This window comes from Homo sapiens, chromosome 13 (assembly GCF_000001405.40).
Source record: "Homo sapiens chromosome 13, GRCh38.p14 Primary Assembly".
In the NCBI taxonomy this organism is placed as follows: Eukaryota; Metazoa; Chordata; class Mammalia; order Primates; family Hominidae; genus Homo; species Homo sapiens.
In genome coordinates, this window is record NC_000013.11 from 71,343,175 (window position 1) to 71,415,263 (window position 72,089).

Genomic DNA, 72,089 nt, shown 5'->3' on the forward strand with positions numbered 1-72,089 from the left:
ATATATATATATAGTTACATAACTATACATATAGTTATATAGTAATACATCTAGTTATATAGTTATATATAGTTATATATAGTTACATAGTTATATAGCTATTAGCAAAGACTACAAAATATATAAAATATAATATATTGTTATATAACTATATATATATTCTATTAGTTCTGTCCCTCTAGAGTTATATATATATATATATATATATATATATATATATATAAACTCCCATATATATATACGAGTTTATTAAGTATTAACTCACATGATCACAAAATCCCACAATAGGCCATCTGCAAGCTGAAGAGAAAAGTGAGCCAGTCCAAGTGTCAAAGCTGAAGAACTTGGAGTTCAATGTTCTAGAGCAGGAAGCATCCAGCATGGGAGAAAGATATAGGCTGGGAGACTAGGCCAATCTAGTCTTTTCACATTTTTTTTTTTTTGACTGCTTTATATTCTAGCTGCTCTGGCAGCTGATTAGATGGTGCCCACCCAGATTAAGAGTGGGTCTGCCTTTCCCAGCCCACTGACTCATATGTTAATCTCCTTTGGCAACACTCTCACAGACACACCCAGGAACAACACTTTTCATCCTTCAACCCAATCAAGTTGACACTCAGTATTAACCATCACAAGGATCATGCAAGTACATGAGTATTTGGAAATCTTTTATAATTTGTGCATTTTATAAAAATTATACTAGATATAAAAATGTTTGCCGTCATAGTTCTTTAGTTCTACCTAGAATATATTCACTTTACCCTTAATTGGGTTGTTAAATTGAGCACAATTTATTGTCCACAGAAAGTGCTAAAATTTCTTCAGTTCATGACATTTATGTGTAAACTCTAATCCCTCTAAAAATGTGTTAAACTTAACCCAAAGTGTATTGCCAAATACAAAATTTATGTTTTTCTATAGCTTTCTTGGGAGTAATGATATTTTCATTTCACTGACTCCTGTTGTGAAAAACAAGAATTGACATTGTGGTTATGTCTGAATGAAAAGTTCGATTATTGTAGTCCATTTTATTAAGTTGAAAAAAAATTGTTTCATTAGTTTAGGTTTTGCCCATTTTTACTAAGAACACATTAACTTTAGGAAAAATAATATGCAAATTTAAGATATTCAAATATCAGATCAGAGAACAAAAGATAAAAAGGCCAATATTCTTCTTCTTCTCTTTTTTTTTTTTCCTGTGAAAAGTGGTCTCACATCATTGCCTACACTGGAGTGCAGTGGTGTGAACCTGGATCACTGCAGCCTCTACCTCCCTGGACTCAGGTGATCCTCCTACCTCAATCTCCTGAGTAGCTGGGACTACAGGCACATGGCACCGTGCCTGGCTAATTTCTGTGTATTTTTAATAGAGACAGGGTTTGCCATGTTGCCCAGGCTGGTCTTGAACTTCTGGACTCAAGCAATCCACCCATCTCAGCATCCCAAAGTGTTGGGATTATAGGTGTGAGCCACCATGCCCAGCCAAAAGGATAATATTCTGTGCCATGTCTGTTTTCACACTGCTGATAAAGACATACGCGAGACTGGGAAGAAAAAGAGCTTTAATTGGACTTACAGTTCCACATGGCTGGGGAGGCCTCAGAATCATGGAGGAAGGTGAAAGGCGCTTCTTACATGGCACTGGCAAGAGAAAATGAGCAAGATGCAAGAGCAGAAACCCCTGATAAAACCATCAGATTTCATGAGACTTATTTACTAACATTAGAACAGCATGGGGGAAACTGCCTCATGATTCAAATAATCTCCCACCAGGTCCCTCCCACAACATGTGGGAATTATGGGAGTACAATTCAAGATGAGATTTGGATGGGGACACAGAGCCAAACCATATCATTTTGCCCATGGCCCCTCCAAATCTTGTGTCCTCACATTTCAAAACCAGTCAAAACCATGAGTCAAATCTCATGTCCACTCAAATCTCATGTCCACTCAAATCTCATTTTCAAACCTTCCCAACAGTCTCCCAAAGTCTTAACTCATTTCAGAATTAACTCAAAAGTCCACAGTCCAAAGTCTTATCTGAGACAAAGCAAGTCCCTTCCACCTATGAGCCTGTAAAATCAAAAGCAAGTTAATTACTTCCTAGATATAATGGGGGTACAGGCATTGGGTAAATACAGCCATTCCAAATGGGGAAAATTAGCCAAAACAAAGTGTCTACTGGCCCCATGCAAGTCAGAAATCCAGCAGGGCAGCCAAATCTTAAAGGTCCAAAATGATCATCTTTGATGCCATGTCTCACATCTGGGTCATGCTGATGCAAGAGGTGGGTTCCCATGGTCTTGGGAAGCTCTGCCCCTGTGGCTTTGCAGGATACGGATCCTCTCCTGGCTGCTTTCACTGGCTGGCGTTGTCTGTGACTTTTCCAGGTGCATGGTGCAAGCTGTTGGTGGATCTATCATTCTGGGATCTGGAGGACGGTGACCCTCTTCTCACAGCTCCAGTAGATGGTGCCCCAGTAAGGACTCTGGGTCGGGGATCCAAATCCACATTTCTCTTGTTCCCTGCCCTAACAGAGGTTCTCCATGAGTGCCCCACCCCTGCAGCAAACTTCTGCCTGGGCATACAGACATTTCCATATATCTTCTGAAATCTAGGCAGAGGTTCCCAAATCTCAATTCTTGATTTCTGTGCACTTGCCAGCTCAACACCACATGGAAGCTGCCAAGGCTTGGGGCTTGCACCCTCTGAAGCCACGGTCCAAGCTCTACATTAGCCCCTTTCAGCCATGGCTGGAGTGGCTGGGATGCAGGGTACCAAGTCCCTAGGCTGCATATAGCACAGGGACCCTGAGCCCGGCCCACAAAATCATTTTCTCCTAGGCCTTCGGGCCTGTGATGGGAGGAGCTGCCGTGAAGGCCTCTGACATGCCCTGGAGACATGTTCCTCATTGTCTTGGGGATTAACATTCAGCTCCTTGTTACTTATGCAAATTTCTGCAGCTGGCTGGAATTTCTCCTCAGAAAATGGGTTTTTCTTTTCTATCACATTGTCAGGTTGCAAATTTTCTAAACTTTTATTCTCTGTTTCCCTTTTAAAACTGAATGCTTTTAACAGCACCCAAGTCACCTCTTGAATGCTTTGCTGCTTAGAAATTTTCTCCTCCAGATACCCTAAACCATCAAAGTTCCACAAGTTCAAAGTTCCACAAATCTCTAGGGCAGAAGCAAAATGCTGCCAGTCTTTTTGCTGAAACATAACGAGAGTCACCTTTGCTCCAGTTCCCAACAAGTTCTTCATCTCCATTTGAGACCACCTCAGCCTGGACCTTATTGTTCATATCGCTATCAGCATTTTTGTCAAAGCCATTCAACAAGTCTCTAGGAAGTTCCAAATTTTCCCACTTTTTCCTGTCTTCTTCTGAGCCCTCCAATCGGTTCCAGCCTCTGCCTGTTACCCAGTTCCAAAGTTGCCTCCACAGTTTTAGGTATCTTTTCAACAACACCCCACTCTACTGTTACCGATTTACTGTATTAGTCCGTTTTCATGCTGCTGATAAAGACGTACCTGAGACTGGGAAGAAAAAGAGATTTAATGGGACTTACAGTTTCACATGGCTGGGGAGGCCTCAGGATCATGGTGGATGATGAAAGGCACTTCTTACATGGTGGCAGCAAGAGAAAATGAGGAAGATGCAAAAGCAGAAACCCCTGATAAAACTATCAGATTTCTTGAGACTTATTCACTACCATGAGAACAATATGGGGCAAATTGCCCCCATGATTCAAATAATCTCCCACTGAATCCCTCCCACAACACGTGGGAATTATGGGAGTACAATTCAATATGAGATTTGGGTGGAGACACAGAGCCAAACCATATCAAGGAGTTCTGTATACCCTAGACAAGGATAGAACTTGTGAAAAAAATAAAAATAAAAACCTAAACAAAAATAGAAACACCTGACAAATAAATTACTGATTCATTGGTTTGGTTTAATTTTCCTCTCAGGTTTAAAAATAAAATACAGTGTTATTTTAAAAGTTTAAGATGCACAGGTTAGCAGATAGAATACAATGTTGCCTTTTTATAACAAAATTACTTAGATGTTAATGTAGTTAAAATACACAAAATATCCTATGATTTCCAGGAAAAGAGAAGTCACTATAGAATTTAAGAGTTTATTTTCTTAAACATTCTAGTGCCTTAGTCTGTGTTTATACATTTGGAATAGTTTTAAGTCAAAAAATTAGGCCCAGTCATAAAGTGCAATGTGTGATTGTTAATCTATTGTATACCCATAAATGTAAGAACTATTTGCTAACTGGTTTTGTTTTTCTTGAATTATATCTATTATAGAAATGTGTTAGTTCATTTAGGCCACCCAAGTACTGTTAAAAAAAAATAAAAATAAAAAACTGCTGGTTCATTGCTGGGGGACTTTGAACACTTTCCCTAAAAGATATAGTAAACATTTTTACTTGCTTAATTCAGATCCATTCTTATATATAGTGAAATCAATATCTTTATACTTCTGTACTACCTAAGATTCTCTAGTTCTTTCTAGCCTGTAATATCCTACATGTCCAAATCCCTTAATCACAACCAACTTCTTCACAGCTATTTTGGTCACTTCCCTCCATCAACATTTTCTACCAGACACACTGAAATTGTTATTCTCTGGGTGCATGTTGACTTTCACACTGTCCTTGACATAATCCATGCTGTTTTTTTTGTCCAGGATGCCTTCCCCTGACTCCTATTCCATCTTTGTCAAACAACCATTTGAGTTTCAAGAACTAGCTTATGTAATTCTCCTTAAATATCTCAAGTAGAGTTAGTTGCCCTCTTCTGAATATGTCTACAACTTTTCTAAATGGCTGCAGGCACAGCAGTCAGAAAGAAAAGTCCAAAATTTTAGGTAACTTTAGAGCACTAAGGTGGAGGGCAGGAGACAAGGGCTGAGACCTAACAGCCCCTGTGTCATCATAGGTCCATACCTAACAGCATGTTTTCAGGGTGATAATTGTCTTCAGCAGCCCCTGATTCTTTCACTCTCATTCCATCATGGATAAGAGTCTTCATGCTGTCTCTTGGATATTTTGCATCTTCCACCACCAAGCTCTAACCCAAACCTCTCTCGCCTTTCGTGCATCTGACTTATGACTCTTCTGACATTAACACTTACTTAAAGTCCTAAGTTTCTCAGAGTCTTGCTTTGTGCTAGGTGATTGTCAGCTAGCTCATTTAAAACACTCCCTGCTAGTATGTTAATGATATTAAATTAGAAATTAGATCTTCGGTCTTTTGCACTTTCGCTTGATTTTTTTAAACGGCTAAAAATGTAATGAGTTTTGTTTTATAAAGAAAATTAAAATGTCATGGACACCATAATGTCCATGTGAAATTACCATATGCAAAGGAAAATAGAAGTTATCTATCCATTACCTATTTGACAAAACATGCATTTTACAGATTCTCCACCCTCAAAAAGATGGAGCATAACTTCCCACTCCTTAATTGTGGGTTTTACAAAATGACTTTCTGCCAAAGAGGACACTATCAAAGGAGAGAGAAGGGAAAGTAACGTTGCAGTGGAGAAACCTTACAAATACTGCTTCAATCAGGTGATCTGGGGCCAACCTCAACAGGGATACATCCTGTTAATAGCATGAACCCAGACAGGATGTGAAAAAAATGGAAAATTACTTCTTGTAATCTTCCCCTCAACAGCAAATAATCAGAGCCTAATCAGAAAAACATCAGAAAAATCCCAACTGAAGGACATTCCACAAAATACCTGATCAGTAATCCTCTAAGACTGTCAAGATTATAAAAACAGGAGTCTAAGAAACTGTCATAACCAGGAGGAGCCTAAGGAGACAAGAGGATGAAATTTACTATGGCCTTCTGGATGAGATCCTGGAACAGGAATAAGAAATTAGGTAAAAAACTAAGGAAATCTGAATAAAGTATGGACTTGTGCTGACAACAGTGTGTCAATATTCACTATTTGTAACAAATTTAGTATACTAACAGATGTTAATGATAGATAAAATAGTGTAAGATCTGTACAAAATCTCTTTTATTATCTTTGCAATTTTTCTGTAAAGGGTCTAAAACTGAGAATTGTGTATTTGACAAAACCAAACATACAAACAAAAACCAACAAGTTAAAAAAAAACACTCCAATCATGATTCACAGATCTTCAATAAACTATTAATGTAACATCAAATTTATTTGTGCAACTGAATTCTTTAGAATAATTGTGAAGTTATATAACAAATGATATCAATAGTTCATACAAATTATGTCTACAAATGAAAGTTAAACTCTATCTACAATGTTTACTATTAGAGACATTGGATCTGAAAATTATATGCACTAATACCAAGCAATTACAGATGAATTAATAGATAGATAAATGGACAGTTGACAGAAGGAAGGAAGGAAAGGAAGAGAATATAATGAGGTTAAAAATCATCATAAAAACATGATTCCATTTGTTTAAAATAGTAATTTTTACAAAAATATCAGATGTTGTTTAAGAAAGAAACTTTGATATATGTTCAATTGTAAGTGATGCATTTAGGGAAAAATCCAGAAGAGAAACAACCAACCTACCGAATGAGCAATCACATAGAAACTTCCACTAAAAAGAAAAAGAATAGAATTTTAATACATTTTTAGCTTATCTTAGTAGCTTCCAAGGTTTTATTATTTTAGCATCTTATTTTTGTTACAGTATTCTGCCCAAATTTTTAAAATAAACCCTCACTAATCTTACAAAAATAATCTCCTGAATACACAGGTCAAAGAATAAAAGTCTACAATTTACTGGACATCCAAATTATACCTCAAATAAAGACTTTGTAATTTTCTTACAGAGAAAGAATAATAAAAGATCTTTCTTTGGATTGATAATAAATTAGGTTAATTAAAACTGTACTTAAAGTTATAGCTATAATATAATGACACCGGTCATATAATAAAATAACAAAATTTTATATCTAAAGTATTATTGTTTCTTTTTAATATATTGAAGCTTTGGCCTTAATCCAAACACTCCTCTTTGCTAAAAACAATTTCAACACTCCTCTTTGAGAATGATCTTCAGACCTTTTTTCTAACTGATTTGGGTATTTTTTAGGCTCACAGAATTTTCTCCTTGAGAAGTTGGACTTAATTTTAGAACTGCCAAAATATTCTTTAAAGTTTTGTGGCAAATTTGAAAATTTAAATAAATAATTTTTTGAAAAATATTGAGACTGGTACGTATGTTTGCACATGTGTATGTGCTTCACTCATTAATTTCAAAAACTTGACATTTTTATCTAGTGATATCATAAATGAAGAAAGGGAATTTCTTCCCAAGATTACACCTTTAAAATCTGTCATGGTTGTTATTTATATTATCAACCACTTTAATATGTTCTTTACATAGATATAGTATTGTTGAAATACTCAGCCAAGTTGATATATTATGTTCAGAACCCCTGTAAAAGTTTCACATTCTGATTATTTCTAGATTTCTGGTCATTTGTATATTTGTTGTGGTCTATTAAACTGACCACAGTTTTGAACATATTCTACTTGACTGCATTTGTATTGAACTAAAGAAGAAAATATTGATGAACCTTTAGAAAGTCATGAAAACATAAAAATGACAAACAGTATAGTGAGAGATTTATAGGCAGAATCTATTTAATAAATGAAATACAAGGAAGATAGATGCTTAACAATGAATTATTGTAATTTAAGGAATGCATCAAGTAGAATAAAGAGGATCATCTCAAAAATAAAATGCTAAGGAACAATAACAGCATTGTAGTTATCCTACATCCATTAAAATTCTGATTAAATGGACTTAACAGGAAATGACATAATTTTACAGTTGTACATTATCTCTCACGTACAGACTTTATTTATTCCAAGCAGCAGGGACATGCCTGATGAAGTAAGGAGCCATCATTAGTGAGGACTGGTCACTGCTGTTCCAGAACCCTCTTAGCATTATCTGAGCCTTTTGATTAATGTATTCTTGAAATGTTTAGTAACATTCAATACTGAATATGATCTCTGATTTGTGTAAATCGGATTTGCCAATGCAATTTAGTATATTTTTTTCAAGTTGAAAAAGAAACAAGCAAACAAAAAAAAATGAAAAAAGTGAGTGAAAAGGAGAAGTAAAAATATTTTTAAAATACAGAAAAAATTGTGTAAAAAACATCTGGCACATGGCGAAATGGCCTAATACAAAGATGCAAAATTGAGCGGGGATAGATAAAATGCATCAATTCAATATTTGGAGAGATAACGAATAATAACTTTTCAAAATTGACAAAAGACATCAAGCCACAGATACCAAAAACAATATGAACACCAATCTCTATAAAACAAAGAATGTCTGAAAAACACAAAAAAAGAAAATATCTCCAAAATAGAGAAAACAGAAACATTGCCTTCAAAGTAGCAATAGTAACACCAACAGCTAAAATATCCACAAAAACAAAGACACTAAAATGACACTGTTAATTGTGAAAACAAAATAACTGTCTTAGAAATTTATATATTCAATAAAAAAAATCCTTCCAAAAATGAAAGCCAGATTCATCCTTAGACAAAGAACTGAAAAAGCTGGTCACCATAGACTACACTATGTTATACTAATGAGGTACTTTAAGCAAAAGAAATAAGTTCCCAGATTAAATAAACACAGAAAGAAACAAATAATAAATTAATGGATATATATAAAAATATTCAATATACAAAACAATAATGATGTCTTTCTTATCTAAAATATGTGTATACTGAAAATACATGGCAATAATATAATTTGTGGAAGGGAATATAGGCATTTAACTGTTCTAAGGTCCTTGAATTACCCATAGAGTTAGGAAAATTCTAAGAATTTTAATTTTAATTAGTCAATATTGATATAATGTATAAATAAAATAGTATAATGTAAAGTAATTTTTAAAATTTTATAGCAACAAAAAGAAGATAAGATGAATGATATATTTAAACTCAAATGTGTTAGAAATAATACAGCATTTAAATGTCCCACATACTGCAATTAACAGATAAAAGTTGTTATATGAATTTTATAAATGAAATTGTTTTGTCTAAAAGTGTATACCTTAAATTTAAGGACACAGAAATGTTGAAATAAAAATATCTTAAGAAAAACAAAACAAATAACAGGCTGTTAATAACTAAAACAACACAAAAAAATTGTTTAAAATTTTTCCAATATCAGACAAAGCTTTAAAGAGCAAACTTTTAGATATAATAGGATAAAATCAAAGCACTAAGAAGATAAAACAGCTGTAAATTTTTATACATTTATGAATCACAAAATATAAAAATACGCACACACAGTGTGTAAATTAAGCAGGCTTTAAGATTTATATAGAAATGCAAATGATCTATGCTATCCAATACAGTGTTAGAACAAATTTTTATTATTAAACTGAAGAATTGATACAGTGTGGTTTTGTCTCAAATATACAGACAAATCAGTCAAAAAACAGCCACATGTATATTCACTTGCTTAAGAAAAGGATGACACTACTAAACAAAGAAGAAAGGCTTGTCTTTTTTTGTAATTAGAGTACATTAAAATTAAGAACTCTGTCTATTAAAGAAACATTAGGCCAGGTGCAGTGGCTCATGCCTATAATCCCAGCACTTTGGGAGTCCCAGGCGAGTGGATTATCTGAGGTCAGGAGTTTGAGACCAGCCTCACCAACATGGAGAAGTCCCACCTCTACTAAAAATACGAAATTAGCCAGGTGTGATGGCTCATGCCTGTAATCCCAGCTAGTCAGGAGGCGGAGGCAGGAGAATCACTTGAATCTGGGAGGTGGAGGTTGTGGTGAGCTGAGATCGTGTCATTGCCCTCTAGCCTGGGCAACAAGAGTGAAACTCTGTCTTAAAAAAAATAAAATTAAATTAAAAAAAAAAAGCATTAAGTGACTCAAAAAAGACAAGATCAAATCAAAGAAGATATTTGTGATCATTATATTTTATAAAGGACTCATGTTAAGAATATAAAAAGAAGTCCTCAATTTAAGAAACAAAAGACAGGTAACCCAAATAAGAGAGAAAAAAGAGACATGAATGTGCCATTCACAAAAAAAGGATAACTGAAGATTTGCTCCACCTCATTATTCATTTTTAAAAAGTTAATACCGCAATGACAAAAATCACAAATTCACCAGAAGGATAAAATAAAAGATTCCGAAAATACTAAGGGCTATCAAATATGTGAAGCCACTATACTATTCATCCACCACTGATGGGAAGTGTACATTGGTATATGCACTGTAGGACACTTTGGCAGTGTCTCATAAGGCTGCAAATACATATACCCTTCCTAATGGACTGTTTGTGCTCCTCCCTAGAAATTCATGTTAAAATCCTACCACCCAGTGGGATGGTAAAAGGAGCTGGGGCCTCTGGGAGTTAATTATGATTAGAGAAAGTCATGAGGGTGGAGCTCTCATGAATGGCATGGAAATAGAGCCCTTACTAGAGTCCTGAGAGATTTGTTTCCTCTCTCTGCTGTCAGCAAAGTGAAGATACAAGAAGTCATCATCCTGCAACCGGAAGAGGGCCTCTTCGAAAACCTGATCGTGTGAGCACCCTGATCTTGGACTTTTAGCCTCCAGAACTGTGAGAAATGAATTTCTGTTCTTTATAAGCCATCCTGTCTGTGGTATTTTTGTTATAGCATTTTTGTTATGCCAGACAGACTAAGGCATCCTTTTAATTTCACCAATGGTATACATGCAAAAGAAATGTGCACAAACATGTGCCCAAAGACATGTGCTAAATCATTCATGGAAACATTATTTAAATAGGCCAAAGTTAGAAACAATCCATATGTTCTCAAATGTAGGAGGAATAAACAAATTTTGGAATATTCACACGATGAAACATAAACATCAATGGAAATAAACAGCAACACAAACAACATAAAACAATATGGATAAATCATATTGAGTGAAAGACACCAGAACAAGGGAATATATTATATGTATATTTACATGGAAACAAAGACTAATCTAATGTGCTAGAATTCAAGAAAATTTTTACTTTTGGAGAGGAAAGGGTTATGATTATAGAGATGGAGCACAAGGTGGTGTGGAAAATTGATTGTAATAAAATGGCCCCAAATTTCATTTTAATAAAAAAAAGAATGTCTAAATTGGTGTATATTGCTATGTGGAATACAATATATCTTTAAAGTACATGAAGGAGAACTAAGATGCATTTAAAAAATAAAGCATACTACTAAGAAAAAGAGACATTGTAGAATGAAACAGAATTTGCCATTATATAGTTTTAAAGCATGCAAGACAATGCTGTACCTTATTTGCTATGTATAGAAAATATACAAACATGCATGGTGATATGGTCTGGGTCTGTGTGCCCACTCAAATCTCACATCTATTTGCAATCATCAATGTTGGAGATGGGGCCTGGAGGGAGGTGATTAAATCGTGGGGGCTGATTTTCCCTCTGGGGCTGTTCTCATGACATTGACTGAGTTATCATGAGATCTGGTAGTTGAAAAGTGTGTCACACCTTCCCCTCTCTCTTTTCCTCCTGCTCCAGCCATGTAAGCTAAGCCTGATTTTCCTTTGCTTTCTACCATGATTGAAAGTTTCCTGAGGCCTCCCCAGAAGCCGTCATGCTTCCTGTAACGCCTGCAGAACCATGAGCCAATTAAGCCTCTTTTCTTTATAAATTACTCAGTCTCAGGTATTTCTATATAGTAATGCAATAATAGACTAATAGACATGGGGATAACAATTAAGAATAGTATGGAAGAAGGAGAAATGAAATATGAAAAGGTAAAGAGGATGCCAGAGAGTTCAAATTCATTTAATAAATTGGCAAATGATATAAAAAATTAATACTGCTAGAAAATGGGAAACATGTTGTAATAGTCCATTCGTACATTTTATAAAGAAATACCTGAGACTGGGCAATTTATAAAGAAAAGAGGTTTAATTGGCTCATGGCTCAGCAGGCTGTACAGGAAGCATGGCGGCATCTGTTTGGCTTCCGGGTTAGGGCTCAGGAAACTTGCAATTACGGCAGAAGGCAAAGTGGGAGCAGTCTTACATAGGGGAGAAGGAGCAAGGGAGAGAGGCGAGAAGTGCTCCACACTTTTAAACAACCAGATCTCATGAGAACTCACTCACTGACTATCACGAGAACAGCACCAAGGTGATGGCCCTAACCCATTCATGAGAACTCCGCCCCCATAATCCAATCGTCTCCCACCAGGCCCCTCCTGCCACTTTGGAGATTACAACCTGACAGGAGATTTGGTGAAAACACAGATCCAAACCGTATTACATGTATTTTAAAATATTATCCTCCATGATTAAGGGAGACGTCAATTAGTAAGTGAGCTTTAGAAAGAAACATCAGGGAATCACACATCCGGAGATTCACCCCACTTTCAAGTGTCCTTGACATTCACCTTCGCGATGTCTATCCCTGAGTAACTGCAGAAAATCACTTCAGCTGTAGAAAATCAGTCCACATATATATTTCTTTAATTTGTAATTATGAAAGCATAATTATTCACAATATTGTGAAATGTTGTTGCACAAATGAATACTTGTAGGGATAGCGGGTATTGCACCCAGCCAGGCTTCTTACCAAGCTTTTCGACTTATTTTCTCACCTCAAATATATTTCTCCCCCTATTCTTAGCCAATATTCCATGTTAAATCTCCAAACATACCCACCTTTACTTTCATTATTTCCTTCTTTACTTCTGTTTTAATGGAAGAAGTATTTATTTCAAAGGTCAATCATCTTACTTGAGCTGTGAATCCTATTTCCTTTTACTTTCTCATGGACTTAATTCGTTTTGGTATCATTTCTCTCTCCTGCATCAGAAATTTTCTCATTTTTAACACATCATTCTCATTATTTTAGAAAAATGGCCCGGTATCTCCAGCATTTGAAAACAAAGTCCCTTAACCTCTTCAAGTTTCCCCAATGACAGCCCTACTTTTTGGTAGACAAGCTTCTAAGAACCACTGTCTATATTCACCTCCTCTTCCCTTTTACCCACATTCACACTTTGCCCCGTTGAAGTCTAATTTGCTACTTGCCACTCAACTTAAACTGCTCTTTTTGCAGTGCCCAAATTTTTGCCATGTTCATAGACTATTCTCTGTATTCATCTATTCTTAATCATTATGTTATTTAATACAGTCCATTATTCTTATATTCCACTCTCTAACAGGTAATAGATCACTTTTCTTCTCCTCTACCTAGACTCTGAATATCAACATTCCTCTTCTTTTTTTTAATTCTCAGCTTGTCTCTCTCATTATACTTTTTTTCTTTTTTTTTTTTGAGACAGAGTCTCACTTTTGTTGCCCAAGCTGGAGTGCAGTGGCATGCTCTCGGCTCACTGCAACTCTGCCTCCCAGGTTCAAGCAATTTTCCTGCCTCAGATTCCCAAGTAGCTGGGATTACAGGCGCCCGCCACCACGCCAAGCTAATTTTTGTATTTTTTATTAGAGGCGGGATTTCTCCATGTTGGCCAGGCTGGTCTTGAACTCCCGACCTCAGGCGATCCACCCGCCTCAGTCTTCCAAAGTGTTGGGATTACAGGCGTGAGCCACTGCACCTGGACGGATCACTACACTTTTTCATAAAACTCAGTGCCCATGACTTTCAAATCATTATGTACCCCAGTTTTCTTCTTTGTATTAGAAAAGTGCACATCTACCTAGCTCAGTTTGACTTTCTCGATTGGATAGAACATTTTTCAAATTTAAAATATTCAAAATTAAATTATTCATTTTACAATATTTCAGCTCCCCTGCTTAAGAACTTCCAAATTCACTTCTAGACTCCCCAGTAAGTTGGTCTTCCCTTCTCAGTAAATGGATACCACCATCCACCAAATTGCTTAAATCAGCAATCAGGGAATCTTTTTTATTCATCGCTTTTGTTTACTCTTCTTATAGCCCATTAATAAAAATAAAAATTAATAAAATAATAAAAAATACTCTTCTTAAAGCCCATTATCTTTTGTAATTTCTATTTCATAATTTATCTTCAATCTTTTTGTTTCATCATGAGTCTTTTTAACCTAATTTCATCCATCATCTTCCCAGAGTTACTATATCTTCTTTCTAACCCTAACTGGCCTTCCCACTTTCACTTGTTTCCTCTACCATTTCCTTTGTCAAAAGCAGCAAGAATGACCTTTAGATTTTCAAATAAAACATCATTTTTCTGCTAAAAATGTATTTCAGTGTTATTAGGATGAATTATATTTTTTTGAAAATCTGACAGCAACCTATATTTCATTCTCATGTCAAATATTTGCCACCTTTGCCATCTAGGCACACCATTCTCTTTCCAGTTCCTTTAACATAAAAATTATTTTCCAACTCAGGACCATCGCACATGCTATTTCTGCATCCAGGATTACTGATAGCCTCAGTCTTCACTTAGCTGCCTTCTTATTACCTGTTCCTTTTTTATCTTAAATATTATCTCTTCAATGAAGCTTTTGAGAATTATTCTATAAAAAGATAATTTTTATTTGTGTCCAAAGCATTCAAGTATGCATTGTTTCTATCTACTTACCTCAATTTACAATTTCTGGGTTTTTTTTTTTGCATTAGATGGTAAAACAGAGTCCACATTTTTTTTATTCACCACTAATCACCAGAATTTGATATAGTAGCTGAAATACACTAGGTATACAGTAAATATTTGTTTCATGAATAAAATGTGAAAGAATGAAAAATTATTGAATAAAGAAGATTAATATGTTCAACATAAAATGCTCAGAAAACAATTTTTTCTTATTTATACAATACAAATTAGATACAATTTAAGAGAGTTTTCCTATATCAAACAAAAGACACATTCATATGAACACCTAAATACCATATTTTATCCTTATCCAGTTAGTTGTATAGAGGATTTTGCCTGCATACTGGTCAAATAAAAATACAAATTAACAGGGAAATTATTCCATCAGAAACTTGTAGGAAACTTTCAGGCCTATGTCTGAAGAGCCCAAACAGAACACTAACCCCTAAGTACTCTCATTTTTGCAAACACAACACACACACACACACAAAAACATGCAATAATATGATATGTATATCAATGACCTGGAAGAGGAAGTAAATGAGATAACAACGTTCATAATCAGCTATTGACATGCAATTACTCAAGTTAAGTAAAACAAGTCAGACTTTTGCATAACCCTGGCAAGAGCAAACAAAGGTGGGTAATTGGTACTGGGTGGCAGATGATTCATGGTAGACTCATTCAAGATATCATACATTTAACAGAACAATGTAAATTATGTGTACATACTAATAGTTTCTAAATTAGTTGTAATCCCCAAAGAAAACATCCAGGTATTGATGTGATCAACTCAATGAGGATGTCAACTCAATGTTTCATTGTAGGCAAAAAAGAAAAGTAAAATGTTAAGTTGGGTTAAGATTATAGAAACTCATCGTGGAAAATATTCATTTAGTAAATAAACTAATAACCATCGACTACACTGGGAAATGTATTTCTTGGAGGTAATATCATGACAAAATCATCTGAAACTTCTACTTTAAACAATGTTAGTGGTTTGAATTTATGTCAGTACTTTTTTAGGAACATGATTATTTAAGAAGCTATAAATTGTTTGACAAAACCAGAAAATAAATAAGGATTCTTTATTAATGCACTGCAAATTAGAAAAAATATAAGGGATTTTGGTATATCATGCAAAATATGTATTCATAGGAATACCTAGATATTGTACACAGTTCTCTGATGATCTACTAGTGTCAGAAAAAAAAAAAACTTACTGTATCTGAGATCAGGTAATGAAGTAAAGAATAATATTCCTACTATTTATGGGGAGGAAATGCAATCAGATGATAAAGACAGTTGTTAAGCATGATGTGAGTTTGATGAGGATGGTATGAGGCAAGCAAATGCAGTTTAGAGTGTTATTTATCTCAGGCTATCTTTCTTTACTTTTTTATAATTGTTTACCCATTTTTTCAATAAAATGTGAGCAAAAAGAGAGCTGTGAGGCTGTAGCTACATAATTGTGAAACAACTGATGGAAAGCTAAAGTGGTCCCATAACTACCATATTTTCTCTTATTCAAGAAATGATAAAATCATATAGTAATTATTTGCTACTGACTCATCTTTTCCACTGTACAATTAGCTATTCAAAAGGAAAACTCAATATTCAGTAATGCATACCTAAGGCTCCAGGTTTTGGCATTTGATGATCAATAAATATTAGCTGGATGGATGAATGAATGAATGAAATCACTTGCAAATGAATGAATTGGTTTATGTGCAATGGAGCAAGGAAAAAGTATCACTGCTTCCTGGGGAAAGAAACTGCATTCTACAATGGATGAATTAAATAGCTTGGAATTAAACAGCTATATTATAGCTATGTTAAATATAAAATATTAGGTAAAAGTATTTTGATAACCAAACAAATTTTTAAGCTCTCTACTTGCTTTTTTTATCAGTATGTGATTTCCTTGAAATATTTGTTCTATAACCGTTGCATTCATAGCCATACGGAGTTATAGAAGCTATGGATTAATGAGCGAGGGGAACATACCCAGTCCTTCCAGCATGGATCTTAAAAGCAAGCAGTAGAAATTGAGTGAGTCATTAGAAATGTGGTAACTCTTGCCAGGAGAGAAATATAGGTTAATCTATAAACGCATAGCAAAATCTATCCTAGTTTTGGGAGTCAGGAAATGTTTCTCTTATATTCATTACAGTATGGGATTCAAAGATAGGCAAAATCAGGTGAGCTGAAGTTTTAGGAAACAGAATGTCCCAAGACTCTTTTAGGAAGACTGGCACATTGGTAAAATTGGAGTCTTGTAAGAAATAACTTAGAGTGGTACTGCAAAACAGAGCACAGACAGAATTCTGAACATATATAGATTTGTAAGCCACTTTGACATTTTCGAACTTGACTTTTGGATGAAACATTGAGCATTCTGATAAGGAGAGTTAACATTTTCTGGTTTGTGTTTATATAAAAGATGATTTTAAATGACTCATGCAGAATGGACTTGAATAAGCATGCCAAAAGTAATAGAAATTAGAGGGTTATTGCATTCACACCACACAAAATAGAACATGACAGACTTAGGTGCAATGTAAACTGCATAATAATCACAGTGGAATATAGGCTCTATCCACTTTTAATGCCAAATACATAGTAGTTATTATGAAGCCTTCTGGAAGATATACTTAATATAATAATCTTCTGGCTTGATGACGTGATGAAGTGGCACCTAAAAATTACCATTATTTACATACTTTATCCAGAGTTCTACCATTTACCTGTTGATTATATCACTTCCCTATGAAGCTGCCATTATATTGATTCCTCAGTTCTGTCAAGCCACCAATCAATTCAGACAATCTTGTAACATTTTTCACTAATTTGTCTGGTTGTTAATCAAATTGATTTGCTATCATGGCCTCTTGGTGGTATTTTATTTGTTTGTTTGTTTATTTTCTTTTCTTTCATTTTGATGAAGACTTAGAGTGGCTATGCTCTTATACAAAAGGGAATAAAAACAAACATGTGAAATGTGTCCCTGTTCTTAGACCCATGAACTGGAAAACATTGGGGCATCAACAAGCCCAGTTTCCCCTTCAGGTTGCATCCTCTTCTGCCATTCTTCTACATACTAATATTTTCCACCATTTCAATACCCTCAATTATGGTAATGGCTACCAGGAATGTAAACTTATGGTAAGACATGTTATTTGCTTCCCATTATAGATATAATAACAAATTTGCTTCACAGATAGAGAGAAGCATATCACTTTCTAAAAAGCAAGCATTGCCCTGTTCCCTCATGAATAAAAATATGTTCTAGTAGTAGGCTGCCAAGAGTTACACTATATTTCCTTAGGATTAGAGGCATTTCATTTTTGATAATGTACTTGGAAGATAAAATGCATCAGAAAACTCTATTCCTTAAATTTATCATTCACACGGTTGGCCTATCATGGTTAGTCACATAATTCACAGACTGATTAAGTGCAAAGTGAATGAATCATGTAACCAAATATTTTCAAGGAAGTGTGTGAACAATAGAGTTAATCAATAATGTGCCCAAACTTACTTTACTAGCTATTAGCATGGTATTCTTTATTACGGCAAATGGTAGAAAATCTATATTTGGAGGTCATTCAAAATCAGAGATCCAGGGCCAGTCTTAGGCCAAACTGTGAGGAAAATCATTTTTTCTTTTCAAATTTCTAGAATTTCTAGATTTGTTCCAAATACTCTTGGCCCTTTTAAAATGACATTTAAGTCCCTAGAACCTAATTTTAAAAGACTAATGGAAATTTATTGTATTTCAGGAAATGTACGCCTTTCTTTTCCTTTTATAAAATTAATAATAAAAATGTTTTCTAAAAACTCATTTGTTATTTAAAATTTTACTAAAGATTCATCACGAAGGTGACCCACGAAATTCAAGAGTATTTAAGAAACTGTGAAATGCTAAAAAGACTATGAAGAAACCAACTTCAATATTGTCTTGTTCATAACCCTTTAGCACTGTGAAGATTTAGCAGTCTTCTTCATTAATACTGTTCTGTCTGAATTGCTTTGTCTGTCATTTAAATCAAAAGGCTTCCGAGATATAAAACCATCTTATTCTGCCTATTGAAAAACACCAAATGGGCTGCCAATTCTTGTAAATAAATAATCGTGAATGTCTGCAGGAGACAGGCTCATCTAGTACTACCTGTGCTTTTAAAGAAATAAAAATTCAAAGGCATTTATTTCAATTACTCAAACAAATTTCTTCATTGAAATTTGACCAATTTTGACATTTCTAGAGAAAGACAGCATTTATATTTTAAACATAAGTAGGTAAAACAGAAAACAAATTGGAATAAAGCAAAACACAAATAAATAAAAAACAATAATCCTTGTTCTTGTCATGTTCAGGAACTGCATTATTCAGGCATTTTACCTATAGAAGAACTAAAGTTGCCTTCCAAGAGTCCTTGCAGATGTTATCCAAGACAGAAAAGATATCCCATATCCCAGTAACCATAACACCTCAGCAATGTTAGTGAATTTCTATTTATTCTATTCCAAATACTCCAAGGTCTTTCAACCTGGTGCTTCACCTATTGCCTGACTTTGCATTGCAAGAATGCCGGCCATCTTTGAACTGATTTGCATCAAAAGCATGACGTTGAAAAGCTCTCATTCTTAATTATATCATAGCTTTGAGGCTATAAATATGGTCAATTATAAACAAAATTGTGACATAGGTAAACTCAGCTTACCAAAGATTTATATGCCACTTCACTTCTTGGTTTTTTAAAACCCTCCCTGGTGTAGATTATTGCTGGTCTACTCTTCCTTGTAGAGTTAAAAGCTACAGGCTTTTATTTTTTTCTTAAAAGTAAGTCATTTAACATAATTGAGATTATTCAATGATAATCATCTTACATTCTGGTTTTTATATCTTGACCTTTTCATATGACCAAGTATTCAAATATATGATTATTAATGGTTATTTCACTGGCATCATAATATTGGTTATTCACTATATTTATATATTTAGCTTTTTAATCGATATTTCACAACATACATATCTTTCTATAAATATCTTTGTGCATTTAGTTTATTTTAGAGAATAGCACCCATGACATAGACTTACAGTGTCTTAGTCAATTTTCTGTTGCTATAACAGAATAGCACAGACTGGGTAATTTATTTTTTAAAAAAGAAGCTTAAGTTTACTTAGCTCACAATTCTGGAGGCTAGGAAGTCTACGACCATGGTATTGTCATCTGACAATGACCTTCATGCTCCATCATAACATGGAAGAAGGTATTCACATCATGAGAGAGTAAGACAAAGAGAGCCAGAGTGAGCACACTTTTATAACAAATCCACTCCTGAGATAGCAACATTAATCCATCCATGAGGGAGGACCAAACATTAACATATTCATGATGGCAGAGGAACAAACTTTCTAAAGCATGAACTTTTGAGGGACTAATTCAAGCCATAGCATTCCACCACTGGCCATCCAAATGTATGGTCTTCTCACACGCAAAACACATTAATTTCATCCCAATAGCCTGAAAAATTTGTCATTCCAGTACTACTAACTAAAAAGTCCAAATCTAGAATCTCATTGAAATTAGATATAGGTGAGATTCAAGGCATGATTCATCCCATGGCAAATTCCCTCCAACTGTGAACCTGCAAAATCAAATCAAGCTATCTACTTCCAAAATACAATGGTGGGACAGGCATAGAATAGCTATTCCTATTCCAGAAAAGAGGAAAAGGCAAGAATAAAGGGGCTACTCGTCCCAAGAAAGTCCAAAATCCAACAGGGAAAAGAACACTAAACCTTAAAGCTTCAGAAAGATTATTCACTTTATGTGCTGTATTAGTCAGGGTTCTCTTGAGGGACAGGACTAATAGGATTGATGTATATATGAAAGGGAGTTTATTAAGGAGTATTGACTCACATGATCACAAGGTGAAGTCCCACAATAGGCCATATGCAAGCTGAGGAGCAAGGAATCCAGTCCCAGTCCCAAAACCTCAAAAGTAGGGAAGGTGAGAGTGCAGCCTTCAGTCTGTGGCCGAAGGCCCAAGAACCCCTGGCAAATGACTGGTGCAGCTCCAAGAGTCCAAAAGCTGAAGAACTTGGAGTCTGATGTTCAAGGGCAGGAAGCATCCAGCACAGGAGAAAGATGGAGGCCAGAAAACTCGGCCAGTCTAGTCCTTCCACGTTCCTCTACCTGCTTTAGGGTGGGTCTGCCTCTCCTAGTCCACTGACTCAAATGTTAATCTCCTTTGGCAACACCCTCACAGACACACTTAGGAAAAATGCTTTGCATCCTTCAATCCAATCAAATTGACACTCAATATTAACCATCACATATGTTGTCTCCTGAACGCAGTGGAGATTTGGGCTCCCAAAGTCTCAGAGATCTCACTCTTATGGCTTTGCTGGACTCAGCCCAAGTAACTCTTCTCACAGGTTGGAGTCTCATGGTTGCAGTTCTGTAAAGCTGGCATTGTATGTGGGTAGCTGTACATTTCTAGGGTCTTGGGATGGCCCTCCCCTTGGGGCTCCACTAGGCATTGCCTTTGTTGGTTCCCCTTGTAGTAGCCTGGATCTAATCCCACATTTAGGCCCAGGCTCTCTCTGATGGCTCTGCCCTTGTGACAAGTCTCTGCCGGGGCCCCTAGGTGGCCTGAGTCCCTGGGTGACATCCTTTAAAATCTAGATGGAGAGAGCCATCCACAGCTTTTGCATTCCGCATACCGACAGGGTTAGCACCACATGGATGCCACCAAGGTTTATGACTTGTGCCTTCCTAATCAGGGGATTGAGCCACACACCTGCAGCCATTTGAGCCATTGCTCGGGCAGCCAAGGAGCACTGCACCAGAATGCAGGGAGCAGAAACCCAAGGCAACCCTGAGCGGTGGCCCATCCTTCAAAACCATTCTGCTCTTCTATAGCTCTGGGCATATGATGGGCAGGGCAGCCTCAAAGATCTCTGATAATGGCTTTCAAGTTTTTCTTCCATTGTTCTGATGAATTGCCTTTGACTTTCTTTTATCCATACTAATCTCCTTATTAATCAATTGCTTCATCACACCGTTGGAAGAAAGATAATTTTTCTTTTTCATCCTCTATCACAAGGTCAGCCTGAAAATTTTCCAAATCTTTTCTCTATGTTCCCCCTTTTTTCTTTTTTGTATAAATTCTGTTCTTAAACCATCTCTTTTCTCTTATTCTACTATAAGCAGTTAAAAGTAGCCATGCAGTTTTGCTGCTTAGATATTTCTTCTGCCAAATAGCCTAGTTTGTCACTCATAAATTTCACCTTCCATAAAGTCGCTGGGTAGCAATACAGTTCAGCTGATTTCCTTGCTACTTTATAACAAGTATAGCCTTTGCTCCAGTTCTCAATACCTTGTTCCTCAGTTCCATCTGAGAGCCCATCAGAATGGCATTTACAGTCCATAGTTCTATCAACATTCTAGTCAAGAATACTTAAGTAATCTGTTAGAAGTTTCAATTCTTCTCTGGACTTATCTTCTAAAACTTCACCAGAATCACCCTTAACTCTCCAATCACAATACAGCCTTTTTCTAGCCTGTCCTCCAATTCTTTCAGCCTCCAAATTCTTCCAGCCTCTGCCCACTACCCATGTCCAAAGCCACTTTCACAGATTTTGGTATTTGTTGAAGCAACAATACCACTTTTCAGTACCAATTTCCCGTCTTAGGTTATTTTCTATTGCTATAAGAGAAGACCATAGACTGAGTAATGTATTAAAAACAAAAAAAAAATCTTTAGGCCTGGCATGGTGGCTCACGCCTGTAATCCCAGCACTTTTGGAGGCCGAGATGGGTGGGTCAATGAAGGTCAGGAGTTTGAGAACAGCCTGGCCAACATGGGGAAACCCTGTCTCTACTAAATATACAAAAATTAGCCAGGCATGGTGGGGGGTGCTTGTAATCTCAGCTACTGGGGAGGCTGAGGCATGAGAATTGCTTGAACCTGGGAGGAGGAGGTTTCAGTGAACCAAGATCGTGCCGCTGCACTCCAGCCTGGGCAACAGAGCGAGACTCCATTTCAAAAGAAAATAAGTGTATTTAGCTTATGGTTCTGGAGTGTGGGAAGTCCAAGAGCACGGTGCCAGCATCTTGCAACAGCCTTCGTGCTGAGTCATAACATGGCAGAAGATATTCATATGGCAAGAAGGCAAAAGGAAGACAATCAGAGAGAGACAACACTTTTATAACAAAGCCACTCCTACAATAACAAACCTACTTTCATGATTGTGACATAATTTATTCACGAGGGCAGAGTCCTCATTAATCCATTCATAAGGGCAAAGGATTTAAGTTTCCAACACAAGAATTTTGTGGAGACACATTCAAACCATTAGATATAAAATCAGAAGAATATATTTCAACTTATTTCCAAAAATTGTACACTTATACATGTAGCATATGAAGATGAAATGTTAATTGGTATTTCCACAGTATAATATTCCTACAAGTATAAATTATTACCATATCTTAGCTCAAAATGAAAAATACAAATTATAAAAATTTTTTGGTGTATTGGCAGATTAATGAACAACAATCTTGACAGAAATTCGATACCTTTCATGCCAATTTTAACTATACATAGAAGCTGAGTTTATCTCATCCATTCAACCATTTTCAACTCAAAAGAAGAATTCCATATATCTAAAGTTTCAACTTACTATATATGTTTTTATGTCAAGAAAACCATATGTTTGGTTGTTATTAGATGGTATGATGCCACTTTAAATGTAATTAAGTTGTAAATTCCCCTAATATGAAGATATGCCTTATTGTATTATCAAATTGTATTTTCTTGAATTGGGGAAATTATACAAATGCTGATGCCTGCCTACCATAGCCCAGAAATTTAGATTTACTTGTTCTGAGAGGGGAAACGACACAGGCTTTTTTTTTTTTTTTTCAGTGCTACCCATGTGTTTATATTTGGCAGCCATGATTGTTGAAAATTACTGCTTCAAATAAAGAAAGCTCTGTGTGTGGGATATATGTTTGCATGTGTGTGTGTTGTGTGTGTGTACATGTGCAAGTATATATGTATACGTGTGGGTTAAAACAAGTAATGGCATGTGACTGATACCTTATACATAATTCCTGGCTGTAGGGGCTGCAGTTCTGAATAATTTCTCTAAGAAGAGACAATGACATTGGAAAACTTTCATAAGGAAACAAAATTGATAACAAGAGTACTGGAGACAACATGTGAGAAACAGATAATATTTTATTTTCAGAACTGGCTAAAATATTTTTATCTTATGAAGGTTAATAGTTACCACAGTTACCAGAAAGCACGTGAAAATATCCCTTGATAAAAATGCTTTCATATGTTTATGTCACACAAATCCAAAACTCGTTCAAGTTTATAAGAAAAAGCTTTATCAAGAAAGTGTTAATTATTAGTTATATTATCAGCATTATTTTACTCAAAAAGACAGAAATAAAGCAAAAATTATAGATGAGATTATTTTAAAGTATAATCCAACTTATTTTTATTTATTTATTTATTTATTTATTTATTTATTTTGTAACAGAATCTTGCACTGTCGCCCAGGCTGGAGTGCAGTGGTGTGATCTCGGCTCACTGCAACTTCTGCCTCCGGGGTTCAAGCAATTCTTCTGCCTCAGCTTCCTGAGTAGCTGAGATTACAGGCGCCCACTACCTCGCCCGGCTAATTTTTTGTATTTCTATTTGTAGATTTTTGCTGGTTAAAAAAGGTTGTCATATTTAACCTTTTTTATAAGTACAAGGCCTGGTAGTATCTTATCTTTGATTCCATGTAATGTTATGAAATTGACACACAAACACATAAACATACAAATGACTCTCATGATCCAGTTCTCTCCTTTACATTTCTTTGAAATAATTCAGATTATTATTATTTAAATTATACTTCAGATATGACTTTCTCCTATGCAATATGCACAGGCTAAAAATATATAGTTTCTAAATCAATCACTATATTTGCCTTGCTTTACTAATACCCCATAGGGGCAGGAAAAAATATTTTAAATTCGTAGTGAAAATGAATTGATATTGTCAAAGCAAACTGGAAAAAATATGCTGGGAAATTTCTATTGTAAAAGCATCCAATCCCATCTTTAGCATAAGTTGCCTGATTTATTTAAATAATAGTGCTTGTATTTCATTTTATCTTTTGTATATTAGGTTTAAAATATGTTATTTGTTTAGAAATAAGTTATTGTTATATACTGTTGGAGACATACCTTTTACTTTAACAGGTGCAGTTGTATGATCATTTATAAAAATATATTGGAGAATATTTTAGAAATATATTTATGATGTTAAAGGTCTTAGTTCTGATTCACTATTAAGATATCAGAATGATCCCATGTTACTAATTGATACTCTAAATCAAGTGTTGGCAAAACTTTCAGTAAAAGTTCAGATTTTTTGCTTTGTGGGCTACACAGTCTCTGTGGCAACTCTGTCATGGTAATATAAAAGTAGCTATAGATAATAAGTAAATGAATGGCCGTGTGTTGCAAAAAAAAAAAAAAAAAATCACTGTTCATAGAAAGAGATTGTGAGATGAATTTTACCCAAGGGCTATCATTTGCCTTTTCTATTTCAGGACAGTTTTCCTCTGTGTGATGAATCAGTCACCCAGACTACTTTAATATAGTGGTTACCCCTTTCAAATGAGACAACCATGTTTACTGTGGTAGAGAGACAGATGGCCAGAGGGTCATGCACTAACTCTTGTATACTTTGGCCAAAAAGTGTCATATGTCCCTTCTGCCCACAGCCCATTGACCAGAACTAACCACATGGCCTTACATAATTGTTAAAATGCTAGGAAATGTGAAAACAGATGGAATGTTAAGTGAGCATGATGTCTCTGCCACACTAAAGAATTACAGATAGTAATTAGTATGGAGATAATTATAGATAGCAATCAGCAAAGTATATATTTGTTATATAAGTAACAAGTTGCCCAAATAAGTATTAAGAAATGGATTTTATCCTGTGTTTGTGATTGTACGGGCTGTTAATAATCTTTGCAGTGGTATGAAATAGCCAAAAATGAAGGCAATACATATATAGAAAAGAGGCATGCTTTTTGACCTGTAACTTAAAAAAGCATTGTTCAGAAGGTATATTGAAGAAAAGTTGCATTTGTGGAAATATCATTTTGATGAAAGTTTTGTATCTGAAAGATCAAATGCAGTCCAAAGGATTGTGATTTTTAAAGACCCGTAGACAAGGTAGTGGTCACACTAACCACTCCACCATAAGCTACTGTGAGAAAAAGAACACCGAAGGCCACATTTAAGAAGGAATCAACACAATCAAGCAGATCAAAGAAGAGCTAGGTCCAAATCAGACCAAAGATACAGAGTCTCTACATTGCTAAAGTTGTTTTTAATCATTACTTAAGAAAACAAAATTACAAGTTAACATCTGAACTAATATAGATATACAAATATAATATATACAGTATAAACCGGAAGGTATCTGAGACAAGTCTTAAACAATTTAGGAAGTTTATTTTGTCAAGGTTAAGAACATGCCAGTGAAGGTCTTAGGAGTCCTGATGACATGTGCCCAAACTGATAGGGGTACAACTTGTTTTTATATATTTGAGGGAGACATAATATATCAATCACTTGTAAGATTTACGTTGGCTTGATCTTGAAGGGCAGGACAACTCGAAGCAGGGGCTTCCAGGTCATAGGTAGATTTAAACATATTTTGATTGGCAATTGGTTGAAAGAGCTATTAACTGTAGAAAGGAATGTCTGGGTTATGATAAGCCGTTGTGGAGACCTAAGGTTTATCGTGCAGATGAAGCTTCCAAGTAGCAGACTTTAAAGAAAAGACTGTAAATGTTTCTTATCAGACATAAGGTAAGTGTTGATGTTACTGCTGGAAGGATATAATGAGACGTGTCCAACTCCCGTTTTCCGTCATGACCTGAGCCAGTCTTTCAGGTTAAATTTTAGAGCTCCCTGTAGAGGAGGAAGTCCATTTGAATGGTTGTGGGGCGTGGGAGGATCTATGAATTTCATTTTTGTTTATAGCAGTATCATATTTATGGTGTGTACTACATATATATCCCTGTTTATATTAGTTTTTTAGTTATATATGTATGTGTATACACATATATATGATGCTATTTACTACAATGTAATAATACTGCTTCTAAATATTAAATATTATAATATGTCACCACTAGAAGCCTATTTTATATAATATGCATATCTCTTAAGCCATTTTCATTTTTAGAGCCAGTAATAGAGCCATAACTATCTTCCTTTCAATATTATGAAATACACTTTTGTAAAGTCCTGAATTTGTGTCTTGTGACTTCGAGCCTTCAGGTCTTTGGTTTTAATACACTCAAATATGACATGGTCACTTATTCCCAGAGATCATTTTGCTTCCACTCGCAATTTTCTTTACTCATCATAATAGCGTCCTGAGTTGCAATTCCCCATATTGATTTCTCTACGTTTTTCATGATGCAAGATTTAATAAGGCAAGTCAAGAATTTTATCAGATGTTCTGTTCTTAGCAGAATAAGGCTTCTGACAGATACAGCCCTCCATCATTACTAATATTGATACGTTGCCTGTTTTATGATATGCATTAGGGAAGCATTTTGCATATTGTTTGTCTATCCTAGCACTCTGTAGCATATTTTATTTCTGCTTCTCTCATCTTTTACTCTCCACCAAAAGGTTTTCACTGAAAGTCCACTTTTCTCTTTGTGAATTTTAATTCAAAAAACCATCTTTTTGACATACAGTCTTTGTAGTAGGAAAACCATCATCTTGGAATCAGATCGGCCCAGGTCCACATCTGGACTCTAAAATTTAACTGTTGGGTATCTTTTGACAAGTTGCATTAACTCTTTGAGCCAATATTCTTTATCTAAAATCACAATTATATTTTTATTAAAAGATCTTTACACAAGTATTTATGTATTTATCTGTACTAATTTAGAGTTTTGCAACTTTTCTTTTTCAAACTAAAGTCTACTGTTAAATATATGTCTTAAAGAAACTTTTCAACTTTTCTAAATCCTTGAGTTTTATAAAATTCTAGGTGTATTTTCTTATCAGTTGCATTGGAGAATATGATGCTTGAAATAAAAAGAGAACAGCCTAAGCTTCAAATTACCAATTATTATCAATCTATTCTGTCCTGTTTTTGGAATAAGAATAAATGACAATTGCTAAGTTCTGTTTGGGAGGATAATGAAAGGCAAATTATACATGGCCCTTGTTTACAATCTAAGTTAGAAACTTTACTTGCATATTTAACTTTTGTAAGAAAATTTTTTTCTGAGCCCATCTCTCCATTATTTAACAATAATATTCATAAAATTAGAAACATAGGATTTTAAAACTACTCAAATAACTTACTGCCTTTTTCATATTTGCCCCTGGATAATTACTTGTGAGGCTTTAACTGAAGACTACTAAAGCCAAGGGTAATTCAAAGTCAAATAAATAGTCAGCTCATAACTCTTAAATTCCCTTTATAGGAAAGTAGTATACTGTATCTGTTGTTGCATAATTCTCAATAATGCTAAAGGTGGTTATTTGTATATCATGAGCAGAATAAGCCTTTTAGTGTTGGCTAATGCAGAGTTGAATGGCCATTAACCATTCATTTTTTGTGATGGAGAAATTGCATTTACACAACTTGTTGGATTTTTATTCACTCATTTGTCAAGTTTACTTCTTTAAGGTTGTCAGTTTTTCCTAGTTATCATCATTTGAAAAGTTGCTTGTGGCATAAGTTCATTAAATGTAGTATAGCCAAATGAAGCATATAGATAGCTGAAAATTCTGTCAAATATGATTTATGCAAAAATCTGGCTCTGTGCAATGGCATGATATTGTGCGCACTTGGCTATTATGTTCTCAATTTTTCTCCATATGAATTACTTTACAGTTTCTTAAAATATAAACTTCTTAGGCTTGGGAAGCCTCTAGCAAGACTTTATAAAAGTATAAAATATTCTCTTTACTCAGAAAACATGAGTATACACAATCCCTTTAAGCAAATCTTTCTTTTTCTTTACAGGATGATGCTGGTTAAGATCTATCAAATAGTCTTTTGATGAGTTCCAGAGAGGGCCCTCCATGCTGTCTTGAGTCAGCAGTTTTGTTTTGTTTTTTCCATCTTGCATATAGTATATCAGTCATGTCTATGTCAGATATTATAGTTTCGAGATCTATTTGACGATAATAGTTTCACTGTTATTTAAAATTCCTATTAGTTCTCTTCAAAGTAATGCTAGTCAGTCCTAAAATATGAACATAAGGAGATCTCATTGTGTAGAAAACAGGGAAAAATATGCAATTGATTAAAAATAGATTCTATAAAGAACACCTAAATAGAATATAATAAACAGAAGAAAAAATTGACCAGGTCTGCAAGATTTTGAATAAACTAGGTGATTTTTTTAAAAACCTCTTCAATATTACCTAAGCGAAATATATTTAATCACAATTTTTTTCAAAGTGGGGGGTAGGTGGCACGTATTGCAAGTTGCAGCAATAAGCAAACCCCAAATTGTAATATCGATCTAGTACAATAATTATTTATTTCTCACTCAAAGTCCAACATGGGATTTCAATATTTGCAGGTAACTCTCACACACATAGTGATCCAGGGACTCGGATTCTTTCCTTCTTAGGTTCCTGCCATCTTCAACACATCGTGGTCTGTATCAAGTCTGGAGCAGAGAAGGAATATGGATTGCAAGTGGGCATTTGCATGGACAGGGCAGGGATTGGAAATGGGTACTTTACCCCACTGACATACCTGTAGCTAGAACTCAGTCATAAGGCTGCACCTGGCTACAAAAATAGCCTGGAAAAGTAGCCTGACTTGTGCCCAAGGGAAGAAAAGAAAAAAAAGGAAAAGATAGGAGGATGAGCTAGCCGACTTTGACATATCGCTAATCAAACACAAGGAAAAACATACATACACACACACATGCATAGCATGTTCTTTCAATCAATCCAATAAAGGAAAACATTGTTATCTTTCTGTTATATGTATTTTCTGACTTAAAATGATACAAATACTATACAAAACGCAAGAGATTCTGGTTTGTTGTTGTTGTTGTTTTGTTTGTTTTTTTGAGACGGAGTCTTGCTCTGTCGTCCAGGCTGGAGTGCAGTGGTGCGATCTTGGCTCACTGCAGCCTTCTGCCTCCTGGGTTCCAGTGATTCTCCTGCCTCAGCCTCCCGAGTAGCTGGGATTACAGGTGGCTGCCACCACATCTGGCTACTTTTTGTATTTTTAGTAGAGACGGGGTTTCACCATGTTGGCCAGGATGGTCTCAAACTCCTGACCTCAGGTGATCCGCCCGCCTCAGCCTCCCAGAGTGCTGGGATTACAGGAGTGAGCCACAGCTCCCGGCCAAGAGATTTTCTTAATATGTTAACTTTAGGGTTAGTTTTTGACTGAGAAAAATATACCTATTATAAATGTTCATCGGTAGAAGTAAAATTTAAAAATATTTGCATCACTCTAGGGAATAATCAGCTATTAAAATAATGAAGTAGAGGTAAACGTGTTCTGTTTTATATTGATGTCCATGATAAACTGTTTACTAATGACAAAAAAGCTAACTACTGAAAAAAAATCATAATAAAAACTGTGTATATTTGTTTATATGGGAATATATATATATACAGTGATAAATGTCGAGATAAATATAATTTGATGCTAAAGTAGGGAGAGCAAGAAGGCAGACTTTCACTTTATAACCTGTGTATTGTTTGAGTTGATTATTTTTTCCCTTTCCTTAAAATATATCCTGTATTATTTGTGTAATAACAAAAAGAAAGAAAGAAATATTTGATTACAAAAGGAATTTCCATTACAAGAGGGGGGAAATTCAATTTATCAGTTTGATAATAAAACTTCAGAACTTTATACATAAATTGCCTGATAGGCAAGAAAAAGCTAATATGAGTGACTTACATATAAATTTATTGGGTGATATATTGATTTAGGGAGAATTTTTTTTTCTCTTAAATCTGGGCCCACATCTCAAATGCTGGGAGAGTTATCAGCGCTAAATTCTCTCTTGGAATGGTACTACTATTCAACATTGTCTCATTTTTAAAGCCCCTTAAAAATTACTCTAAAATTAGTAACTTCTACTCACTGTTGCATGAGTTGAGGCCCTAAGACCGCTTAAATTAAACTTTGTGATTATTTAAGTACTGCTTCCTAGATTTCTACCCTATTAAAGCCTAAGTGTATGCACATTTAGCAAAAATCTCAGATGAGTACATCACAGAGGCAAATCATAGAATCTCTGGTATAGATAGGATTTAACTCACCACAGAGGGTTGAAACTGAAACAGAACCAGGCTTGGGTTCGGGTGCCACCACATAGATGCTTCAGTTTTCTTTTCTGGAGAATTATACAATAGTTTTCTTCTCTTTAAATTGGGAACAATAGCGGCATCTACCTCAAAGGGGTGTTTGAAGATTAAATGTGATAATGCTTCAAAAGCATTTAGCGAAGTGCCAATCTCTGTTATGTCCGCTTGTATTGTTATTTTTGCTGTTGTTCCTGTTGTCTTTTGAAGATGCTGAGAAGGTGCCTGCATTGGCACCTAGGAGATAAGTAGCCAGAGCTGAGGGGAGAGATGGACTCCAAAGCTTTGCCTGCTTCACAAAGAGTCCACTATGCTTGCAGCTTTATCTGCTACTGTCACAGAAAATCTATTGGGATCTTCAGCTTAGATCCATTGTTCTATAAACATTTATTGGGTCGCTACTCTAGGCTAGGGACTTTGTATCTTGGGATTTACAGATGATTTAAGAGTTTTTGTGAATGAGTTTCTGCAGATCATTTGAATGCCTGGTAAAGGCCCTCCGGGCTACACAGAAAAGCAGCTTTCTGGGACAGAAAGGAATCAAAGCTTCTTCTCTGAGCTAGGAATGCTCTACCTTTGACCTCACATGACAGCCACCTCCTGAAATCTCCCACATGCCCTTTCTTAGCGCTCCAGGACAGACATGGAAACAGGAAGTATTTAGCATCAGTTCACTCAGACTTGCCCCCTTGGCACAAAATTACACACACACACCAGCCTTCCCAGGCTATCCAGTGTGACTCATTCACTATATGTCTGTTGTGTTGCAGGCACAATGCATAAGGAGATGCCTTTTAAGTGGACTGAACAGTATAGATGATCTCTTCTCACCAGTGTGATTGTATTACTGGTAAACTCTCACAAATGAACACTCACAGCCCCATGGACTGGTGTTTTTTCACCATTTGTTTTAATTTGTGGATTTCTATATTTGGTGGTTGTGTTTCATAGAGGAAAAGCAGAACAACACAACTGTAGAATCATTTTGATTGCATGTGATGAAAACATTGGAAAGCTACAGATATACAATATTCAGGTCAGTTTAGAATGTTAGTGTGACTGGCATATCAAAATCTAATCTTAATTAGAGCCTTGGAATGATTAAGCGGTCTAGAGAAGAAAGTAAAACAAGGGAATAAGCAGTCTTCCTAAGAATCAAATCATCACTCAAATACATTTTATCTAACTATCTGTACCTATAAACGCAGAAATGTAAGGTTATGTCATGTGAAAGCAAAATATTACATTTCATGAATATAGAGAAACCTGGTGTGAGTCCAGAAATGGGAAAATATTTATGCGTAGTTTTGTCTTCCTCTTTTATAATTAATTCACCATTAGACATGTAATTATAATTCAGAAATGGGCAAAATACACTCTATGGTTTTAACCATTGATAGATTTGTAAACAAAAGCATCTGGACTGAAATTTCTTCAAGGAAATATTTACATGCCAACAGTTTATCAAACTGAAAATCTGCACATGGGCATTATGTTAATGATAGTGCAAAAATGATTCATTCTGTGCCTCCTACTAGTTCACAAGGCACCAGATGTAAAAGAATAAAATTTAGGTGCAAAAGTGGAAAAGATGTGCTTTTAATTCTTTACCACCTTTCAGAAAGAACCATCATTATTTGGCTATTGTCATTCATTCCTTAAACTACTTCATATTACCTTATTTCTTGAAGGGGCATTAAAAGAAGTTAATACAAAATAAGATTAATTCCAAACCACAGGACTTCGGGGTTATGGAATACAAAGACAAACAACCATCACCAACAAATGCTATTATTTTGTTTCAATAACCTGGCAAAGCAAATGGCTGTATAGTATCCTGGTCTAGTATTTTCAAAATTTCGATGTTCTGCAAGTTTTTTCACTAAGAAGCTGAGAGAAGTAATGCCAGTTGATTTGCCTCCACCCCCATGAGGATGAGTGAGGGTGAGGATTAAAGAATGTGCACGGGTTACACTAGCAGAATTCCTTTCAGGAAAATAAGAGAAAAGAGTGAACCTACTAAAAATAAACATAGAAATATGCCAGGACACTAGAATGGAAAGAATAAAATTTTAGTTTGTGGAGACACATGGCTTAAATATCATCTCTTCCGGGTTCATAATGTCTGTGTGATCTTGGACAATTACTAAATCCCCCTGAATCTCCATATAGTAAACTGTAAAACAGTGACATTCATGCAAGTCATACCACCAGACCCTGAACTAAGCATGTTTTTACTTCGTCTTCACATTCATCTCTAGTTGTATTATCTCCATTTCACAGATCGGGAAACCAAAATCACATACAAATTACTCACCTGCTCAATTCACAAAAACTAATAAATGACACAGTAGAGAATTGAAACTAGTCCATGCACTTGACCAGCATGCTATACCAGGGAAGTTCACTCTAGAAGAAAAAACAAACCTAGTTAATGGAATCAAGGAGCATGGTTATTGTGGAATCTGCATACAACATTCACTTGAGTTTGAATAACTGGGTAAAAGACAATTGAACCTTCTATTTTCTATCTTTCCTGGGTGAGATTGGTTTCAGAGCTTGGAGAAAAGAGGAACCAAAAGGTAATAGCTATATAAGTCAAGATCAAAAAATGGAGTATAGCCATGAATGGAATTAAGGGAGTGTTTCAAATAGGACTTTATGAAATTAACGAAGAAAAACAATTTATTTCATCTATTTATGAGGAAGCCTTCCATCAGCAAATAACAAGAGCAGCAACATCAAGCCCAAAAATGACTCAAATCATGAGGATACTTGTTGTACAAGTAACAAGAAATACAGGTAGAGTTTAGCAGCTCAGTGATGTCATTAAGGGCCTAGACTTTTTCCCTATGTTCTGGCATCCTAGATTTTTGACTTAATGACTTTTGCCTTATGGTTGCAATACAGTCACTGCACCTCTAGCATCCTCCAAAAAGAAAACAGGGATATGAAGCAAAACACTTTCTTCTCATCAATATTTTCCCTGCTATTTTGAATAAGAAGCCACAGGGAGCACATTTTTTCCTGTCACATTGGCCAGAATTTTGTCAAGTGCTTACTCCTGGAGTAATTTGACCAAAGGGGATTTGGGATCCCTAGAGTAAATGTACACTCATGGTTATTCCCAGGATACAACAATGGGACTGGAGAAAAACCTTCTCTTCCATAGGACTAAGGGATTTACACTCACCACCTACTTAAATATATTTGCTACAAACAGAAAATGAGGAGTGGAATGGCTGCTTCATAGCTGATGAGCAGTGTCTGCCACATGTAGTAAATATGCATCTTAAGTGATTATCCACAGAAGATGATTCTGTTAACAAGATAAAAAATATCAATGATGTCTAAGAGGTGTATTTCAATCCCTGAAAAAAAATAATATGCATATTTAATTTCAAAGCTGAAACATTAGCCGAAGTGTGGTAATTCTGTATCATCAGCTTCAAATAAATCAATGACAGTAGTCATTAGAGATGGTGTGAATCGTTCATTTTCTTTGTGAATTGTTCATAGTTGTAATTCAATAGAGAAAAATAAGAAACAACAATAATAATAACTTTTTATTAGTCATGCTGAAGTAGCAAACCAGTGGCATGGATAATTGAAAAGAGTGGATTATATGCATAATGATGAACTACTTAGGTTATTTGCCTTACTAGAGATCATTTTGCATTCCCAAAGCATATTATCACCTATTTATTTGAGGAAGTCGTCACTAAGCATCTTGAGTGAAAAGTCCTATAAATCTAGGTCAGAGAAGTTTCTACAGTTAAAATACAATACGATTGTAAAATTTACTATAAAGGTAAAGGTGAATATTGATTATGAGGAAGTGTCTTTGGTGAGCAAAGTCAATGAATGCCCTTTGGAATGATGGTAGATAATTTTAGAGAAGTTTGAAAACACAGGAAATTTATATCACTTGTTATAGCATAAATTTAGGAAGCATTTTTTAGTCTACCTTTATAAGAGTTCAAGGTACTTTTTCCAAGTTATACTTTATTATAAAGTTATGAGGGGTCCAGTAATTTTCTTAATAGGCTCATGGGCACATTTTAAGTCAAAAGTACACATATGCTAATACTGATTTCATCATTGCTATCACTGCCATTTTATTTTATATGCCTTCCCTTTGGACCACAACTATGTATAATGATGGTGGTAGCATTTGATGTCCTCTTAAGCTCATTTTATAAATTACTTGTTGGTCTTCTTATTTTTTTTTTACATGAGACATAACACCTATTTCCTAGTCAAGCCAGGTTGTCTGTATTATAGTGTACATTCTGTGGGACAGAACCTTTCTTCTCAGTTGTCTTCCTCAACCACTTAATTCAAGAGCTTTCATTTTTCAAAATAAACATGAGAATTATAACATAAATTGCTTCTGTATCTTTCTGTTATCTAGACTTCAATGATAGATGTTGCTTTTTGTGCATTACCCTCTTTTAAAAAATTACATTCATAAGCTGCTACTTGGATATTTACAAAATAAACCAAAAAGCAGAAATGGCTGCATTGATATTACTACACTACCCAAATATAAGAAAATGGGCTGGACTTTTTTCTCCTATTCTCCATCATTTGGATTTTGTTACTCTGAGAGGGACACTGGCTACATAGTTGCCAAAAAATGCACATGTAATTCCTATGTATTCTATGAGGAGATTGGTCATAATAATCTATTGTTTAAACCCAGGCACTTTGGATATTGGAAAGAGGCATTATTAATAAATTTTCTAGGAAAATAGGCATAAACCAAGACTGCCTTGGGTACAGCAAGACATATCATCACCCTAGAGATAAGTAACTAAAGCACTTGGTTCTTCTGTACTATTTACTAGGTTCCTTTTTTTATTGTTAAGAAGGCAAAATAGAATTGAAAAAATAGTCTTATGATTTAACTTCCTAATAAAAATCCATAGAGATCACACCATGCAATCATATGAAATGAAAGTGAAATCAAAAGGAGATGGAGATGTTTACAGCTTGGTACGGGAAAAAGAAAGCAAGGAGAAAACACAAGTCTTTAAATAGGATAACTTCACACAGCAGCACAAATGCGAGAAGAAAGCCCTGTTAAAATGTCCCTTGGCAGCAATGTTCTCATTTGCCAGAGGGCAGTTTGCCGTGGCCAAATGCTTTCTGATTCCAGTAAATCTACCTCCTCAACCATTTATGCGAGGATTTAGAGAAAAGGATTAGGAAGAAAACTACTTGGAACTGATCAAGAAATGAAACAATTCAAACATACAGTGCTTGTTTTGTCTCTGATTGAGAGGGAAGGGTAAAATAGTATTCCATATGGTAAACTCCACTCAATGAAATGCAGTACTAAATCTAGGAAATAAATTGTTTATGGTTGTGAGAAAACACTCGATGATTGGAACAACAGATTAGTTTCAAAAGTATGTGATTGCTCACTTCAAAGAATATGTGAGGGCTGAGGCCTGTTATAAAATGTTTCATAAGAATAAGGTAAGAATGACTCCCAAATGCATAACTCACCCCTGAAGCATGAACATCCTTCTGTGTTCTCCCATTTCAGGATGTTTGTAGATTTAAGATATCCAACCTGCCTACAGTTTTCTCCCTGAATGTTACATAGGGGAAACTTAAAAACCACAATCCTTGGTCATTGTCTTTTTCCTCCCAACTCTTAGGATCCCCACATCACAAGCTAATCAGGCAGCAGATTTGAATTCCCACTACTATGCTAGATTCAGTAAAGAAATACAATAAAAGTCAGATACATTATGCTTGTTTTCAAAAATCTGGCTCTTTAAATTAGGATATAAAACAATATAGATGAAATATTTGGAACTTGGTAAAGAGCTTAACTCTGTAGTATCAATTGCTCCTTGGTTCTGAAATAGCTTTAAGGAAAATATTGACTTGACAAGCCCGGAGGGAGAGGCAGCCCAAGGAACAAAGCAGAAAAAGAAGATTATTTCCAATAATTTTTTAACACATAGGAGGGAAGGGACAAAGAGACAAATCTAGAATCTCTTTTGACTAAAGTGAAAGGTTATGTATTAGTTGGTTTTCACACACCTGATAAAGACATACTCAAGACTGGGTAATTTATAAAGTAAAATAGGTTTAATGGACTCACAGTTCTGTGTGCTTATCATGTCAGAGGCAAAAAGCACGTCTTACATGGTGTCAGGCAAGAGAGAAATGAGAACCAGGCAAAAGGGGTTTCCCCTTAAAAAACCAACAGAGCTCATGAAACTTATTCACTACCATGAGAACAGTTCGGGGGGAACTGCCCCCATCATTCAATTATCTTCCACTGGGTCCCTCTCACAACACATGGGAATCTGGGGAGCTATAATTCAAGATGAGACTTGGGTGAGGACACAGCCAAACCATATAGGGTAAATATTGCCAAAAAGTGATATAAGAAGAAAAAATAATTGGTAAGTGAATGACTCACTTGCCAAAGTGAAGATTTGAAAAATCTTCAAATTTAATAAAGAAATAGACTCACTGACATAAGCAGTCACTACATTTTGTTAATTACATTCAAGAAAACTAAGCACTATCATAAATTATCCTGATATAGTATTAGATATTTAAATTTGGATAGTGAATAGTATAAATGCTATAATTACAAATAAATCTTTTTCTAGAATATGTCTTTCAATTTCCAATACTGAATTTCCACTGATTATTTTACATTTTTAATGTTTAAATTAAATTTTAATTTTTATCAATATAAGATATGCATCCTTATAAAAGAGTCTATATATTTCATTATCTTGTAAATTTATATATGTATATATGTATATGCCAGAACTAACCCCATCCCTCCCCAAACTTGTTTCCTATTAAGAAACAGAATTAGCCAGGTACAATGGCTCATGCCTGTAATCCCAGCACTTTGGGAAGCTGAGGTAGAAGGAACACTTGAGCCCAGGAGTTCAAGATCACTGGGCCAACCAAATGTGACCCCCATGCCTGTGGTCTCAGCTACACAGGAGGCTGAGGCAGGAGGATCCTTTGAGGTAGGAGGATCCCTTGAGACCGCAGTGAGCCACATTCCTGCCACTGCATTCCAGCCTGGGTGACAGACTCTGTCTCAAAAAAGAAAAAAAAAAAAAAAGAAACAGAATTAACATTGAAGCAGTTAATTTTAGTGTTTGGCTACACATTACAAAATAATATGTTTTTGATGTTGTGATGTCTTCTTTTGAAAATCTTATATATTATCTTTTCACCTCGTTTTTAACTACCTTACATCAAACGAGACGTTCGAATATACCTTTAGCCCTTTTACTCAGTTTATATTGCTCCTTTTGTAAAATTAACATTATTATTGATCTATACAAGTGCTACCTATAATTGTACCATGTGGCATAATATGACTGTGTATGCTTTCTTGTGTTCTTTTTATCTTTCCCAGAATTAGTAATTCTCTAATTTACTCGGATAACCTTTTATCACTAAGGCATCTCAAAACTAGACAACAGTATGTAAGCTTCTTTCATATGTGATCAAACATATCTGGTATTGTATCAGTTTATTTAGTTATTTATTTTTTAAAGACATCTCTGCTAGAGCTGCAATTTATTTCCCGAATTCGATCAGATTTTTCTAGGCCTGCTGCCAGGCTTTCATGCTAAGACTCCCACTTGCCATTATTCTAGGAATTTGCTTTGTTTTTGTTCTATTCTAGATTCTATATTTCCTGGAGTTAATAGATTCTTATTTTTTAAGTCAACCTTATTGAAGGATAATTTATGTACCATAAGATATACCATTTTAAGTATGCAGTTATACGACTTTGACAAATGTGAGCACCTTTGTCCTTCTTTTTTCTTTTTAAACTCATGGTTCTGTTTTTTTATGTAAGGAAACACCCCTAAATTAAATGAGATATTAAATTTAAGTACCTGAAAACAAAAAATTATTTTTTCTCACATTTCATCAACTGATAAATATATAATCTTGTTTCATATGTGTTACAGTTTAAAAACATTTAATATATGTTGTTGATTCATTAACATCGAAGTCACTGCCAAAAGCACTATAACTTGACCGAATGAAGCATATCTAGCACAAGTATTTTCTCCCTAAGGCACATCACAGACTTCTCTTGCTTGGGAATACTTTATAGCAGTCGGTACAAAGCTTCAGTGCCATTTTAAACAGCACAATTACCAACAAAAAGTGCAAAAATGAGAAAAAACATGAGTAAATAGAACATGAAAAGGACATTTGTTTACAGTAGGAGAGCTGTAAGAAGTCGGAATATCGCCTTGTTCAATCCAGCTGGAAACATGCACATTTATTAGGCAACTCACATTTCTCTCTACTTTGTGCATTTCTATGAAAGACAAGAAAGCACAGCGAGTATTGGTTTGAAGTTGTAAATTAATTTTAGTGACTAGGCAAGTTTGCAAGTATGGAATTCATGAATAACAACAATAGAGTGTGTGTGTATATACACATATAGAATTCTTTAAAAGATTTGTATTCTTTGCTCTAATATTTTGAGATTTGAAGAGTCTATAACTTAGTATAAATCTTTTTTTAGGGTCCAATTATTCAAAATAACTCAGTGTTTTTTCTTTGGTTTTGTTTTGTAAAATTTTCTTGGTAATTTCCTCCTTTGCATTTCTCATTATCATTCTTAAACACTTACTAATAATCAATAAGTCCTCCTGTATTGATATTCTGATTATCTTTTCATTTCTTTCAGATTTCTCATTTTTTAGTTCTTTTCTCCTAATTTCCAGTAGAAGTATCAACTTTCTTTCCTAAAATACCAGTGGAAAATTTTATTTTACTACTTTTCTATTTCCAAAAGCTTTTTATTTTCTAGTTTTTAAAATGTTATAGCATCTTATTTCTATTTTATTGATGAGTATTGGACTTTATTTAGATGAGGATATACATTATAATTTCACTCAATATTTTGTTTGTGTTTTCTGCAATTGATTTTTGTGGGGTTTTTTGTTACTTTACTTTTGTCTCTTTTTTATAGAAGTTTTCTGTAACTTATGCATCAGGTGACTGATGATGACCTGTTGTTACATTTACAATGTAAAAATTAGTCATCAAAAGGTGTGCATGGTAGGAGTCTGTAGGCTGGTAGACCTTACCAGGGAGTAAGTGTGTGGAGATTTCATTGTTTCCTTAAGGGACTTCCAAATATCTGCCTTGATAGGCCTGTTATCTTGGGCTAATAAATTTCTCAGAGAGGAAAATTTTAGACTCCCCTTTTTCTATATAAGGTGGATGGAATTGAGAAGGGGTTAAAAAAGTTAACAGTAAGAGCATTTTTAAATTTGAATAGACTCCATCTCAAATATCAAATATTCATTTTTGAAATTGTTGATATATTTATTTTACTTGACAGATAAAATTATATATTTATCATGTACAACATATTTTAAAATATGTACATTTTGAAATGAATACATTGAGTTAATTAACATATGCATTGTCTCCCGCATTTTTAAATTTTTTGTGACGAGAACAATAAAAACCTACTCTTTAAGCAATTTTCATGAGTTCCATTGATTGGTATTAACTGTAGTCACCCTGTTGTGCAACAGAACCCATGAACTTATTTGTCCTATCTAAGTAAAATTTTGTATCCTTTGATCAATGTCTTCTCAAACTCATCCCATCACTCCCTCCCCAAGTCCCTGGAAACCATATCCCACTCTGCTTCTATTTGTTTGACTTTTTTGGATTCCACATATGAATGAGATCATGCAGTATTTCTCTTTCTTGCCTGGATTATTTCACTTAACATAATGTCATCGATTCAAACATGTTGTCACAAATGACAGAATTTCCTTTTTTTTAAGGCCTAAATATAGCATTTCATTGTGTATGTATACCACATTTTCTTTATGCATTCATCCATTGATGGACACTTAGATTGATTCTAAATCTTGGCTATTTTGCTATTGTGAATAATGCTGAAATAAACATGGGAGAGCAGATATCTCTTTGAGATGTTGTTTTCATTTCCTTTAGATATATATCCAGTAGTAGGATTGCTGGATCATATGGTAGTTCTATTTTTAACTTTTTGAGAAACCTCCACATTGTATTCCATGATGGCTATACTAATTTACAGTCTCAACAACGCTCTACAAGGAGGCACTTTTCTCCAAATCCTTGCCAACACTTATTATCTTCCATCTTTTTGATAATAGCCATTTTAACAGTTGTGAGATGATACCTCATTGTGGTTTTAATTTGCATTTCTCTGATAATTAGTGATGTTGAATTTTTTTTATATGCCCGTTGGCCATTGGTATTTCTTATTTTGAAAAATGTCTGTTCTCATTCTTTGTCCAGTTTTTTTTTTTAATCTCATATCACTTTTTTTCTTTTTTTTTTTAATTATTATACTTCAAGTTTTAGGGTACATGTGCACAATGTGCAGGTTAGTTACATATGTATACCTGTGACATGCTGGTGCACTGCACCCACTAACTCGTCATCTAGCATTAGGTATATCTCCCAATGCTATCCCTCCCCCCTCCCCCCACCCACAGCAGTCCCCAGAGTGTGATGTTCCCCTTCCTGTGTCCATGTGTTCTCATTGTTCAATTCCCACCTATGAGTGAGAATATGCGGTGTTTGGTTTTTTGTTCTTGCGATAGTTTACTGAGAATGATGATTTCCAATTTCATCCATGTCCCTACAAAGGACATGAACTCATCATTTTTTATGGCCGCATAGTATTCCATGGTGTATATGTACCACATTTTCTTAATCCAGTCTATCATTGTTGGACATTTGGCTTGGTTCCAAGTCTTTGTTATTGTGAATAGTGCCACAATAAACATACATGTGCATGTGTCTTTATAGCAGCATGATTTATAGTCCTTTGGGTACATACCCAGTAATGGGATGGCTGGGTCAAATGGTATTTCTAGTTCTAGATCCCTGAGGAATCGCCACACTGACTTCCACAATGGTTGAACTAGTTTACAGTCCCACCAACAGTGTAAAAGTGTTCCTATTTCTCCACATCCTCTCCAGCACCTGTTGTTTCCTGACTTTTTAATGATTGCCATTCTAACTGGTGTGAGATGATATCTCATTGTGGTTTTGATTTGCATTTCTCTGATGGCCACTGATGGTGAGCATTTTTTCATGTGTTTTTTGGCTGCATAAATGTCTTCTTTTGAAAAGTGTCTGTTCATGTCCTTTGCCTACTTTTTGATGGGGTTGTTTGTTTTTTTCTTGTAAATTTGTTTGAGATCATTGTAGATTCTGGATATTAACCCTTTGTCAGATGAGTAGGTTGCGAAAATTTTCTCCCATTTTGTAGGTTGCCTGTTCACTCCGATGGTAGTTTCTTTTGCTGTGCAGAAGCTCTTTAGTTTAATTAGATCCCATTTGTCAATTTTGGCTTTTGTTGCCACTGCTTTTGGTGTTTTAGACATGAAGTCCTTGCCCATGCCTATGTCCTGAATGGTAATGCCTAGGTTTTCTTCTAGGGTTTTTATGGTTTTAGGTCTAATGTTTAAGTCTTTAATCCATCTTGAATTGATTTTTGTATAAGGTGTAAGGAAGGGATCCAGTTTCAGCTTTCTACATATGGCTAGCCAATTTTCCCAGCACCATTTATTAAATAGGAAATCCTTTCCCCATTGCTTGTTTTTCTCAAATTTGTCAAAGATCGGACAGTTGTAGATATGTGGCATTATTTCTGAGGGCTCTATTCTGTTCCATTGATCTATATCTCTGTTTTGGTACCAGTACCATGCTGTTTTGGTTACCGTAGCCTTGTAGTATAGTTTGAAGTCAGGTAGTGTGATGCCTCCAGCTTTGTTCTTTTGGCTTAGGATTGACTTGGCAATGCGGGCTCTTTTTTGGTTCCATATGAACTTTAAAGTAGTTTTTTCCAATTCTGTGAAGAAAGTCATTGGTAGCTTGATGGGGATGGCATTGAATCTATAAATTACCTTGGGCAGTATGGCCATTTTCACAATATTGATTCTTCCTACCCATGAGCATGGAATGTTTTTCCATTTCTTTGTATCCTCTTTTATTTCATTGAGCAGTGGTTTGTAGTTCTCCTTGAAGAGGTCCTTCACGTCCCTTGTAAGGTGGATTCCTAGGTATTTTATTCTCTTTGAAGCAATTGTGAATGGGAGTTCACTCATGATTTGGCTCTCTGTTTGTCTGTTGTTGGTGTATAAGAATGCTTGTGATTTTTGTACATTGATTTTGTATCCTGAGAATTTGCTGAAGTTGCTTATCGACTTAAGGAGATTTTGGGCTGAGACAATGGGGTTTTCCAGATATACAATCATGTCGTCTGCAAACAGGGACAATTTGACTTCCTCTTTTACTAATTGAATACCCTTTATTTCCTTCTCCTGCCTAATTGCCCTGGACAGAACTTCCAACACTATGTTGAATAGGAGTGATGAGAGAGGGCATCCCTGTCTTGTGCCAGTTTTCAAGGGGAATGCTTCCAGTTTTTGCCCATTCAGTATGATATTGGCTGTGGGTTTGTCATAGATAGCTCTTATTATTTTGAGATACGTCCCATCAATACCTAATTTATTGAGAGTTTTTAGCATGAAGAGTTGTTGAATTTTGTCAAAGGCCTTTTCTGCATCTATTGAGATAATCATGTGGTTTTTGTCATTGGTTCTGTTTATATGCTGGATTACATTTATTGATTTGCATATATTAAACCAGCCTTGCATCCCAGGAATGAAGCCCACTTGATCATGGTGGATAAGCTGTTTGATGTGCTGCTGGATTCGGTTTGCCAGTATTTTACTGAGGATTTTTTCAACAATGTTCATCAAGGATATTGGTCTAAAATTCTCTTTTTTGGTTGTGTCTCTGCCTGGCTTTGGTATCAGGATGATGCTGGCCTCACAAAATGAGTTAGGGAGGATTCCCTCTTTTTCTATTGATTGGAATAGTTTCAGAAGGAATGGTACCAGTTCCTCCTTGTACCTCTGGTAGAATTCGGCTGTGAATCCATCTGGTCCTGGACTCTTTTTGGTTGGTAAGCTATGGATTATTGCCACAATTTCAGCTCCTGTTATTGGTCTATTCAGAGATTCAACTTCTTCTTGGTTTAGTCTTGGGAGAGTGTATGTGTCGAGGAATTTATCCATTTCTTCTAGATTTTCTAGTTTATTTGCACAGAGGTGTTTGTGGTATTCTCTGATGGTAGTTTGTATTTCTGTGGGATCAGTGGTGATATCCCCTTTATCTTTTTTTATTGCGTTTATTTGATTCTTCTCTCTTTTTTTCTTTATTAGTCTTGTTAGTGGTCTATCAATTTTGTTGATCCTTGCAAAAAACCAGATCCTGTATTCATTAATTTTTTGAAGGGTTTTTTGTGTCTCTATTTCCTCCAGTTCTGCTCTGATTTTAGTTATTTCTTGCCTTCTGCTAGCTTTTGAATGTGTTTGCTCTTGCTTTCCTAGTTCTTTTAATTGTGATGTTAGGGTGTCAATTCTGGATCTTTCCTGCTTTCTCTTGTGGGCATTTAGTGCTATAAATTTCCCTCTACACACTGCTTTGAATGTGTCCCAGAGATTCTGGTATGTTGTGTCTTTGTTCTCGTTGGTTTCAAAGAACATCTTTATTTCTGCCTTCATTTCGTTATGTACCCAGTAGTCATTCAGGAGCAGGTTGTTCAGTTTCCATGTAGTTGAGCAGTTTTGAGTGAGTTTCTTAATCCTGAGTTCTAGTTTGATTGCACTGTGGTCTGAGAGATAGTTTGTTATAATTTCTGTTCTTTTACATTTGCTGAGGAGAGCTTTACTTCCAAGTATGTGGTCAATTTTGGAATAGGTGTGGTGTGTTGCTGAAAAAAATGTACATTCTGTTGATTTGGGGTGGAGAGTTCTGTAGATGTCTATTAGGTCCGCTTGGTGCAGAGCTGAGTTCAATTCCTGGGTATCCTTGTTGACTTTCTGTCTCGTTGATCTGTCTAATGTTGAAAGTGGGGTGTTAAGGTCTCCCATTATTAATGTGTGGGGGTCTAAGTCTCTCTGTAGGTCACTCAGGACTTGCTTTATGAATCTGGGTGCTCCTGTATTGGGTGCATATATATTTAGGATAGTTAGCTCTTCTTGTTGAATTGATCCCTTTACCATTATGTAATGGTCTTCTTTGTCTCTTTTGATTTTTGTTGGTTTAAAGTCTGTTTTATCAGAGACTAGGATTGCAACCCCTGCCTTTTTTTGTTTTCCATTTGCTTGGTAGATCTTCCTCCATCCTTTTATTTTGAGCCTATGTGTGTCTCTGCATGTGAGATGGGTTTCCTGAATACAACACACTGATGGGTCTTGACTCTTTATCCAATTTGCCAGTCTGTGTCTTTTAATTGGAGCATTTAGTCCATTTACATTTAAAGTTAATATTGTTATGTGTGAATTTGAACCTGTCATTATGACGTTAGCTGGTTATTTTGCTCATTAGTTGATGCAGTTTCTTCCTAGTCTCAATGGTCTTTACATTTTGGCATGATTTTGCAGTGGCTGGTATCGGTTTTTCCTTTCCATGTTTAGTGCTTCCTTCAGGAGCTCTTTTAGGGCAGGCCTGGTGGTGAGAAAATCTCTCAGCATTTGCTTGTCTGTAAAGTATTTTATTTCTCCTTCACTTATGAAGCTTAGTTTGGCTGGATATGAAATTCTGGGTTGAAAATTCTTTTCTTTAAGAATGTTGAATATTGGCCCCCACTCTCTTCTGGCTTGTAGAGTTTCTGCTGAGAGAGCCGCTGTTAGTCTGATGGGCTTCCCTTTGTGGGTAACCCGACCTTTCTCTCTGGCTGCCCTTAACATTTTTTCCTTCATTTCAACTTTGGTGAATCTGACAATTATGTGTCTTGGAGTTGCTCTTCTCGAGGAGTATCTTTGTGGCGTTCTCTGTATTTCCTGAATCTGAATGTTGGCCTGCCTTGCTAGATTGGGGAAGTTCTCCTGGATAATATCCTGCAGAGTGTTTTCCAACTTGGTTCCATTCTCCCCGTCACTTTCAGGTACACCAATCAGACGTAGATTTGGTCTTTTCACATAGTCCCATATTTCTTGGAGGTTTGTTCGTTTCTTTTTATTCTTTTTTCTCTAAACTTTCCTTCTCACTTCATTTCATTCATTTCATCTTCCATCGCTGATACCCTTTCTTCCAGTTGATCTCATCGGCTCCTGAGGCTTCTGCATTCTTCACGTAGTTCTCGAGCCTTGGCTTTCAGCTCCATCAGCTCCTTTAAGCACTTCTCTGTATTGGTTATTCTAGTTATACATTCGTCTAAATTTTTTTCAAAGTTTTTAACTTCTTTGCCTTTGGTTTGAATTTCCTCCTGTAGCTCGTAGTTTGGTCGTCTGAAGCCTTCTTCTCTCAACTCGTCAAAGTCATTCTCCGTCCAGCTTTGTTCCATTGCTGGTGAAGAACTGCGATCCTTTGGAGGAGGAGAGCTGCTCTGCTTTTTAGAGTTTCCAGTTTTTCTGTTCTGTTTTTTCCCTATCTTTGTGGTTTTATCTACTTTTGGTCTTTGATGATGGTGATGTACAGATGGGTTTTTGGTGTGGATGTCCTTTCTGTTTGTTAGTTTTCCTTCTAACAGACAGGACCCTCAGCTGCAGGTCTGCTGGAGTTTGCTAGAGGTCCACTCCAGACCCTGTTTGCCTGGGTATCAGCAGCAGTGTCTGCAAAACAGTGGTTTTTCATGAACCATGAATGCTGCTGTCTGATTGTTCCTCTGGAAGTTTTGTCTCAGAGGAGTACCCGGCCGAGTGAGGTGTCAGTCTGCCCCTGCTGGGGGGTGCCTCCCAGTTAGGCTGCTCAGGGGTCAGGGGTCAGGGACCCACTTGAGGAGGCAGTCTGCCATTTCTCAGATCTCCAGCTGCATACTGGGAGAACCATTGCTCTCTTCAAAGCTGTCAGACAGGGACATTTAAGTCTGCAGAGGTTACTGCTGTCTTTTTGTTTGTCTGTGTCCTGCCCCCAGAGGTGGAGCCTACAGAGGCAGGCAGGCCTCTTTGAGGTGTGGTGGGCTCCACCCAGTTGGAGCTTCCCGGCTGCTTTGTTTACCTAAGCAAGCCTGGGCAATGGCGGGCGTCCCTCCCCCAGCCTCTCTGCCACCTTGCAGTTTGATCTCAGACTGCTGTGCTAGCAATCAGTGAGACTCCGTGTGTGTAGGACCCTCTGAGCCAGGTGCAGGATATAATCTCCAGGTGTGCCGTTTTTTAAGCCCGTCGGAAAAGCACAGTATTCAGGTGGGAGTGACCCGATTTTCCAGGTGCCGTCTATCACCCCTTTCTTTGACTAGGAAAGGGAACTCCCTGACCCCTTGCACTTCCCGAGTGAGGCAATGCCTCCCCCTGCTTCGGCTCGCACTTGGTGCGCTGCACCCACTGACCTGTGCCCACTGTCTGGCACTCCCTAGTGAGATGAACCCGGTACCTCAGATGGAAATGCAGAAAGCACCCATCTTCTGCGTCGCTCACGCTGGGAGCTGTAGACCTGAGCTGTTCCTATTCGGCCATTTAAAGTGGTAATTAGTTTTCTTGCTAGTAATTTGTATGAGTTCCTTATATATTTTGGATATTAATCCTTATCAGATGTACGTATGCTATGCAAATATTTGCTCCCATTCTCTAGCTGTCTTTTTACTGTTGATTGTTTCCTTGGCTGTGCAAAAGTTTTTATTTTGATGTAGTCCAATTTTATTTCTGCTTTTGTTGCCCATGCTTTTGAAGTCTTGTCGAAAAAAATTTATATTTAGGCCAAAGACATAGAGATTTACCTTCTAGCAGTTTCACAGTTTCCTTCTAGTAGTTTTACAGTTTGGGATCTTATGTTTAACTCCTTAATCCATTTTGAATTAATTTTCATATATGATATTAGCTAATGGTATAATTTAATTCTTCTGCATGTGGATATCCACTTGTTCAGTTGTGTCATTTATTGAAGTGCCTATACTTTCCCCTTTGTCAGAAGTCAATTGACCACTGGCTGGGTTAACTTCTTTCTGAGCTCTCTATTCTTTTCCATTGGTCAACATATCTCTTTTTATGCCAATACCATGCTGTTTTGATCACTATAGCTTTGTAGTACACTTTGATTGCTGTTCTTTTTGCTCAAGATTTCTTTAGCTATTTGGGGTCTTTTGTGATTGCAAAAAAGTTTTAGGAATTTTTTCTATTTCTGTGAAAAATATTATTAGAATTTTGATAAGGATTGCATTAAATCTGTAGATTGCTTTGGGTGGTATTGACATTTTAGCAATATTAATTATTATGATCCATATACATGAGATATTGTTCCATTTATTTGTGTCTTCTATTTCACCCAATGTTTTAGAATTTTCAGTGTACAGGTATTTCACCTCCTTTGTTAAATTTATTTTTAATTATTTTTTGTAGCTATTTCTAATGGAATTGTTTTCTTGATTTCTTCTTAAGATAATTCATTGTTAATGTGTAGAAATGTAACTGATTTTTGTATATTGATTTTATATCCTGCTATTTTACTGAATTTATGTATTAGTTCTAGCAGATTTTTGGTGGACTCTTTAGTGTGTTCCATATTTAAAATCCTGTTGTCTGCAAACAGAGAATTTAATTTTTTTTTCCTTTCCAATGATGATGCTTTTTATTTCTTTCTCTTACCTAATTGTTCTGGCTAAAATAAAAGTGGAGAGAGTGGACATCCTTATCTTTCCTGATCTTAGTCATAAAGGTTTTAACCCTTTACTGTTGAGTATGATTTTAGTTACGGGCTTATCATATATGTTATTCATTGTGTTGAGGTACATTTTTTATATAGAATTTGTTGAGACTTTTTATCTTGAAAGGTTGTTAAATTCTGTCAAATGCTTTTTCTGGATATATTAAAATTATCATGTTTTTTGTTCTTCATTCTGTTAATGTAGTATCACATTTATAGATTTGCATAGGTCAAATCATTCCTATATCTCTGGCGTAAATCTCACTTGATCATGTTGAATAATTCATTCAATGTGTTGTTGAATTCAGTTTGCTAATATTTTATTGAAGATTTTTGTATCTATATTCATCAAGAATATTAGCCTATAATTTTTTTCTTATGCTGTCTTTGTCTGTTTTTGGTATCAGAGAAAATTTGTCCTTGTAAATGAGTTTGGAAGTATTTTCTTTAATTTTTTTGAAGAGTTTGAGATGGATTAGTATTAGTTCTTCAAATAGTTGGTAGAATTTGGCAATAAGGCCATTAGGTTTGGGGTTTTATTTGATAGGAAATGAGTTATTAATATTTTAATCTCCTTACTCATTATTGATCTGTTCAGACTTTCTATTTCTTCATGATTCTATTTAGGTAGATTGTATATGTCTAGGAATTTATCCAATTTTTTCTAGGTTGTCCCAATTTGTTCATGTGCAATTTTTTATTGTAATCTCCTGACCTATTGTATTGCTGTGATATCAGTTGTAATGTCTCCTTTTTTACTGATATTATTTTTAAGTCTTCTCTGTTTTTAGTCTAGCTAAAATTTGTTGATGTTAATCTTTTCAAGAAACATCTCTTACTTTTATTGATCTTTTGTACTGTTTCTCATCTCTAGTTCATTTATTTCTTTTCTGTTCTTTATTATTTATTTCCCTCTGCTAACTTTGGGCTAAATTTGTTCTTGTTTATCTAGTTTCTTGATGTACAAATTTAGGTTGTTTATTTGGGAGCTTTCTTATTTAAGACTCACTTTCTTCTTTTTTGAGATTCACTTGACCTGTAAAGACAAACACAGACTTAAAGTGAAGGAATGAAAAAGGGTAGTTCATGCAAATGAATACCGAAAGAGAGCAGGGTAGCTATATTCATTTTCGATAAAATAGACCTTACATTAAAAACTGTAAAATGAGTCAAAGAAAGACATTTTATAATGAAAAAAAGGAGTCCATTGATCAAGAGACTATAATAATTTTAAATATATATGCACCCAATACCAAAGCACCTAAATATGTAAAGCAAATATTAATAAATCTAAAAGGAGAGAAAGATGGTAATATAATTATATTACAGGACTTCAATACTTCACTTTCAGCAATGTAAAGATCATCCAGACAAAAAATTAATAAAGAAACATTTAGACCAAGTGAACCTAACAGACATGTATACAACATTCTATCCAACAAGAAACAGAATACACATTCTTTTAAAGTGCCCAAGGAACATTCTCCAGGATAGATGATATGTTAGACCACAAAACCAGTTTTAATAAATTTAGGAACATTGAAATCATATCAGTTATCTCACCAAAATGATATGAAACTATATAACAGGAGGAATTTTAGAAAATTCACACATATATGGAAATTAAACATGCTCCTGAACAGCTAAGGGGCTAATGGAGAAAGTGAAAGAGAAATTTAAAAACATCTTGAAATAAACCAAAATGGAGACAGGGCATACTGCAACCGGGGATGCAGCGAAACAGTCCTAAGAGGAAAGTTTAGAATCTCGATTGAGATCTATGGGCCTGATTGCCAATGTTGTGGGAATTTTGCAGGAGAAAAGAACTAGGTCACACTGTTTTTCATGAGATTATTACTTAATCCTTTTTGCCTTCAGGTGTGCTTAAAGTGCCAAAATTTAGAAATTGTCAAATTCGGCCGGGTGCGGTGGCTCACGCCTGTAATCCTAACACTTTGGGAGGCCGAGGCAGCCGGATTGCCTGAGCTCAGGAGTTTGAGACCAGCCTGGGCAACATGGTGAAACCCCGTCTCTACTAAAATACAAAAAATTAGCCTGCAGTGGCAGCGTGTGCTTGTAGTCTCAGCTACTTGGGAGGCTGAGGCAGGAAGAATTGCTTGAACCCGGGAGGCGGAGGTTGCAGTGAACCAAGATCGCGTCACTGCACTCCAGCCTGGGCGCCAGAGCGAGACTCCGACTCCAAAAAATAAATAAATAAATAAATAAAAATAAAAATAAATAAATAAAAGAAATTGTCGAATTCAACATCTTCAAACATAAATCCAACCTTCTGCAGGGGAAAGGGAGCAGAAGATTTTGGATTACTGTGATGGCAGGTAAAGCTTATGGCTGTCTATCTTTTGGTATTGTAGAGTATCATTTATTTATCCTATTTTGGGCTCTAAAATTGAAGAACGCTTGGTCAGAGAACAGGCTCAGCTGTCATCAGACCCAAGCCAAATATGGATTCTACGAGCCTGGAACTGATTGCTCCCAGCATCCCCTGCCAGACCAGCTGCCCCAGCCCTTCGATTTGCTTCTGGGACCCCAGCTTTCCTAAGCCCAGAAATTTTTTCTCTGAGAAAAATGAAAAGTTTGAACTTAATAAAAGTTTGAAAATTGAGCTTCTTTCAGTTTTAACACTGTCAAAGACTCATGAATGATGCCTCAGAGAGGCTACCAAGTTATTCAGTGGAAGTTTTCCTCCCTGTTATGTGGGATGACTTGTTGAAATACCACCACCAAAACAAAAACAAAAACAAAAAAACATAAACACAGAGATTTGTCTTAAAATAAAACATTTATTCTGGCCAAAAGAAATCCTGAGGTCCTGAGACATTAGGGAATTCTGCCATTATTAATTGTTTTGATTCTGAATGGCTACTTGCAATGCCAATACTTAGGCTCCAACTTCCTGCTCAACTAAATCAGATGCCATTTACTAATCTTTTTTCCATATTTCCTGCTTAATATTCCTTTGAACTGTTATTCCTTCCCCAGTTTGTTTCATCTTTGTGGGTTTAGATATTATTATTAATCTAGTATAATTTTACAAAGGTATACAACAGAGTTTACTTTTGCTTTTAGTCAGAATGAATGAATAGCTACCTGACTTTTCCCCACTGGAAATACCAAAATAACAGATAAAATACTAAAACAATTGTTTAGAAGACATTGGTCATAAATCAATGGACAGTGACCTCTGAGAGAGGTAAAACAAGAAAGCGGAGCCCTGCGATTGCCCCAGCTTATTGCCTTGAGAGAGTTTCGAAGCTGGAGTAAAGGGAGGAAGGAGAAAGATAAGTTTTGTCATCAGACTCGGAGCTGAGAAATCCCTGGAGACGAAGGTTGCTAAAGTAATGAAGACAGAGTACCGAGAGGAAAGAGTTGCACAGAGAGAGAGAACTCTAGAGATCTGGCAAGAAGTCCTTTCCAGTATTCACCCGAGCATAGGTCAAACTCACACACAACAAAAAAACTACCTAAAGTTGAGAAAAGAACCACCTCAAAAGATTAGAGGAAACAGTGCTTGACATTCACAAAGAGCTAAAGAAAGAACCTGTCGGCACCCTCTAGATTGGGAAAAATAAGTTTATGACCCATTGAGCAGGGTACACAAAATGGTCTTAATCTCAGTGTGATATAAAAGTTGGCCCTAGACTGAGCACTGTGATGAGTACTGCTATATTGTGGTTTTAGTAAATCCTAAAAACAAGACCTGAAGGAATCAAACTATTTCCAAGTAACTTAACTACATACAATGAAAAAGTTCGAGAGTTATACAATAATATCAAAATATTGAGGATGTGACAAGCTAAAATTCCTAATATATATCTGTCAATACATTGTTATCAGGCATGGAATGAGGCAGGAATATATGATCTATAATGAGGAGAAAAGCCTTTCAAAACTGACCTAGAACTGACATAGATGTTAGAATTAGCAGATTGACATTAAACTGTATGTTTCATATGTTCAAAAATTCAAATACATATAATATTCTTTAAAGAGAGAGCACACAGATCAAACTTAGAGATTTAAAACTATAATACTCAAGAGGAAAATAACATTAGAATAAATGGCAGATTAAACATTGCAGAGTAGTTAAAGACATAGCAATATCCACAATGAAACAGAGAGATAATTTTACAAAATGAATAGAGAGTCAGTAACTGTGGGATGACTTCAAAGGCTTTGAAATTTGTGCAGTTGGAGACTCCAAAGAAGAGTAGAAAGGAACAGAAAAAATTTGAAAAAGTAATGCCTACAAGTGCTTCAAATTTGATGAAAACTAGAAAGCCACAGATTCAGGAATCTCAAGTAACCTCAAAAAGAAGAAACATAAAGAAAACTTTACCATGGCACATCATAATCAAATTGTTCAAAATCAGTGATAAAGAAAACATCTGAAAACCCAGAAGAGGAAAATCTATGTTATAAACAGAGGAACAAAATAAAGATGTCAGCAAATTTTTCACTCACAACAATATAAGTGGAAAGACAGAGAAGTAGCAAGTGTAGAGTATTGAAGACAAAACAAAACAGTCAACATGGAATTCTATACCTGGGGAAAATTTTTTTTAAATGAAGGCACAAAAAAGGATGAAATGATTTTACTACACAACAGGAAATAAAGGAAGTTTTTTTTCACAGAAGTAAAATGATACCAAACGAAAATATGAATCTATACGAAAATTAAAAACACATAAAGTGCTAACTCAATGGTTTAATTCATGTCACTTATATCTCAAAACTGTGTTTAAAATTGCAATGAGATGCTATTTAATTTATTATAATGAGTAACATTTTAAAAAATCAGACAATATTAAAAAAAAGTCAAGTACAGTGGCATACTTCTGTAGTCCCAGCTGCTCAGGAAGGCCAAGATATCAAGGCTGTAGTGCATTTCCATTGTACATGTGAATAGCCACTGCACTCTATCCTGGGCAACATAGGGAGATCTCCGTGGCTAAAAATAAAAATAAATCAGACAATATCTAGTTCTGGAGAAGATTTGGAGCAATCAGAACCCTCATACACTGCTGGTTGGAATACTCGCTAGTTTAGCCACTTTGGAAAACAGTTTGGCAAATTCTTATAAAGCTAAACATATACCTGCTATATATTCCAGCAAAAAAGTATGGAAATGAAGGTAATGTAAATTTATATTAACCCAAAACCTTATACACAAATGTTTTAATAGCTTTATTTTAATCATCAAAAGCTAGATAAAACCCAAATGTTCAACTAGTGAATGGATGAATTGGATTACTACCCAGCAGTAAAAGGAAAAAATACTGATATGTATACTAACATGGATAAATTACGAATGCATTCAGCAAAATGAAAGAGGCCAAGCTAAGAAGTTTACATATTTCATGCTTCTATTTTTTGCACTATCTTGGAAGAGGAAACACTATAATAGAAAACAGATCAATGGTTAGGAGAAAATGACTCAAAGGTTCATGTTTGACAGTGATGGAACTGTTCTGTATCTTGATTGTAGTGATGGCTACATAACTGTATGTATTTTTCAAAACTCATAAACTCTAATTCAAATTATACTGTGTGTATATTTTAAGTGTAAATTAAACATGCAATTTAAAATATTTTTAACCAGAAATAAACATTGTGTGGTCCCGTCAAACAATTGACCTCATCTTTGTTATCATATGGAAAAGCCCTATGGTAACTATGTATAAAGTACAATGGAATTAAATATAAACTAGGCAGCAAGATAGACTAAGAGACTGTAAATTGTACACAGTTGGAGCAATCAGATGTGAAATGTCAAAAATCTGAATACACTGAATAATCATTTTAATAGAGAGGAAAGGGAAAAATCTAAGCAACAACTTCTTTAAAAAGTTATTTTGTATCTAGTAGAAATAAAGTGAGAAACACAATAAATAGCATACCTAAGTTCAAAGTTTGCACCACTTTCATTCCCCCCTCACCACTACCACACACACAAAAAATAGGAAAAAAGGCACAGGTGAAAAACGGATGAGTTATTTAACACCAACTAATACCTCTAAGATAAAATAGAAAGAAAACCTACTTTTCTTGCATAGTGTATATCACAAAAGTGTGATATAATTTCTTTCCCAGTACCCAGAAACTATATTACTTTCTCATATCCTAGGAAATTACTAGGCAAGGTAGCCTGAATTACCCAAACAATTTTCACATAGATACAAGGAGAAAGATTGTTAAGCCCAATTTATTGCCAAGGGTGGAACGGGCTACTTCAAGAGAGGCATGTGATGAAAACTTAGCTTGGATTCAGAAGAATGAACAAAGAAGTGGGTAAATGTTTGTTTTTTTCTTTTTCTTCATTGGTTTTGTATAAATGTGACAGCCATTGTAGTAGAGAATTAATGAAGGACTGTGTTTCTGGTCCATACAAGAAGATTAATATTAAGAAAGTCATTAAATACCACCCAAAATATGAAAATTTAATTTATTTTAATTTCCTTCAATTTTATATTGTTTCATTAGGAAAGGAACCTCATATTAACCACACAAAGGTGAGGAGTCATGATATTTGTTATTGAATAACTGCTCCAAAGAGCAAAAGATTTTATACTCATTTTCTTGCTTTCCCCATAGTTCTATCAAAGAATGTCCATGGAAAGTTATCATAACCTGAAAAGCTGATAGCTTTACCAAGTGATTATTATTTACTTTGCTTTTCTGATGACTTTTGATTTGTCAGGTAATTGTTTTAGTATATGATTATTATATCTTTACATCTTTAAAGCCTAACCATCTGCAAATTTCAAATGTGTGAATGAAGACTGTGTAAGTTACAGCACAGGAGGAATGAACCAATTCAGAGTGGAAAATTGAACTCCCTCATCTCATATAAAGTGGGTGAAGAAAAAAAGTAGTGACAACATTTTGTTTAGCCACAGACTGTCAATGTTGGCACTTTTATTGTTGTAAGGAGGTCTCCATACAACAGAGTAGGTTAATGAAGATCAGAATGAATTCCAAAAAAAAAATTATGGAAAAATTATATATCTATATCTACCTATCTCAGATTAGGGAAGTACTTTGAAATTGTACCCTTTGCTGACAGATGGAAAAACTAAGTCCCGTTACAATGAACGGATTTGCTCAAGAACAGATAGCTTATCTGTAGAAAACTCAGCTCAAGCCACTTCCATAGAAACATATTGTCTTCTAAATCAGATAGTTTACCTTGGTATGTCTTACATGGTACTTAGAAGAATGGACCTTGGAGTCTGACTGCCTGGTTTTGAATTCCAACTTGACCACTTATGAGCTCTTGAGACCTTTACCTTATTGTCTCAATGTTCTTGTCTATAAAATGGGGATGACATTTAATCCTCTCTCATGAGTTTATTGGGGGGACCAAATGAGTTAATAACATCTGTAAAGCACTTTGCACAGGACTTGACATACAGTAAGTGTTCAATATATTTTAACAATTTTGTGACATTAATTCCTGCAAAAACAAACTGCAGACAAGCATGTGTTCTAACATTTGTTGTCTGAGGCTGAGTCATGATTACAACTTCATCCAAGATACATCATCATGTAACCTGTATAAAAGTGAATTTACTCCCTTCCTTAGTAAAACACAGAGATATAGGCAAGTAAGTTGTTTTCACACCGTAATAAGGAGGAGTTGTCATTTCTATATACTTTTTATTTTGATAGGAGAAATGATATTGATTGTGTAAAAAAAAGTGCCAGCTATTCGATCCACAAATTTTATTTTTTAAATTTTTTTTTTTCATTTTGGTCATTCTTGGAAGCATTTACAAAGTTCATTTCCCTATTGCTTCTTTTTGTTGTTGTTTTGTAGACAGTAAATGGGCCAGACTAAAGTTTCCAATGGCAACGTTTGCTCCTTTATCACACAACCAGGAACTTAGGACTAGCAGTGAAGCTCTATAAGCTGACTAATAGAGGGGAGAAGAGAAATCGAAAGGGTTAGAATGGTAGCATTCTGCCTTCATTTCACACTATGATTCTAAAGGAAGAATAGAACCACAAGAATCTCCCCTTAAACTTAGGGGTCAAACAGTTATGCCAATCACATCTGTTGTGTTCTGCAAAGCCAGGTTTTGTCTGTGTTCACAAGTGTAGATTTCCTTTATGCTAATCAGCTCATAGGCTCTAGCTGGCTGATTTTCTTTTCCTGACAATTACATTGTGATCAGTGGCATCTGTGTTACAGAGAACTGAAACTAGTATATGCCAAATATTAGGAAACTTATGTTATTATTTTTACTGAATATAAGCTCCTTAATGCAATTAATGACATGTTATTGTCGGTGTGATTGCTGTTGTTCTGGACAGCTCAATTACAAAACGATTAGAAGGTGCTTCAGGTGGGAAGTAATAATGTGATAATCAGGCTGTCACAAAGTTAGCTACTGCTGCTGGACATTGTAGAGTCTTCCATTGTCCTTCTAAATGATATGCATCATTTAAAGAGGGTTCAGAATTCAGTAGAACAAATTAGATAATACACACAATCCAGAAAAATCAACAAAAAAATGTTATGTAGTTCAGTGGGTAAGCAAGCCATGGTACTGCTAGGAAAATTGATTCTCAAAGCCAAAAGAGATCTTGTTGAAAAGGCCTGCAAGGAATATATAAATGTGGAGACTTCGTGTAACCTAATAGTCCTACAAAGAAAGCTGGATGGTAGTAAATTTTGTGCTTTGTTTTCCTGAAGAATGGTGATATGTGCAATTAAAATCACGCTTTGCCTCTGATATTAAATGACTAGCAGCAGAAGAATTAGTTACTGAAATTATTTTTGGAGAGAGTTTTTGAAAAATTAATTTTAAGTTTCTCATTTAGGTTAACTTTCCTTTTTGTTATTTTTTTATTCTAGCAGGAAAAAAGTTGATCCTGACAGTTTAAAAAATGTAGTGATATTCTAATGATTTTATCTAGACAGAACTGAGGATTCTACTTTTAATAAACAGAATATGAATTTCTTATGAAGTTTTATGATCTTCCTCTATATTTTGACAATAAAAAGTAAACAGTTTGTTTTAAATAGTGAATTACTAATTTCTCATGAATCTCTGGGGAATAATTTTTCTGCTGTCCTGTCGTCAATTCTCCTCCATTTTAAAATTGAGTTTCAATTGTCTAAGAGTTTCATATAGCTGAAAATTTCTGCCTTTGTTAGGAAAAGACATTGTCATTGGCAGGCAGAAATGCAGCTTCAGTAGGGTCCATGCTCACAAGAGAAGCCCAGATGAATGTGAGTTGTCTTCACTGGGGTCAGCACAACATGTGCTTTCTCATGTAATCATGCATCTGATTCCCTTGGCCTTGAGGATCATAGTAAATACAGTTGGAAAAAGAGTGGGTGGAATAATTTGACATTGGTTTTATTTGCACTGAATCCATTAGGGATTGTAAAATATTTGGCACTTTAAAATATATAATCAATAAGTTATATTGATTTTAAAAGATAATTTATATATAAGAAAAAAGTATATCAACACAAATCTACATTTTTTGGTCAAACTCTTTCAGTCCAAATTTTCCAGAAATATATACATATAAAAATACCCAGTATCAGATCTGTAGTGAAAAGTTTAGGACACTGAAATATAAACACTCAGCACTTCGTAGATTTGACAGTTGAGTTTGTGGAAGGCAAATAGCAGAAATCTATTTGGATATGCAGATGTGTAAGTATGGAGAAAAATGACTTTTTTTTTTTTTTTGCAAAATATCACCAATAAACTGGGAATAATTGTTCTGTGTAATATTGTTGTATGTGAATCACAGCTCTCTGACCATAATAGTACAGAAAGTCTGAACCAGAGTTTGTCAGATTGAGCGTCTATAAATCCTGGATCCCACAAATATATCCTCAGAGGTTTGTGAACTTTTAGTAATTTTAGAAATACTTTGATATTTTATGATATCAAAACATATGGTAAAAACTGCTAAGATGAATAACAATTTAGGATGAAAGTTGTTAAGGATATTAGTTAACATTTATTGGGAACTGAATATATGAAAAGCATTTTTAAGTATTGAGCACATACAGTATTAACTCTTCTAAAACTCATACACATTTATGAGATAGCTATTATTTATTTATTTATTTATTTATTTCAGACAGAGTTCCGCTCATGTTGCCCAGGCTGGAGTGCAGTGGCTCAATCTCGGCTCACTGCAACCTCTGCCTCCCAGGTTCAAGTGATTCTCCTGCTGAGGCCTCCCAAGTAGCTGGGATTACAGGCGCCCAGCACCACGCCTGGCTAATTTTTTGTATTTTTCACTACAGACGGGGTTTCACAATGTTGGCCAGGCTGGTATTGCACCTGTAATCTCAGTACTTTGGGAGGCCATGGCGGGTTTATCTCCTGAGATCAGGAGATAGCTATTATTCTTATCTCAGTTTTACAGGTGAGGAGACCAAGGTATAAAACATGTATGTATCTGGTTATTTGGAAAGTGTAATAAAGTCAGAACATTACAAAAAAATATTGTATATGTGTCCTTGGTTATTTAGTTCAAACACCTCATAATATTGCATTGAAATTTTAATATCCAAGTTTGCATTTTGGTTTGCATTAACATTGATGCCAAAACCTTCTACTTGAATTGGCTCATTAGTGGGAAAGCACTGAGAAAGATTTAATATATGATGTTTAGGTAAACTATGCTCTTGTGCCAGATAAATGCCACATAACTTTAAAATATTCTGTAGAGTATTTCACAGTAGTTTAGAAATGGCAAAGTAGTGAAAATTTTACATCACAACTAGACAGTAGTATAGGCATGTCAAATATAAGAGCCTGACTAGAACAGTCATGACTATATTCATTCTGTAAGCTGTAATTTAGTTTCAGCAAAACATCGTCAACCATAATATAGTATTAATTGAGTTTATTCTTGGGTTTATTTCATTTAATGTATAAGTTTGTTTGATTCATGTGTTTATAAGTAAAATATATTTATGCTGCCTTTTATATTTATATATGTTTAAGTAATTGTATATTTAAAATATTGTAAGACAACAATGGGATCTGATTGAATTGCTTCTGCTTTAAAATTCAGGTATGTGAAGCATGGATCGAAAATGCCCCATTTAATATTAATATTTTCTAATAATCATACATTTAACATCATTCCCCGATTGTTTCATGTATACTAAAAATTAAAAGTAGCCAGGTATAATGAGAAGATTTAAAAAGAATGATTGTAGAGTAGGAAACATTGGATTTTTATCACTCAATTGTCCACCTTCTACCTGTGTGACCTAAGGAAAGTTACCTAAACTTTATGGCTTTATTTCCTCATTTTCATTACAGGTCCATAATACTTACCTCACAAAGTTGTTTATGATAAAGATTCAATTACAAGATAATGCATGCGATGATGTAACATGCCTTAAGACAATGCCTCACTAAAGGCTCATAATACATATCTTTCCCATCAATTCCCTTCTTCTTTTCTTATTTTGATATTCATCCTCTGGGGAGCATAAACAACAGCTTTCATTCTGCTTTACTCACAAAATCTAGTGCAGAATAATTCTCATCAGTAGTGATAACCACACTCCCCACCAAGGATTCAAATATACTCTGTGTGTTGTCTTGAAGGGTTCACATCAATCCAAGGATGTCAGTCACATCCTGGAAAGCCATTGGTATATTAGTCAAAGTTGTCCAGAGAAGTAGATCCAATTTGTGTGTGTGTGTGTGTGTGTGTGTGTGTGTGTGTGTGTGTGAATCCTATATCCTATTGGTCACATAAACATGGAAAGAGTGAGATACAGTGAGAGAGATTGACAAGTTCTGAGATCTGCAGTCGGCAAGCTGGAGACTCAGGAGAGCCAGTGGTGGTGTTTAGTGCAAATGCTGGTAGGTTCAAATTCAGAAAAAAAACCCATGTTTTGGTTCAAGTCAAAAGGAAATAAACAATGTCCAAGCTTAAAGGAGTCAGATAGGAAGAGTTCCCTCTTGCATGAAAGAGAGTCAACCTTTCTGTCCTGTTCAGGCCTTCAACTGACTACATGAGGTCCACTCACATTAAGAAGGGCAATATAATTCACTCAGTCTATTAATTTAAATGTTAAACTCATCTATAAACACTCTCACAGACACATCCAGAATAATGTTTGACCAAATATCTGGGCACACCATAGCCTCATTAAGCTTACACATAAAATTAACCATCATGATGAGCCATCAGCCTTGAGATTTTAAAAATGTTGCCAGCCTTCCACTCAAGTCATCTGGCTCAATTCAGAAAGACAAGCATCTCTCCACTCATCAGAAACCTAAGTTTGCGTTAAACCATGACCGTGACACTTCTCAATAGTATACCAAGAGGCCTGGGAGCCTCCATTAAACAGTCAAGTGTCAAGGTGAATTCTTTTACAATCTGGTAGCCAGCTAGGTCTCCCACATTTAATATCCTGTTAATCCTACTTTTGGTTACAAATATAAGATTCTCTTACATTCTGTTTGTTCCTTCCCTTCCCCTCTTTTCTCTTTCTTACCCTGTCCCTTCCCTTGCCCTTATTTCTACCTTCTCTATCAACTTTCTACTATCTCCACTATGATCTTGCTCCATTTTTGCCTATTCTATTTCTTCCTCCCTGGCCACATCTTTTAAAAGTTTCAACCTCCTTTGTCCAGATGTTAGATGGAGATCAACATTGTCTTGGTTTTCTTTTTCTCTTTTTTTTTTTTTTTTTTTGAGATGGAGTCTTGCTCTGTCGCCAGGCTGGGGTGCAGTGGCACAATCTTGGCTTACTGCAATCTCCGCCTCCAGGGTTCAAGTGATTCTCCTGCCTCAGCCTCCCGAGTAGCTGGGACTACCGGTGTGCACCACCACCCCCAGCTAAGTTTCGTATTTTTAGTAGAGATGGGGTTTCACTGTGTTGACCAGGATGGTCTCAATCTCTTGACCTTGTGATCCGCCCACCTCGGCCTCCCAAAGTGCTGGGATTACAGGCATGAGCCACCGCACCTGGCCATCTTGGCTTTCTTATTATCCCAAAACTTCTACACAGTTTCTCTGATTGATTGATCTCACTATCATGTTTTTTTTTTTTTTTTATGTTCAATATCATGAAGTTTCTCTTGTGTCTCCAGCTCAGGTTTTTCTTCTGTAACTCACAACTATATATTCAATTTCTTAAAGAATTATCTCCAGTTTGATATATTGTGAGAATCTGAAATTTCACAGTTTATTCATATGCTTGACCTACAAACATATTCATTTCCCATGTTTTCTGGCTCAATGATTGGTGCTATTGTTCTCTCCTTTGTTGCTATCCATAAAGCAGGGAAGTTTGTGAGAATCCTCACTCTCTCACTGTACATAATAAATCACTGAGACCTCCAGGCTATATCTTCAATTTATCCACGGGAGAGAGCGTCTCTATATCACTCCCCTCATCCAGGTACTTTCATCTCTCACTGAGTTACAACAGCAGCCTCCTAACTAGGTCTCCCTGTCTTTAATCTTGTTTCTTTCCAATTCTTCCTTAGAAACAACAATTTTTTCTTGTTTAAAATTCTATAAAGGCTTCACATTACCCTCATTATAAAAGAAAAACTTCCTATAAAGACCTACCTTATTCAATGTTTGCTAATGTCCAGATATCTTTTATAAATAGGGATGAAAGTGATTTTTCTTTACTGACATTATAACCAGAAATTTTACTGGACTCATTATCAACTTATAATTTGTAGATTTTCTTTTTTCTTCCTTGAAGAAAATGACATGATTAAATGATAATGATTATTGTTTTCCCTCTTTTATTCTTTATATGCACTAATGAAGACCTCCAATATAATACCTCCAAAGGCATAATAAATATCTTTGCATATTTACTGACTTTAAGAGGAAGTGTTAACATCTCCCTTTGATATGATGTTTATTAAGGTTTATTAGAGATGTGTGATAGATTTTCTTTATTAAGTTAAGCAAACTCTTAACTTCTTAGCTAGCTAATAGATTTGAGTCTACTCCCTCTGAGTTATTTCTAAATGCTTGTTCCAGGGATTCAACATAAATATCCTTCTATCACAATCCAATTTCAAATAATGCTGTACTAATTCACATATAATATATGATCTTTAAAACAGTATAAGTCCTGTTTCTCTTCACGGTTTACTGATTTTAAGTTTGCTAATGCACCTACGGTGCAGCTGCTCTACCTATCTCAAGTGGAAATAAACAGAGATACTTATATGGTGGTATCAGGCCTCCCAAAGGGAAAGAATAGTGGTCGTACTGCTGAGATCACAGATATGCACAGATATCCTAGACTAATAGGCACAGTCAAGATTAAGCATCATCTTGAATTGTTATTGCTAGAGTTCCTAGATATTCAATAATGCTATTTGGGATAATGATTGTACAGCTTCAATGGAGTCACTAGGGTTGTTTTACAACATTTCTATCTGTCATAAAACCACGACAAGTCTTCAAACCACTAGAGAGGGCTATGCTGTGAATGAAATGATGTTGTGTGAATGAAATGATGTTGTAGGGCAAAGCTTTAGAAGAGGCCTCCTGGATTATTGGGGAAAGGGTCTTTACTACTCGCTACCTGTACCATCCAACAATGAGGAAACATCAGCTGGTGGACTGTAATGAGAAACAGAGAACAGCTTTATACAGAAAAAAAAGGGAAGTAAACTGGTGATAAATAAGCCAAAAGGAACAAAGTGCTACAGGACTTGAATCTTTTCTACTGAGGAGATGGGACAATGATGTGGTTTGGCTATGTCCCCACTCAAAATCTCATCTTGAATTGTAATCTCCATAATCCCTACAATCCCTATAATCCCCATGTGTCAAGAAAGAGACCAAGTGGAGGTAATCAAATCATGGGGGCAATTTCCCCCATGCTGTTCTTGTGGATGGTGAGTGAGTTCTCATGAGATCTAATGGTTTTATAAGTGTTCTGTAGTTCCTCCTTCTTTCATTCTCCTTCCTGCCACCTTGTGAAGAAGGTGTCTTATTTCCCCTTCACTCTGCACCATGATTGTAAGTTTCCTGAGGACTCCCAGCTATGCTGAGCTGTGAATCAATTAAAACTCTTTCCTTTATAAATTACCCAGTCTTTATAGCAGAATGAAAACAGACTAATATAGACTTTTAGCATAAATTCAATAAATTGCCCTCCTTGAGAAAAAAAAGTTAATGACTATGTCTCAGAGAATTACTTGCCTTCAGAATTTTTCCAATATAAATCTAGTTTTAAGGGGACCTTTGGAAAGTATTTGTTAGCCAGCTTTGTTCAATGCCTAGATAATACAAATAAATGTCCTGTAAATGCAAGCTGCAATGAAGGTGTACCCTAAGGAAAAATGGGGAAACACTTCCAGTTTTAGTCTTTTAAAAATATCAGGGTCAATTGGGCCAAAATAAGGAGGCCTCTGTTTTCACATAAAAAATAGTAGGCATATTTATTTATTTTGAAACTTGAACAAGTATCTAATAAACCAAATTTATAAATCAGATATTATTAAAAGTTGCCAGAAGAAAAGATGCTTCAGCAAACAGGTATCGGAATTCCAGTTTTGTGTTACTTTTCTTAGGCAGAATGCTTTGGGGATAAGGAGATAAAACAGAACAGAACAATGGTATGATTTTTATGCCATGACTAAGACGTCCCTTGCATTTGATGTCTTTTATTCTTTCATCATAATGAGAATACAGGCACATAATGAATTGTTATTGTTAGGTGAAAATCTCACTGAGCCTTAGCATCTTCTTCTGAACATAAGCACTGTGTCCAGGACTGTAGAAGGAATAAGTGTAGGAGATGTTGTCAAGATAAGAGTAAGGAAAGAGGATGTTGAATATAATAACTACCTGAAAGCTGTGTGGTATGTCTTCCTTGATCAACCCTCTGTCCTTCTAAATTAAATCCTTTGGAACATTTAAGCAATGATGTAGGGGAAAACCAAGTATGAATTAATACAACATTTGTATTATACACTTCCATTTCCATTTTCACCAAATGTGTGTGAGCTAATTCATGTTATAAAACACATGTTACAGAAGAATATATTTTACTCAATTTTATTATTTTAAAAAATAATATATTGTATTAAACTTAATTTCACAGAATTTTACCTGTGGCAGAATAGGCACAATGAGAGAAACAAGTAGCAGATATGTTCCTGAGTGATTGGCAATCACTAAGTGATGCCTTGGCCGCCACCTGTGCTGCTGCTTCATCCATTATTTCCTTTTGTCTTTCTGCTCTCTGCTTTATCAGACTTAAAAACAATGCAGGAAACTTGGCACTAGTGAGCAAGTCTAGATACTATGCCTTGGGGCCATATTAACTATGATTTTATTAAGTAATGAGTCCATTATTTTAATGTGCATTAAACAATATCCATTAGTTTAAATTTTAATATTTAACATCAGAGATTGGTAAATACTAACATTCAGTGCTATGGCTATGTCTATATAAAAGCCTACAAATAATTCACAAAACAAAAATTAAAATCACAGATATGTTTTTATAAAGACTAATTACAATATATTTAATAACATGGTAAAATCCAAATATGTTTACAGAAACCATTCTATTTTTTGTACTTCTTGCCTATTAGAATCTATTAACTAACCCAATTAGTTACCATCTGATAGTTTGTTTTCTCAATTTGTGGTTTCTGGATGCCTGCATCAGTTTCACTTGAGGTATGTGGCAGACAGTTTAGATCAGCTTACTCAAGGCAGACCACAAGTTAAGACAAGTTTTCCAAGACTATCTTCACCTTGGCTTTCTTACAGGACCTATCTTCTACAGGTAGATCCACCCATGAGAATTTGCAAGAAGGGAATGACAATCATGAAGCAGAGGTTCTGCTCTTGCAGCTTCCCCTATTTCTACTGCAGGTAGGATTATGAATATGGTCAGATTTTCCTGGGACAACTTTTTAAGAGGTCTCATGGTTTATTCATAGCTTTTCAGTACCAACAGGGAAGGTGTTGCCATCCCTTTCACTGGCATGTGTAGTGACAGCGATTGCTTAATTCCCTAACTTCCTAATCATGACAGGTAAAGAAGCTCCTTTGATGGACCAGTTCCTAGGTGTTATTAAGAGGGTTACTCCTAGAAGTTAAACCTGGAGCCATGTACACCAACCATTCCAATAACCTTGTAAACATCTGACTGCCTCTTTTAAACCTCTTTCTGTTGCAACTAACTGGAATGATTTTCAATCTGAAACTTAATGAATAGAAAATGTTTATTAAAAATGCAAATCCAGAGTCCTCCCCCAAACCAATTTAATCAGAATCTCTTGAGAGTGTTCCAAGTGTCTTCATTTTAAACAATCTTTCTAGAATATTTTGGTGCATGATGAAATTTGAGAACCCATGCTGTGTCAAATATATGGGGACATGAAAATCTAGAGTGGGATCATCACTATAAATTAGCAAGCCAGGCAATAAACTTAAGTTTAAATTGACCCCTACTAAGCAGATTATGATTGCTCACTTTGCCCAGAGCCCTCCTCTGGGAAGTTCTTTACAAACAGATCACCATGTTGTGTGCCCTGTGATATCATTAATTTGGACACATCACAGACTCACAGGCAATCATTTGTATAGACCCACCTACAATAGGACCTACACAGGAGATTTATCCAAGATACATACTTTATCTTGAATGGTGAGAGTCTAATACAATAATATTCTCTCCCATTGAGGATTTGAATGTGGGACAAGAAGCAGTTAGCTAAGTCGAGAGAAGCAGAGAGATGCAAAAAAAAAAAAAAAGAATGCTATGGTATCTCTAAAGGCATAGAAGTCATGATTGAAGAGATAAATTAATCAGTAATAACAGTAGCTGGAGCAATAAAACCAGTGGTGTGAAACCCAACCTCCTCGTCTTTATGTGGTAAAACTCCACAGTCACCCCAATTCCCATGGGATTAGCTGAGGCCTTTCCCATGACACAAATGCAGCTCAACTTCTTTGTTTGCCCTATTCTGTTCTCTTCACTCTCATAGTGGTTGTTCCAAAGAGTTTATCTCAACAAATACACTGCATGCAAATTTCTGTTTCAGAGTCTATGGAACCCAGCTGATGATACATTTTCCATATAGCATATCCAATTTTTCAACCCAAAAGAATATGAAAATTATGTTTTAACAAACATGAATCTTAAAGCTCAACTAAGTATTTTATGGACTTAAGTTGCTACAGCCTGACTGCTTTTTTCACAGTTCTTGTACTGGGATTATTTCCTGGAATATCTTCAATTTATATAATGGTTTCCCTACAGAAATGTTTCTTTCTCTTACTAATATATGTATTGTTGTACCTAAGTTTGTTTAATTAAATCAATCAGAAAATTGGCTAAAAATTATGAAGTAATGTTAAAAATTCTCATCTAAAAATAAATTTCAGATTCTCAAAGAGAAGACTTTTGAAAATAAAATAGTTCGTTTTTTACCTAATATAACCAGGAATGTGCTTGTAAAGACTTTACCATAGTTCACCTTCTTCACATATATAGAGTTGTAATCATTTTAGAGTATACGAAGAAAGTTCCAACAGTTGTTTGGCTTTTTTTTTCTAAGCACAAGAATAAAGGGAAGCAGGCATATAATCAGTATTCAACATAATAACTGAACAACAGTGAACACACTTTTAATAGATTTGTTTCCTAATATTGATCTATGTTTGTTCAAAAGCCAAGAAAATAATGTGTCTAGTGCAGACTCATCTACAAATATGACTACTCATTGGGCAATGAATAAATTGGAACAGCTAAAAAAATCAATCAGATTTGAATTAAGGATCCTGTAAAGTATAATGCGAATATAGGTTGCGTACTGTGCCAACAAGTCTGAAATATACTTTGACCAGATTCAGGGTCCTTCAAAGCTTTTAATGTATCCTTTGTTACAAGACACAATGATTCTCTTTAGGAATCCACCGCCATTAGAAATTCAATTATATCTGACTATATATTTGCAGGATTTAACTGTAAAAACCAGGGATAGAAACATTGAAAATTTTACAAGTACCTCTATTTGATTAAATTTCAATCATGTGCATGAACTTTCAAATATGCCTAATTCTAACAAAGCTTAGCTCGCTCAATAGTAAACATAAACTGTAGTTTCTGCACACAGTTGCATTAACAATATCAGCATTTTAATAGCCAAAACAATTTGAGTACTTACACTGGGCCCTAAAAGTATGACACGAATGTACACAAAAATCCTCCTTCCCAATATTTCCACTTCTTAATATTGCTCCTTAACCACAGCTGCCTTTTTATCTTCCCTCATTGCAAACTAACAAAACTCTCCCCATAACTGTGCTAGCATTAGTTGTATTATGTTTTTCCCTCCTACACTTTGTGGCTCAGTTAATTATACATCAGTTAACTTCTCCTTCCCCTTTCATTCTCATTCCCCTTTGTCCTCTTTTTTCTCCTTCTTCTTCCTGTTTGCTTCACTTTGTTCATTTTTCTCCCACATTTATTTTTTTCATTATTTCAGATTCTATATATAAAGACTATATACATATTTTACAAGTATGCTATTTCAAAGTTGCATAATTCAAATTTGCATCAAAGTCTCTGATGCTGTAAACTATAAATATGGGTGGAAGGGATTCAACTCCTCATAATATAGTTCATTTTTTAATTTTTTATTTTTAAAAATGTTTTGATACATTATATTTGTACGTATTTATGAGGTACATGTGAAATTTCGTTATAGGCATAGAATGTGTAGCAATCAAGTAAAGGTATTTAGGGTATCCATCACCCAAATATCCATCATTTTCTGTATGTTGGTTATATTTCAAGTCCCCTATTCTAGCTATTTTAAAGTACACTACATTATTATTAACTCTAGTCACCCTACCCTTCTATCAAAGATTAGTTTAACATTCTTTCCAACTGTATGTGCAAGCAAACTCTCTCCATGCCACTTCCTCCCACCCATACACCCTTCCCAGGCCTTGGTAAATGCATTAAACTCTCTACCTCCATGTGGTCAACTTATTCAGCTTCCATATGTCAGTGATAAGATTTATCTTTCTATGCGTGGTATATTTCTCTTAAGCTAATGACCCCTAGTTCCATCCAGGTTGCTGCAAATAACATTATTTCATTCTTTTGGTGGCTGAATAGTATTCCATTATGTATATGTAGCACATTTTCTTTATCATCTGTTGATGGACACTTAGATTTATTCTACATCTTGCTATTGCATACTAGAATGCTGCAATAAACATGGTAATGCATGTATCCCTCTGATAGTTTTATTTCTTTTTCTTTGGATAAATATCCAGTAGTGGGATTGCTGGATAGGATGGTAGTCCTATTTTTAGTTTTCTAAGATATCTCTGTACTGTTTTCCACGGTAGCTATCCTAGTTTACATTCCCACCAACAGTGTATGAGTTCCCTTTAATTCATATCCTTGCCATCATCTTTTTTTTTTTTTTATTTAAATAGCAACCATTCTAACTGGGGTAAGATAATGTTCCATTGTGGTTTTGATTTGCATTTCCTTGATGAATAGTGATGTTGAGCATTTTTTCTTATAGCTGCTGGCCATTTGTGTATATTCTTTCGAGAAATGTGTTTTTATGTTCTTTGCCAATTTTTTAATGGTGTTATTTGTTTCTTTCCTGTTGAGTTGTCTGATTTTCTTGTATATTCTGGGTGTTAGTCCCCTGTTGGATAAGTAGTTTGCAAATATTATCTCCTATTCAAGAGATTGTCTGTTTACTCTATTGATTGTTTATTTTGCTATACAGAGGCTTTTTAGTTTAATATAGTCCAATTTGTATATTTCAGGTTTTGTTGCCTGTGGTTTTGAGATCTAACCACAAAATCTTGCCTAGATCAATATCCTGAAAAATTTTACTTATGTTTTCTTCTGGTAGTTTTATAGTTTCGGGTCTTACATTTGTCTGTAATCTATCTTGAATTAAATTTTTTATATGGTGAGAGGTAGGGGTTCACTTTTATTATTTTATGTATGATTATGTAGTTTTTCCAGCTTCATTTATTGAACAAGGTGTCTTTTCCCCAGTGTATGCTCTTGACAGATTTCTTGAAGATCAGTTCGTTGTAAATATGAAAATTTATGGCCAGGCGTGGTGGCTCACGCCTGTGTTCCCAGGACTTTGGGAGGCAGAGACAGGTTTATCACAAGGTCAGGAGTTCAAGACCAGCCTGGCCAAGATGGTGAAATCCCGTCTCTACTAAAAAAGCAAAAATTAGCCAGGTGTGGTGGCAGGCACCTGTAATCCCAGCTACTCAGGAAGCTGAGGCAGAGAATTGCTTGAACCCGGGAGGTGCAGTTTGCAGTGAGCTGAGAATGCCCCACTGCACGAGTGAGACTCCGTCTAAAAAAAAAAAAAAAAAAAAAAAAAAAAGAAAAGAAAATTCATGTCTCGGTTTTCTATTCTGTTTAATTGGTCTATGAGTCTGTTCTTATACCAATACCACGTTGTTTTGATTACTACATATTTTGAAATAATATATTTTGAAGTTTGGTAGTATAATGCCTCGAGCTTTGTTCTTTTTGCTCAGGATTGTATTGAATAGCCTGTCTATTTTTGTAGTCCATATTGATTTTAAGACCTTTTTTATTTCTGTGGAAAATGACATTCATAGTTTGATATGGATTGCCTTGAATCTGACTTTTGAGTACAAAATCACTTTAATACTATTAATTCTTCCAATCCATGGTGATAGAATGTCTTTGCATTTGTTTGTGTTCTATTTAATTTCCTTCATTAGTGTTATATGGTTTTCCTTGTAGAGATCTTTTGCTTTTTTGGTTAAATTTATTATTAGGTGTTCTATTTTTAGTAGCTATTGACAATGGGATTGCATTCTTGATTTCTTTTTGGCTATTTCATTATTAGTGTGTAAAAATGCTACTAATTTTTGTATGTTGATCTTGTATCCTACAACTTTACTAAATTTGTTTTCCAGCTTTAAGAGATTTCTGGTAGAGTCCTTCGGTTTTTCTAAATATAAGATTATGTCATTTGGAAAAAGGGACAATTTGATTTTTTCTTTCAACTTGGATGCCTTTTATTTCTTTCTTTTGCCCAATTGCTCTGGATAGGACTTTTAGTAATATGTTAAATGAAAGTAAGTATCCTTGCTTGCTCCAGTTCATAGGGAGAATGTTTTCAACTTTTCCCAATTCAGTGTGACGTTGGCTGTGGGTATGTCACACATGGCCTTTATTATGTTAAAGTATGTTTTCTCTATGCCTAGTATGTTGAGAGTTTTTATCATGAAGAGATGCTGAATTTTTCAAGTGCTTTTTCTGCTTATATTTAGATGATCTTGTATTTTTTATCATTCATTCTGTTTATATGAAGTATCATGTTTATTGATTTGAATATGTTGAAACAATCTTGCATCTCTGGTATAATTCCCACTTCATCATGGTGCAGTATCCTTTGGTGTGTTGTTGGATTCAGTTTGCTAGGATTTTGTTGAGGATATTTGTGTCTATGTTCATTGGGAGTATTGGCCCATATTTTTGTTGTTGTTGTGTCCTTGTCCAGCTTGGGTACCAGAGTAATGCTGGTTTTGTAGAACGAGTTAACAAGAATTCCATCTTCTTCCATTTTTTTGGAATAGTTTGAAGAAAATTGGTGTTAGTTCTTTATACATTTGGTAGAATTTGGCAGTGAGTCCATCTGGTCCTGAGCTTTTCATTCTTGGAAGACCCTTCATTACTGATTTAGTCATGCTACTCATTATTGTTTTATTCAGGCTTTCTATTTTTACTGGTTTAATCTTTGTACATTGTATGTTTCCAGGATATTATCCGTTTCCTCTAGGTTTTCAAGTTTGTGAGTTTATAGTTGTTTATAATAGTCTCTGATGATATTTTGTATTTCCTGACTGTTAAAGTTGTAATGTCTCCTTTTAAATTTCTGATTTACTTTGAATCTTCTTTCTTCTTGATTAGTCTAGCTAGCACTTTATCAATTTTGTTTGTCTTTGATGAAGAATACACCTTTGATTCCGTTGATCATTTGTATTGTTTTGTTAGTCTTTATTCATTTAGTTCTGACCTGATCTTTATTATTTCTTTTATTCTGCTAATTTGAGATTTTGTCTTGTTTTTCTAGTTCTTTGAGGTGCATGTTAAGTTGTTTATGTGAAATCTTTCTACTTTTTTGATACAGATGTTTACCGCTATAATTTTTCTCTTAATACTGCTTTTGCTGTATCCAACTACTTTTGGTATGTTGAGTTTTCATTTCCATTGGTTTCAAGAATTTTTTAAATGTCCATCTTAATTTCTTCATTGACCCTGTGATTGTTCAGGACCGTGTTGTTTAATTTCTATGTATTTAAATGGTTTTCAGAATTTC

The 72,089-nt window shown here is 35.2% G+C and overlaps 1 annotated feature.

The window, feature by feature from the left end:
- Positions 47,151 to 47,651: an enhancer, noted in NCBI's record as "H3K4me1 hESC enhancer chr13:71964457-71964957 (GRCh37/hg19 assembly coordinates)". NCBI's record gives its function as "activates a minimal SCP1, AML or CMV promoter by ChIP-STARR-seq in naive H9 embryonic stem cells {active_cell/tissue: H9 hESC(naive)}" and the evidence as "EXISTENCE:reporter gene assay evidence [ECO:0000049][PMID:30033119]".